At 44.6% G+C, this 72,089-nt stretch overlaps 1 protein-coding gene across 1 annotated transcript; it reads left to right on the top strand.

The window, feature by feature from the left end:
• Positions 1–38,179: 38,179 nt before the first annotated feature.
• Positions 38,180–49,230, top strand: bmp10 (bone morphogenetic protein 10). The gene is made up of 2 exons (XM_069917996.1): positions 38,180–38,563; positions 41,630–49,230. Exons 1-2 carry the CDS (start codon positions 38,230–38,232, stop codon positions 42,583–42,585), a joined length of 1,290 nt encoding a protein of 429 aa, XP_069774097.1. The 5' UTR covers positions 38,180–38,229; the 3' UTR covers positions 42,586–49,230.
• The last annotated feature ends 22,859 nt before the right edge of the window (positions 49,231–72,089 follow it).

The raw sequence follows: 72,089 nt of genomic DNA, 5'->3' as shown, positions 1-72,089 counted from the left end.
ATAAAAGACTCAATAGAGATGCCAGAGGCTCATGCACAGAAGGCGAGAATTTAATGAGCATTTCTTTCAGAGAGTATTAAACATTGCTGAAAAAGAAAGATGTAGGCAATGGGGGTGGGGGGGGGGGGTGATTAGAAGAAATGCATAAGAATTATTAAGACAAGTTTGATCTGGGCCTTTTCACACTCCAATCAGTTTTCAAAACCCTACTCTCCAGCCAATGCTCATCAGTTTCATCAAAAACCCCGCTCTTCTGCAAGTTTGAAAGTTATTGTTGGAAATGGTGGCATCATTGTGTTTTAATTCCATCTGGTTTCCGTGGGCATATCTTGTCACCTAGTGGCTGCATAAAGTACAACATCTTTCTTTTTTCTTTTCTTCTTTGCCTTGGCTTCGCAGATGGAGATTTATGGAGGGGTAAATGTCCACGTCAGCTGCAGGCTCGATTGTGGCTGACAAGTCCGATGCGGGACAGGCAGACACGGTTGCAGGGGAAAATTGGTTGGTTGGGGTTGGGTGTTGGGTTTTTCCTCCTTTGTCTTTTGCCAGTGAGGTGGGCTCTGCGGTCTTCTTCAAAGGAGGTTGCTGCCCGCCGAACTGTGAGGTGCCAAGATGCACGGTTTGAGACGATATCAGACCACTGGCGGTGGTCAATGTGGCAGGCGCCAAGAGATTTCTTTAGGCAGTCCTTGAACCTCTTCTTTGGTGCACCTCAGTCACGATGGCCAGTGGACTATATAACACGATCTTGGGAAGGCGATGGTCTTCCATTCTGGAGACGTGACCTACCCAGCGCAGTTGGATCTTCAGCAGCGTGGATTCGATGATGTCGGCCTCTGCCATCTCGAGTACTTCGATGTTAGGGATGAAGTCGCTCCAATGAATGTTGAGGATGGAGCGGAGACAACGCTGGTGGAAGCGTTCTAGGAGCTAGGTGATACCGGTAGAGGACCCATGATTCGGAGCCGAACAGGAGTGTGGTTATGACAGTGGCTCTGTATACGCTAATCTTTGTGAGGTTTTTCAGTTGGTTGTTTTTCCAGACTCTTTGGTGTAGTCTTCCAAAGGTGCTATTTGCCTTGGCGAGTCTGTTGTCTATCTCATTGTCGATCCTTGCATCCGATGAAATGGTGCAGCTGAGATAGGTAAACTGGTTGACCATTTTGAGTTTTGTGTGCCCGATGGAGATGTGGGGGGGCTGGTAGTCATGGTGGGGAACTGGCTGATGGAGGACCTCAGTTTTCTTCAGGCTGACTTCCAGGCCAAACATTTTGGCAGTTTCCGCAAAACAGGACGTCAAGCGCTGAAGAGCTGGCTCTGAATGGGCAACTAAAGCGGCATCGTCTGCAAAGAGTAGTTCACGGACAAGTTGCTCTTGTGTCTTGGTGTGAGCTTGCAGGCGCCTCAGATTGAAGAGACTGCCATCTGTGCGGTACCAGATGTAAACAGCGTCTTCATTGTTGAGGTCTTTCATGGCTTGGTTCAGCATCATGCTGAAGAAGATTGAAAAGAGGGTTGGTGCGAGAACACAGCCTTGCTTCATGCCATTGTTAATGGAGAAGGGTTCAGAGAGCTCATTGCTGTACCTGACCCGACCTTGTTCGTTTTCGTGCAGTTGGATAACCATGTTGAGGAACTTTGGGGGGGCATCCGAGGCGCTCTAGTATTTGCCAAAGCCCTTTCCTGCTCATGGTGTCGAAGGCTTTGGTGAGGTCAACAAAGTACAACATAAGCCTATCATAATAGATGAACTCTGTTGAGAGTTAACTGCTTGCGAAATGATCTCGTGAATATTTTTTATATGTACGTGCTTTGCCACCATGTTTTGCATTAATCCTGTGAATGTATCAGGCGGACATCAGTGGGTCTAGTCCTTCAGGAATATCAAGTCAAGTTTATCATCATCTTATTGCACAAAGCCCAACCCGATGAAACAGTGTTCTCTGGTCCTCAGTGCAAGATGCACAACCAGACATAACATCCGTAATACATATTCAGGACAAGTATTCATATATACAAATAAATAAACAATGTTTTGTGAATATGAGAGTCTCGGATGGTTAGTGTGAGCAGTTCCTTTGATCATTCAGCATTCTCACTGCCCGCAGGAAGTAACTGATGGTACTGGCTCGAATTCTCCTGTATCTCTTTCCTGACTAGAGCAATTGAAAGAATCTGTGCAAGGGTCCTCACTATCATATATGGATGGAATTTTACAGTTTGCTTCATAACCACAGGACATCAAATCTACAGCCAAGAAAGTATCTATGAAATTTTGTCACCTTGGCAATGTAGGTGCAGGAGAGACTCCCATAAGCAGTCATGTTCAAATGATCAGATTATTAGCGAGCGAGGGTTAAATGCTTGGAGAGAATTTCCCTGCTCGTATTCAAAACCTTTATTGCTCACCTGAACAGGAAGACATGGTTTAACATTTGAGAAAAAGCAAGCGCTCCCTCCACTGGAGACGAAGCCTGGATTTTTGACCCCCATGCTTCTAGCTTGGGGCGAAACCTGCAATCTTGCTCAGGTGAGAAGACCATTCACTGAGCCAGATCTGGAAAACCAGTTAAAGTTCAGATTTATTGTCAGAGTACATGACATCACATACAACCCTGAGATTCCTTTTCCTGTGGGCAAGGCAGAATTACCACATACACCAAACAAAGGTTTTGCTTCCTGAGTACTTTTGGATGTATTTTATGGATTTTGGGCTGTTGAACATGAAAATCACCTTAACATTTTCTTATCATGTACATTTTACTTTAAAGATATAACATATTTTTGAGATTTCCTCTCATATTTTAAGTTTACTTCAAGCATTCAAAACCATGAAGGGCAACATGTCATTGGAAATTCATTTTCTGCACTTGGACTCCTTCCCTGCTGATCTTGGTGCAGTCAGTGATGAACATGGTAAAAGGTTTCACCAGGACATTGTGATATCAGGGCAAATGGAATCCATCAATGCCTGCCGACTATTGTTGGACATTGACACGAGAGGCATCAGATGCTGAGTACAAATGAAAATCTGTGGCAAGACATTTAGGTCAGTTGAACTAATACAATGTGTCAGCATCATTATGCGATTAAACATGCTGAATTCAATCAAAGTTAATTTAATGTTTCTCCAACTCCCTTACATGAGACAGCAAATCTGAAATCATCTTTGTGTTCAGTTTGGTTGTCCATCATAATCCCAAGTTTTCCCCCAGGAAGCCAATCTTTTGAAAAAAAATGTTCAGTTTTATTGGTAGTGCAAAATAAATTGTACTCAAGAGGATCCGTATACTTGTAAACAAGTTGACTGTGCAATAGAGAGATTGCAAAAATATCAATAAAGTACAAAATATGAGGCTTGAATGTCAACGGTTCCAAGCGAGGTACATGAAGCAAAAAACAATTAGTTGAAGAGTCTCAGCAGGTTTCTCAGTGGGAGAAAAAGATGGTCAACTTATCAGGCCAACACTCTTTCCCAAGACCTATCATCATTCTTGACGAAGGCTGACAGCCTGAAACATTGACCATTCTCTTTCTCCCACTGATGCTGCTCGGCCTGTTGAGATCTTCAGTGGTTTACAGTATCTGCAGTCTCCTATATGCTCCCACAAGTACATGAATTACTGTTGTCACAGTGAGATACCCCTGATGGGGGAACATCTAGTAAACTGCAGCTTTCTCATGATGTTTAAATATTATTCATTCAAGGTTTTTGGTGATGGAAGATCTAAATAAACCATAGATGGAACTGTCTAAATACTGGGACATACTACATGCAGTTCTGGTCTTCTTACTTGAGGAAGGATGTACTGGCGATGGAAGCGGTATGGAGGAGGTTCACCAGGTGGATTCCAGAAATGACACGGTTAACCTATGAGGAGAGATGAAGTCTGGGACTGTACTCACTTTAATTTAGAAGAATGGAGAGGGAATCGTAGAGAAACAAAATTATAAAAGGCATTGAAAGATAGAGGTAGATAAGTTGATTCCATTGGTGGGGGAGACTAGAATTAGGGGACCTAGTCTCAAGACTAGACTTAGGACTTAGGTAGACTTAGGATGGATGAAGAGGAAGTGCTTTTCCCAGAGGGTGGTGAATATGTGGAATTCGCTGCTCAGTAAAGAAGTGGAGAAGATCTCAGTAAATATATTTAGGACAAGTTTGGATGGATTTTTACATAGTGGGAGGATTAAGGGATTTGGGGAAAAGGCAGGGAGGTGGAGATGAGCCAATCATCAGATCAGCCATGACCTCATCGAATGGTGGAGCAGGGTTGATGGGCTCCTGCGTTCTTATATTCTTGTATATCAAGCTTCCTGGGAGCACCAATGGGCATTTCCCATCTTTGGATCCAACCAGGGTTGGCGCCAAGGGGGGCATCCATGGGCATTGACCTCCCCCCCAAAATAAAGTGGCCTCGGTCGAGTGAGGCAGGCGGAGGCCCCGGTCCGGGCAGAGATTTGGAGGCGGCGGCCCCAGTCCAGGCACAGGGAGAGCTGCGGCGGCCTCGGCTCCGGTCCGGGCAGTATGGACCGACCTAAGAGGGGAGGCAGACCCCTCCAGCCCGGGTAAGAAACCTGCATAGGAGAAGGCCACTCCGATATAAAACCTACGACCAAAGGACCTCGCTGCCACGTCCCAGCTTGCTTGGCCACGGCACACGAACCATGGGTGTAAAGGGTGGGGCCAGTACTGCGCGCACTGCACTCCACCTAAAAGCTCCTTTGCGCAGGCCCGAGGACAGGTCCACATCCTCCCCCTCCATGTCCTCCCCCTCCACATCCTCCCCCTCCACGTCCTCCCCCTCCACGTCCTCCCCCTCCACGTCCTCCCCCTCAAAAGATGCTCACAAACTCAAGCTAGCATGCTGGAACATCAGAACCATGCTAGACAAGGCTGACAGCCACCGACCTGAACTTCGGTCTGCCCTCATTGCACATGAACTCCTCAGACTTGACATCGACATAGCCGCTCTCAGTGAAGTCCGCCTGGCAGATGTAGGCAGCCTCCAAGAACGCGGCGCGGGCTACACACTCTACTGGTCTGGCAAGCCTTCGGATGAACGACGCCTATCTGGTGTAGGCTTCATGGTCAAGAACTTCATTGCCTCCAAACTCGAAAACCTTCCGACAGGCCACTCGGACCGAATCATGTCCATGCGACTCCCCCTTCAAAACAAGCGTTGCATCACCCTCATCAGTGTCTATGCTCCAACCCTCCAGGCGGAACCAGCAGAAAAGGACAAGTTCTACACTGACCTGCGCAACCTCATCCAACGCACCCCTACAGCCGACAAGGTTGTCATCCTTGGCGACTTCAACGCTCGCATCGGTAAAGACTCAGAAACCTGGCCAGGAATCCTGGGCAAGCATGGCGTCGGCAAGTGCAACGACAATGGGCGCCTCCTGTTGGAGCTCTGCGCAGAACAGCGGCTTGTCATTACAAACACCCTTTTTCAGCAGAGGGACAGGCTTAAGACTACCTGGATGCATCCCCGATCCAAACACTGGCACCTCATGGACTACATCCTGGTGCGAGAAAGTGACAAACGAGATGTGCTCCACACCAGGGTCATGCCCAGCGCGGAATGCCACACAGACCACCGGCTGGTTCGCTGCAAGCTCAACCTTCACTTCAAGCCAAAGCCCAGGAACAGTAAAGCCCCCAGAAAGAGGTTCAATGTTGGAAACCTGCAGTCAGATGAAGCGAGAGGAAACTTCCAGGCAAACCTCAAAGCAAAGCTCGACGATGCAATCCGCCTCACGGACCCGTCCCCTGAAACCCTCTGGGATCAGTTGAAGACTACCATACTGCAATCCACTGAAGAGGTACTGGGCTTCTCCTCCAGGAAAAACAAGGACTGGTTCGACGAAAACAGCCAGGAATTCCAGGAGCTGCTGGCAAAGAAGCGAGCTGCCCATCAGGCTCACCTTACAAAGCCGTCCTGTCCAGAGAAGAAACAAGCCTTCCGTCGCGCATGCAGCCATCTTCAGCGCAAACTCCGGGAGATCCAAAATGAGTGGTGGACTAGCCTCGCCAAACGAACCCAGCTCAGCGCGGACATTGGCGACTTCAGGGGTTTCTACGAGGCTCTAAAGGCTGTGTACGGCCCCTCACCCCAAGTCCAAAGCCCGCTGTGCAGCTCAGACGGCAAAGTCCTCCTCAGCGACAAGATCTCCATCCTCAACCGATAGTCAGAACACTTCCAATCTCTTTTCAGTGCCAACCACTCAGTCCAAGATTCCGCCCTGCTCCAGCTCCCTCAACAGCCCCTAAGGCTAGAGCTGGATGAGGTCCTCACCTAGGATGAGACATATAAGGCAATCGAACAACTGAAAAGTGGCAAAGCAGCAGGTATGGATGGAATCCCCCCAGAGGTCTGGAAGGCTGGCGGCAAAACTCTGCATGCCAAACTGCATGAGTTTTTCAAGCTTTGTTGGGACCAAGGAAAACTGCCTCAGGACCTTCGTGACGCCAACATCATCACCCTGTACAAAAACAAAGGCGAGAAATCAGACTGCTCAAACTACAGGGGAATCACGCTGCTCTCCATTGCAGGCAAAATCTTCGCTAGGATTCTCCTAAATAGAATAATACCTAGTGTCGCCGAGAATATTCTCCCAGAATCACAGTGCGGCTTTCGCGCAAACAGAGGAACTACTGACATGGTCTTTGCCCTCAGACAGCTCCAAGAAAAGTGCAGAGAACAAAACAAAGGACTCTACATCACCTTTGTTGACCTCACCAAAGCCTTCGACACCGTGAGCAGGAAAGGGCTTTGACAAATACTAGAGCGCATCGGATGTCCCCCAAAGTTCCTCAACATGATTATCCAACTGCACGAAAACGAACAAGGTCGGGTCAGATACAGCAATGAGCTCTCTGAATCCTTCTCCATTAACAATGGCGTGAAGCAAGGCTATGTTCTTGCACCAACCCTCTTTTCAATCTTCTTCAGCATGATGCTGAACCAAGCCATGAAAGACCTCAACAATGAAGACGCTGTTTACATCTGGTACCGCACAGATGGCAGTCTCTTCAATCTGAGGCGCCTGCAAGCTCACACCAAGACACAAGAGCAACTTGTCCGTGAACTACTCTTTGCAGACGATGCCGCTTTAGTTGCCCATTCAGAGCCAGCTCTTCAGCGCTTGACGTCCTGTTTTGCGGAAACTGCCAAAATGTTTGGCCTGGAAGTCAGCCTGAAGAAAACTGAGGTCCTCCATCAGCCAGTTCCCCACCATGACTACCAGCCCCCCCACATCTCCATCGGGCACACAAAACTCAAAATGGTCAACCAGTTTACCTATCTCAGCTGCACCATTTCATCGGATGCAAGGATCGACAATGAGATAGACAACAGACTCGCCAAGGCAAATAGCACCTTTGGAAGACTACACAAAAGAGTCTGGAAAAACAACCAACTGAAAAACCTCACAAAGATTAGCGTATACAGAGCCACTGTCATACCCACTACCCACACTCCTGTTCGGCTCCGAATCATGGGTCCTCTACCGGTATCACCTACAGCTCCTAGAACGCTTCCACCAGCGTTGTCTCCGCTCCATCCTCAACATTCATTGGAGCGACTTCATCCCTAACGTCGAAGTACTCGAGATGGCAGAGGTCGACAGCATCGAGTCCACGCTGCTGAAGATCCAGCTGAGCTGGGTGGGTCACGTCTCCAGAATGGAAGACCATCGTCTTCCCAAGATCGTGTTATATGGCGAGCTCTCCACTGGCCACCGTGACAGAGGTGCAGCAAAGAAAAGGTACAAGGACTGCCTAAAGAAATCTCTTGGTGCCTGCCACATTGACCACCACCAGTGGGCTGATATCGCCTCAAACCATGCATCTTGGCGCCTCACAGTTTGGCGGGCAGCAACCTCCTTTGAAGAAGACCGCAGAGCCCACCTCACTGACAAAAGGCAAAGGAGGAAAAACCCAACCCCAACCAACCAATTTTCCCCTGCAACCGCTGCAACCGTGTCTGCCTGTCCCGCATCGGACTTGTCAGCCACAAATGAGCCTGCAGCTGACGTGGACATTTACCCCCTACATAAATCTTCGTCCGCGAAGCCAAGCCAAAGAATCTTCCTCATTGTCCACAACACCACCAATTTTTGTATCATCTGCAAACTTGCTTATCCAATTCTCCACCCCTACTTCCAGATCGTTAATATATATAACAAACAATAGTGGACCGAGGACCGATCCCTGAGGAACTCCACTAGTCACCGGCCTCCAATTGGACAAACAATTTTCTACAACTACTCTCTGACACCTCCCATCCAACCATTGCTGAATCCATTTCCTCCTTATTTATACATAATGCCTCCACCTTTTTTCCTAACCTCCTGTGGGGAACTTTGTCAAAAGCTTTACTAACGTCTAAATAGACAACATCCACAGCTTTCCCTTCATCAACCTTTTTTGTAACCCCCTCGAAAAACTCAATCAGGTTTGTCAAGCATGATCTACCCCTGACAAAACCATGCTGATTACTACCTATCAATCCTTGTACCTCCAAATATTTGTAAATACCATCCCTCAGAACAATTTCCATCAACTTGCCCACCACAGACGTCAGACTCACGGGCCGATAATTCCCAGGTTTACATTTGGACCCTTTCTTAAACAGCGGAACCACATGTGCCACCCTCCAATCCTTTGGCACTACCCCCATGGCCAGTGACATCCTAAATATCTCTGTTAATGGCCCCACTATCTGTCCACAAGCCTCCCTGTGTGTCCTTGGGAATATTTTATCCGGTTCCGGAGATTTATCCACCTTTATCTTTTTCAACACAGCCATCACTACCTCTTCGGTTATCCTTATATGCTTCATGACATCCCCACTATTTTTCTTTACTTCAACTAGTTCAGTATTTTTTTCCCTAGTGAATACTGAGGCAAAGAAATCATTCAAAATTTCCCCCATTTCCTCTGACTTCTCACTCAGCCTACCCTCCCTATCTACAAGGGGTCCAATTCTATCCCTCACTAATCTTTTACTTTTAATGTACCTAGAGAAACCCTTTGGATTTATTTTTACTCTGTCTGCCAAAGCCTCTTCGTGCCTTTTTTTGGCCTTTCTAATTTCTTTCTTAAGATTCCTTCTACACTCCTTGTAGTCCTCCTTCAAATTCTCAGTGTAGAGCTTGTCGAAAGAACCAAAGACTTGTTGATCCAAACCAAGGCTTTTATTAGCAAAAGACCGGAGCTCTTCACAGGTGGCCGACCAGTCCGGAATGATGCGACCTGGCTAGGGACACAACCCTTTAAGGCCCAGACAATAGGTGTGGCTTAGCCCTCAGCCAATCGCTGTAAGCACAGTCTAGATACAGTAACTATATAAACTATGTACATTGGTGATAGATCTGTACTATCACATTCACCCCTTCTTGGAGAACTGACCCTGGGAAAAAAAAACAAAAACGAGGGAGAGAATGAAAGGAAGGGGTAGGTCAAGGACTGTAGTGGTCAGGGGGTCTGACCATCTGGCGTGACCGCCGTGGTGCCGGGATTGGGGTCGCTGGAGTAGTGTCGCCAGCGGGCTCGTCGGGTGCGACTGCTCCGTCGCTCAATTCCCCAGTCAGGTTGTCAGCAGGGTGGCCCGGGTCATTGGGGTGCTGTTGGTCCTTCTGTTGCGGCACGGGGCCTGGAGAATAAAGAGTTGGGGAAGGTTGGGTTGGGGGGTTTTCTGGGTCTACCGCGTCCTGAGCTAGGTCCCGCACCGAAACAGTGTCCTCCCGCCTGTCTGGGAACTCAACGTAGGCGTAATGTGGGTTCGCGTGGAGTAGAGTCACTCGGTCGACCAAGGGGTCGTTCTTTGAGTGCCAGACGTGGCGTCGCAAAAGGACGGGGCCAGGGACGGTGAGCCATGCCGGTACAGTGGTTCCTGATTTGGATTTCCTCGGGAAAAGGAACATCCTTTCATGGGGGGTGGCATTTGTTGCAATACATAGGAGGGAGCGGATGGAATGTAAGGCACTAGTGAGAACCTCCTGCCAGTGAGAGGTGGGGAGACCTTTAGACCGGAGAGCCAGTGTAACCGCTCTCCATATGGTGGCATTCTCCCTCTCAACCTGGCCGTTACCACGTGGGTTATAGCTCGTGGTCCTGCTTGAAGCAATACCACACTCCAGAAGGTACTGCCGCAGCTCTGCGCTCATGAATGAGGACCCCCTATCACTGTGGATGGAATTGGGGTACCCGAAGATGGTGAAAATACTGTGAAGGGCCTGTATCACTGAGGTGGCAGTGGTGTCTGGGCAGGCCACAACGAATGGGAAGTGGGAGTACTCGTCGATGGCTGTAAGGATGTAGGTATTACGGTTGGTCGATGGTAGGGGCCCCTTAAAGTCTACGCTAAGACGCTCGAATGTGCGGGTGGCTTTGATAACGTGGGAGTTATCCGGACGGAAGAAGTGGGGCTTGCATTCAGCGCACACTGAACAGGCTCGGGTCATGGAGTGGATCTCCTCGACTGTGTAGGGTAGGTTGCGCGCCTTGACAAAGTGAGCAAACCTAGTGACCCCTGGATGACAGAGCACCTCATGGAGTTTCCGTAGTCTGTCCATCTGTATGCTGGCGCACGTCCCCCTGGAGAGCGCGTCAGGCGGGTCGTTGAGCTTACCAGGCCGGTACAGGATGTCATAGTTAAAGGTGGAGAGTTCGATTCTCCATCTCAATGAGTCTCAGGAAGTTTTCAAAGTTCAGCAGCCAGAAGTTAAAGGCTTTGAAGGCTGTAGCTGACTGTGGGTCGATATCAAGTTTTTCTGGCCGAGTTAAACGCTCCATCCCTTTCAAAAAAAAAAATCTTTTTTTTTGCTAATAAAATTGTAGAGCTCGTCGAAAGAACCAAAGACTTGTTGATCCAAACCAAGGCTTTTATTAGCAAAAGACCAGAGCTCTTCACAGGTGGCCGACCAGTCCGGAATGATCCGACCTGGCTAGGGACACAACCCTTTAAGGCCCAGACAATAGGTGTGGCTTAGCTCTCAGCCAATCGCTGTAAGCACAGTCTAGATACAGTAACTATATACACTATGTACATTGGTGATAGATCTGTACTATCACACTCAGCTCCCTGCTCTTTATACCTCTTGTACAGCTCCCTTTTTCTCCTAACCAAATTTCCAATATTCCTCGAAAACCAAGCCTCCCTATGACTTCCAGCCTTTCCTTTGATCCTCACTGGGACATATCTACTCTGTACCCTCAAAACTTCTTTTTTGAATATCCTCCATTTTTCATTTACATCCTTACCTCAAAATATCCTGTCCCACTCAATACTCGCCAAATCCCTTCTTATTCCTTCGAAATTTGCTCTTCTCCAATCCAGAACCTGAACTTTAGGCCCCTCCTTGCTCTTCCCTAAAACTACCCTAAAACTAACAGAGTTATGATCACTAGACCCAATTTGTTCTCCAACATTAATGTCTGATACCTGACCTAGCTCGTTCCCTAACAGGAGATCCAGTATTACACCATCCCGAGTCGGTTCTTCTACTAATTGATTTAGAAAACAATCATCTGTCATTATGGACATGACAGATGCCACCGCATAGGTGTCAGATACTGGGTGGCGGTGGGGGGGTGCAGGGAGGTATTACTGCACGTACATAACATCACATATAACCCTTTGACTCATCCCGCTTCCCTCTAAGTCAAAGGGGTAGCCTTTTTGTTGGCAATGCACCAAGCCTACACAGGCAAGGTTCCTCAACTCTTCCTCCACTACATTGGCGTAGTGACTACATTGGTGGTGCCTCATGACACCCATGAGGAGTTTGTCAACTTTATCCACTGCTGTTAACTTTCACCCTGACCTCGTATTCACTTGGTCCATCTCTGGCAATATTCTTCCCTTTCTCGATCACTCTGTCTCCATCTCGGGAGACAAACTTACTACAGCCATTTTCTACAAACTTACCAACTCCCACAATTACCTCGACTACACCCCTTCACACCCATGCAAAGATTCTATTTTTCTCTCAATTCCAGAATGAGGTCTTCCATTCCAGATCATCAAAGAAGTCTTCCTTCTTCCGAATTGTGGCCACGATCTCCATCAACTCAGGCCTTACCCATATTGCTTTCATTTCCTTCATATATGCCCTGGCCCCCACTGCCCCTTTATACAAGAAACAGAATTCCACTTGTCCTCACCTACCACCCCACCAGCCCCTGTATCCAACACATTATCCTCCACAATTTCCACCACCGACAACTTGATCCCATCACCAGATACATCTTCCCCTTTCATCGGGACCTCTCCCTCCATGTCTCCCCCATTCACTCATCCCTTTTCACTTATCACCCCTTGGCAACGCTTCACTTGTAAATCTGCGGGGTCATCTACTGCACCCAGTGCTCCTGTTGTGGCCTTCCCTGCATCAAGGAGACTGAACAGGGGGGAGTCACGTGATGGAGTAGTGGCCGGACGGTGAACTCCAGCCCTCTCCAGAAAAGTCAAAAAAAAAACAAAGGAAAACACAAAGGCACAGAAATAAAAGTTAAAGAAAAGTGAGTATAAAGGTGGAAAGAAGATGGCGACAAAAAAGAAAAATCGAAATCAACGGTAAGAAGAGAGGAAGAGAAGACAACGGAGGAAGAAGGAGAAGGCCTTACCTGTTCGAAGAGGCCCGCGGTGGAGAGAGAAACCCACTCCCTCAGGTAGGTAGAAAGTGGACTACAAAAATGGCTCGTTGAGCCAAGTAAAAGTGCGCAACCGCGCATGCGCGAGGAGTCGCAAAAGCGCGGTGCGCATGAAAAAAAACACACCGACGGGAAGGGTGACCAGCTGGGGAGTCGATCTCCACAGCCGGCAACGACAGCTGCAGAACACCTGCAGCAAGAAGAGAACACAGAAGACAATGAAAACAAGAAAGAAGAGAAGAAAAGGGCAACAAAGAAACAACAGATGGCCAACTGAGAGGAAGAAGAAGAGGAAGAGGAAGAGTACAATGAAATAGAAGAAGAAGGGAAAGGCAAGATAAAGGATATACTTTCTCTTATTAAAGGATACATGGAGTCATTTAAAGAATGGCAAACACAGGAATTTAATGATTTAAGAAGAAGAATAAACAACACAGAAGAGAAAATGAATAAAATAGATATGACCTTAACAGAAATGGGAAAGAAAATGGACAAGATGGAAGAGCGGGAAACAGCAGTAGAAATGGAGGTAGAGGACTTAAAAAAGAAATTAGAGGAATCTAATAAAAAAGTTATAGAGACACAAGAACTGTTAGCTCAGAAAATAGATATAATGGAAAATTATAACAGAAGAAATAACATAAAGATAGTGGGCCTTAAGGAAGATGAAGAAGGCAAGAATATGAGGGAGTTTATAAAAGATTGGATCCCTAAGATCCTAGGATGTCCAGAACTACAGCAAGAAATGGAAATAGAAAGGGCACATGGAGCATTGGCCTTTAAACCACAACCACAACAAAAACCAAGATCTATTTTAGTAAAATTCCTAAGATATACTACAAGAGAAAAGGTACTGGAGAAGACAATGGAAAAAGTAAGAGAGGGCAACAAGCCACTGGAGTACAAAGGGCAAAAAATCTTCATTTATCCAGATATAAGTTTTGAACTCCTAAAGAAGAGAAAGGAGTTCAATACAGTAAAGGCGATTTTATGGAAGAAAGGGTATAAATTTATACTAAAGCATCCAGCGGTATTGAAAATATTTATTCCAGGACAACAAAACAGACTATTCTCGGATCCAGAAGAAGCACGAAAATTTGCAGAACAATTACAAAATAGACTGAGGGATGAAGACGTGTAATGAGAGTAAAAATGACCACGATTTAGATGTATGTGGGTAAAGAGGTATAAGTGTGTATATGTATAAGGTGCATACGTGAATGTATCCGTATTTAGAGGAAAATATAGATAGTATAGACAAGAATTAATAAGGGAAGGAAATGGAATAGAGGGAATAAGGAGGGAATTAAAAGAGTGACCTTTGTTACATATGAAAAGTGAAATCTTTTCTGGGGGGGGCTGGGTGGGGAGGAGTTGCGGTCACTGCAAAATCAGCTGACGCTTGCGAGTGAATTCGCAAACCCAAATGGAGAGGGGAGATGTGGTTGTCCGACAAGGGATAAAGGACAACTCAGGAGGGGAAGGGGAGATTGGGGCTAAAGAAGTTTTAAATAGGAGAATAAGGAAAATGTTTGATGTTTTAGGAATGTTGTCTTATAAAGGGTTTAAAATAAGAAAACAGAAATGGAAAAGGAGGAAAGGTATTGATGGAAAAACGGAAAGGGAAGATAAACAAAGTATAAAATGGCTACGTTGAACTATATGACTTTAAATATTAATGGAATACATAACCAAATTAAAAGGAAGAAACTGCTAAATTTACTGAAAAAAAAATTGATATAGCATTTGTGCAAGAAACACACTTAACTGAATTGGAGCACAAGAAATTAAAGAGTGATTGGGTAGGACATGTAACAGCAGCATCGTATAATTCAAAAGCAAGAGGAGTGGCTATATTAATTAGTAAAAATGTGCCATTTAAAATAGAAGAGGAAATAATAGATCCAGCAGGGAGTCAGTTTACCGGAGAAGTATATTAATTGGATTAAAGCATTATATAAGGGACCGTTAGCGAAAGTGACAGTAAATGGACATGTATCAAAGCAATTTAACTTAAGCAGGTCAACGCGGCAGGGATGCCCACTATCACCTTTATTGTTTGCGTTAGCTATAGACCCACTAGCAGAATTGATAAGAATAGATAATAATATAAAACGAATAAAAATAAAAGACAAGGAATATAAAATCAGTCTATTTGCGGATGATGTTATAGTGTACTTAACAGAACCAGAACTATCAATAAAAGAATTATATAAGAAATTGAAGGAATATGGAGAAGTGTCGGGTTACAAGATAAACGTAAATAAAAGTGAAGCAATGCCTATGAATAATGCGGATTTCTCAAAATTTAAGAAGGAATCTCCATTTAGATGGCAAATGCAGGCAATAAGATACCTAGGTGTACAAATAAACAAAAATCTCGGCCAATTATATAAACTCAATTATTATCCACTAATGAAAAAATTACAGGATGATTTAGAGCATTGGAAAGATTTGCCACTAACACTAATAGGAAGGATAAACTGTATTAAAATGAACATTTTTCCAAGGATATTATACTTATTTCAGGCATTGCCAATACAACTGACAGAAAAATTCTTCAAGGAGTTGAAGAAAATAATAAGGAAATTTTTATGGAGAGGGGGGAAACCGAGGATAGCACTAGATAAATTAACAGAATGGTATAAACAAGGAGGCTTACAACTGCCAAACTTTAAAAATTATTATAGAGCCGCACAATTAAGATACCTATCAGATTTTTATCAAACAAGGGAAAAACCAGACTGGACGAGATTAGAATTAGATAAAATAGGGGAAAAGATACCTGAACACATATTATATAAATGGGATGAAAAATTGGTACAACATAGAAGTTCTCCAGTATTACATCATCTCCTCAATATTTGGAAGAAGATTCATGTAGAAAGAAATAAAACAAATTATCAATTACCAAAACTAATATTGATGCAAAACAAGTTACTCCCTTTTACAATAGATAACCTTTCCTTTAGAGAATGGGAAAAAAAAGGGATTAAAAGAATAGAAAATTGTTTTTCAGGAAATAGATTCTTATCCTTTGAACAAATGAAAGATAAGTATAATATAACTCAAGATACAGCGCTGGCATATTACCAATTGAGATCCTACTTGAAGGATAAATTAGGAAGCAGTTTGAGTTTGCCAGAGGCAAGTAACCTTGAATATGTGATTACAGATACAATGATAATCAAAAGATTTATAACAAATATGTATATTAAACTGCAAGAAAAGGAGAATGAGAAAACAAATGGTAAAACTAAACAAAAATGGGAACAAGATTTAAATATAAAGATAAAAAAGGAAACATGGGAGAAATTATGTTCTGGAACGATGCGAAATACAATAAATACGAGGCTACGTATGATACAATATAACTGGATACACAGACTATACATTACACCTCAAAAGTTAAATAAATGGGACCCAATAGTATCTGATAGATGTTTTCGATGTAAAAAAGAAATGGGAACAATTCATGCAATCTGGACATGTGAGAAAGTAGAAAAATTTTGGGAAGATCTCAATCAGATATTAAATAAAATAACAGAAAACAATATACCAAAGAATCCAGAGATCTTTCTCCTAAGTAACATAAAAAACAAAGAATTTGGAATTGATTTGGAGGATGCACAAAAAAGATTTGTTAAGATAGCTCTAGCCATAGCAAAAAAATGTATTATGTCAACCTGGAAATTGGAAGATAATTTGAAAATACAACAATGGTATATAGAAATGAATAAATGTATTCCATTAGAAAAAATAACATATAGTTTAAGAAATAATATTGAAATATTCGAACAAATATGGGAGCCTTACATTAAATACAATAGCGAAAACCTACCGGGGACAATCATTACCTAAGTTGATGAGGAGAAGGAAAGAAAAGAATGGACTCAGTAGAATTTCTGGTGTATTTTTGTTGAGTGACAACATTGTCTGACTGGTTTAATGTATCCTAGATTGTATACCTTAAATGGATGGGAGGGGTGGGGGTGGGGGGGGTGGGTTGGCAGGAGGGAAGCGGGGGGGAGAAATGTCACTGTATATGTGTGAAAAGGAAAAAGTGTGTATCATGGCTAATGTGATTTATGGTGTGAAAAATAAAAAATTAAAAATAAAAAGGAGACTGAACACAGACTGGGAAATTGCTTCGCTGAACATCTTTGTTCTGTCCTCAATGACAGTGACCATCAACTTCAATTATGTGCCCCACTCTCATGCACCGCCAAATCAAGGCCACCTGTAAATTAGAGGAGGAACACCCATTATTCTGTCTGGGCACCCTCCAACCATATGGCATTCATATCAACCTCTCCAGTTTCTGCTGGACCACTCCCTGTTCTCCCTCTCTTCCCCATCCCTCCGTCTGCTTTCCTCCAGCTAAATCATCCCCTTCCCTGTCTATTCATCGAGCCATTCTCCCCCCTCCCCACTGTTTTCCCTCCCACCCATATCTACCTTTTGACATTTTGCCCATGGGCCTCTGCTCCTCCCCCTACCCCATCCCCACCATTTTTATTCACATGCCAAACTTCTTTTTGCTCATACCTTGACGGAGTCAGCATCAGAACAAGGTCTAATCAGGGTGCAGGGGGGAATTAGAGGAACCGCAGGGTGAGGGGGGGGCCATAAATTGCTGTTTGAAAACTCACTCAGCCAGAGGTGGGGGGAAGTGGGTACCATACCTGCCATCGTGCACCACCATCACGCTTCCCCCTCCCTCCAACGTAACAGTCAAGCGCACGTGCTTATAGCGCATGGAGACAAAACCACACGACTCTAGACACACTAGTGGAGCAAGTGGGGGAAAAATAACTCATTTTGGGGAGCAAATGCCCCTGCCTCATGCCAGCTTTGTACCTTGCTGAAGGGCTCAGGCCTGAAACAGTGGATATCTATCTTTGCTACATAAAGAACGCTACTTGACCTGCTGAGTTCCTCCAACAGTTTTATGTAAACTAAAATCATGACGTCTGCAGATTTTCTCCTGCATAATTACAACTCGGAGATTCTTTTCCTTGCAGGACAGGCAAAATTTCTACTTATCAGTAGGGTGAACTGTATTGAATAAATGGTACATGTACAAAAGAGAAAAATGTAAGCCTCGAAAGAAATGTAAACAAACTGACTGTGCAAAATCAGTAATAAATCATGTGCCAAGTAAGAGTCCTTAAATGAGTCCCTGATTGAGTTTGTTGTTGAGTCTGAAGGGGTAGCAGCTGTTCTTGAACCTGGTGGTGCAAGTCTAGTGGCACCTAGACCTCTTTCCTAATGGCAGCAGTGAGAACAGAGAGTGTCCAGGGTGGTGGATCCTTGATGATTGCTGCTGCTCTCCGATGGCAACGTTCCCCGTAGATGACAATGGGGAGGAGATTTGGTCTGTGATGGACTGGGCTGTGTCCACTACCCTTTGCAGGGCCCTCCTCTCAGGGGTACTGGTGGCCCCATACCACGACATGATGCAGCCAATGTGGAGAGTGGGAAAGCATTGGGAGAGAATGGAAGAGCTCAAACCATCTGGAAAATGAGTAACGAAGGGTGAAGCAGGCATTTGATCCAATGAAAAACGTTTGATAAAAGTATGTTACATTCCAAGAGATGCGAGAAGCAAGAGTGCAGACAAGCTGACCACTGCATCAGACACTTGGTGGATTATTCAAACAGAGTTAGTAACTTGGCAAATATTAATCATTTAAAGCAACGTGCACAATCCTGCCTTCTGAGCTGGCTGGACGATGAGGTTAACCCAACAGAGAGAGTGGGATCCTCTCGGTGTCATTAAAACCTCAGGAGTGCGGACACATTCAGCGGGCAAGGCAGTTACAAGGTGCTGACTCTTACCTGCCGTGTTACCTTATTCACTCTCTAAATATAGAGAGCATTTATCCCTAATTTGTCCTGTTGGAAGATGGTGAGCTGCTTTCATGAATCACGGCAGTCAGTTCAGTGATGGACATCCACTGGCAGGAGGGCGAGGATGTATTCATAGGATTGGCAATGTATTTCCATGCCAGTTTGTGGCATGACTTGGAAAGAAGCCTGTAGCTAATGGCACTCCAATGTTTTCCCCCATTCCCACACTGCTCGCTTGGGGGCTGCTGTTGAAGAAAATGCCGCCACTCACTCGAGGGCAGTGGCAGGATGGGGGAGGGCAAGGCAAGCAAGCAGAGTCATGTTTGTTCTCATTGGAAGAGAGCCACTCCTTCCGTGTTTTTTGACCATTTTTGCATTCTGTGTCAATGATCTGAGACTCAGAAGCCTTTGGGTACGCTTAGGTTCAGCCTGGTGATCGTCAGTCTACACATTTGAGCCCCTGCCCATTTTCTATGTTTGCGTGAGAAAAATGAACAATTTGCTCAACTTTTCTTTCAACATTTAAACTTAGACATTCAGCACGGTAACCAGTCCTTCTGGCCCACAAGCCCGTGCCGCTCAATTGAACCCTGGCATGTTTTGAACTGGGGCATCCAGGCGGACACGGGGAGAACACCTTACAGGCAGCGGTGGATTCGAACCCCAGTCACTGGCATGGTAGCAGCGTTGTGCTGACCACTACGCCAACCACGCTGCCCCCCCTACTGTTCTAAGGCAGTCTCACGTCCAAGGACAGACCAGGCTTAAGCCTGCTTCGCTTTCAAGATCAGATGCCACTGAGCATTTTTTTCAGGCAAGTATGGCTGCAGGCATACTGGAGTTGAAATCATCGCAGCTCCACTGTCCCATGCATTGAACATTTCATACAGTTCCTTTTGTATGAGAGTCCATTCGTCCCATTGAGTCCATGCTGAGCAATTTGTCCGTAGATATTTCTCTGCAACTGATGCGCACGCCTAGTCATTTCACCCCTCTCCCCAACCTCCCACCCTCTAGCCACCCTAATTGGAGATAATTTACAGAAGTGAAACACAAAGGTGTGCAGATGTTGTGATTGCAGTCAAAACACAGAAATGCTGGAGGAACTCAACCAGTCTCATAGCGACCGTAGGGGGTAAAGGTCATATTACTGCCATTTCGGACCTGAGTCCTTCAAGGTAATTCACAGTAGCCAACTGATTGAACCATCCAAAGCACCCTCGGGATGCAAGAGAAAGCCGCAGCACATGGAGAAATCCCACCCATTGGCAACCCTGTGCACCAGCAGTCGGAATTAAGCGTGAGTGGTTGAGCTAAGATTTTGCATGTTATCCATAGAGCCGCCATGCCACATGGAATGTGAAAACTGCTATGGGGCCCTATGACCAGCCTGCCTCATTGGTGGGATAGACCTTTGCCTGCCTTGGGCATGGAACCATACGTCATGCCCTGGATATTCCTCAATGCTGCCTGAAGCCAGTGAGAGGGGTGAAGACTGTCCAATAGTGACACCTAGTGCTCAATAGATGTGAATGCAACATCGCTGGACCATGGGGAACATATGTACCAACATAGCTGTACCATGGGGAAAAAATACACAAAGATGCTGGAGAAACTCAACAGTGTCCAAATGAGGCAACTATAAACACACATGCGCACGCACACATGCGCCCACGAAACCAATATTTTGGGCCTGAGCCCTTCGTTAAGGTTTAAGCAAAATGCATGCAGGTGCCTGAATTAAAAGGCTCGGGGAAGAAGGGAAGATCGAGCAGGGGGAAGGAGGGAAGGACAGGCCAACAGGCACAAGGATAAGGTAGGCAGAAGAGGAAAGGTGAGAATTGATCGGGAGGCTCTGTGAATGGAGAGCTGGAGGAGGGATAGGGAAAGAGCGCGAGAGAGAGATGTACCATATCAGGCCCACATTAACTGAAGGAGGCCTCTGCGAAAAAAGAATTCCAGACTGACTCTTGTATTTAAAAAGCTGTAGAATTAATTGTTTCAACATCGAGCCATAGGTTAGAGCAGCAAAGTGAGAAGGAGAGAATACACGTGTGAAAGTATGTGTAGCATAGAAGAACAGGAGAGATATATAAAATCATTAACCCTACAAAGGAACAAAGATAAGGTCACAGGGTCTAAATCTCAACCAGGCTCATGGGCCAGAAGGCCTGATACCATGCTGTATTTCTAAATTTAAAAAAATATACAATTACTTTCAAAAGGCAAAAGATGCCTGTAAGCTCTCCCCATGTTTGCATGGGTTTCCTCCCTCTCCCTCCAAAACGTATGGCATGGGCCAGAATCATCTTCTACAGTGCTGTAAATAAAATGTAAAATTTAAAAGGGACATAAGAAGCAACTCCCCCCCACCCCTCCCCCCACTGCAGAGTGTGGTGGATGTGTGGAATGAGCTGCCAGACGTGGGACAATTGCAAAATTTGACAGACACCTGGGCAGGTAACGGATGGGCAACTAGGGTTGGTGTCACCCAGTGAGGTAACTCATGATGTCACCCCACCCCGCCCCCCCTCCATGGACCTCCTCCTGTACCAGACCAGACAGAATGCTTAGTAATGTTTTTTGTGTGAATGTTACTGGTAAATCGTAATTCCCGTACATTATTGAATATAACGGCAATCTTTGGCTTGGCTTTGCGGACGAAGATTTATGGAGGGGGTAAAAGTCCACATCAGCTGCAGGCTCGTTTGTGGCTGACAAGTCCGATGCGGGACAGGCAGACACGGTTGCAGCGGTTGCAGGGGAAAATTGGTTGGTTGGGGTTGGGTTTTTCCTCCTTTGCCTTTTGTCAGTGAGGTGGGCTCTGCGGTCTTCTTCAAAGGAGGTTGCTGCCCGCCAAACTGTGAGGCGCCAAGATGCACGGTTTGAGGCGTTAGCAGCCCACTGGCGGTGGTCAATGAGGCAGGCACCAAGAGATTTCTTTAGGCAGTCCTTGTACCTTTTCTTTGGTGCACCTCTGTCTCGGTGGCCAGTGGAGAGCTCGCCATATAACACGATCTTGGGAAGGTGATGGTCCTCCATTCTGGAGACGTGACCCATCCAGCACAGCTGGATCTTCAGCAGCGTGGACTCGATGCTGTCGACCTCTGCCATCTCGAGTACTTCGACGTTAGGGATGAAAGCGCTCCAATGGATGTTGAGGATGGAGCGGAGACAACGCTGGTGGAAGCATTCTAGGAGCCGTAGGTGATGCCGGTAGAGGACCCATGATTTGGAGCCGAACAGGAGTGTGGGTATGACAACGGCTCTGTATACGCTTATCTTTGTGAGGTTTTTCAGTTGGTTGTTTTTCCAGACTCTTTTGTGTAGTCTTCCAAAGGCGCTATTTGCCTTGGCGAGTCTGTTGTCTATCTCATTGTCGATACTTGCATCTGATGAAATGGTGCAGCCGAGATAGTAGTGAGATAAACAACTAGCAACATTAAAATTACACCTTTAAATTACAATATCATACACACAGCCTAAATGTATTTACATTTACATAGTTTCATGTAGCTAAAGTGAAAATTTGGTAAGAAATCAATCGAATTTGAAACTTCAAATTTGTGTTGATTTTAACATTAAACTTTGTTGTAATAGGAGATACATTAATGGATTAGGTTTTCATGATCAATAATGGCCAAAATAATGTAGACAAATGCATGTGGAAATACACTCATAAATGAAATAATCCTATAAAAATAAACAGGAACAAATACACAGGCATTTCAGCTCTTCGAGAACATTTCGACTGATTCAGAACTTTCCTTCCCTCAAAGCTGAAAATTTGTGAATCACTTCATCAGAATCAGTGCCTTTTGCCGACTCACTTTCAATTGATAATATTGCAAGATCGGAAAGCCTTGGCTATCCCATGAAACCACACGATTCGAAACATTGTCATTGGGTAATAAATGACAGCTCTGACCGAAGCACATTAGGAGGTTCAAAAAAAGTAAATCAGCATTGAGCTTTAGCCTTGTAGGTCTACTGATGCACGCAAGCTAGGCTTATGAAGAACATTTTTGTTGTTGTAACAAGCTACAGGGATATTTTTATAAAAAATAATAAATTTCTGCTGAAACACTGCACAAAATTTTTTATAGGCAGTCATTTTGGTGTCTCTCGGTGCGGTCCACCACCCCGCACATCCCCAGTGACAGGATTCGAACGCAGATCCCTGGAACAGCATTGCGTTAACAGTGCTCCCTAAAATCTTTCAAGCTTCTGACACAAATCCTAGTGCCAAGCCCATCCTTCCCTCTGATCGGATCTCCCCCTCCATTTCTCATGGGACTGGCTCAGGTAGGCAACAACGGGAGAGACAAAGAGGCCTGTTTCTATTGCTAAATAGCTATCCTACAACTTCATGACAAGAGAGTGAATTCATGAGAAGTGGAGAAGGAATGCGAGGATGAAAGCAGTGGTTTGGATGTACAAAAGGCAATGGATCAATGGGTTCACAGTCAGTATTTGACACAGTTTGCTTCAACAGTATCTATATTTACCGAGTTTAGGTTTCTGGGAGTTTGTGGTGTGATACAGGGTGAGGTTTACTGTTTACTTCAAGTCTATGCACCTGCCTCAGTTGAATGTCTTGACCAGTTTGGTCAACTGTTTACAGGTGGAGCAAATATTTTACAGCCGTTGGGATCAGCCATGTCTGGTGAATAAAGAGACCCTGGCAAATTGAGGGGGTGTTGCCACAATTCTGTGGGCAGCGATTGGTTGACAAGCACAAATTCTAAACCTTAACTGGTCACAGCCGAGCCGCGGCTCTAAATCAAATGTTGTTGTGTGTGTCTGCTGGTTCCCCCCTTGCCCTGCCTTCTGTCTTTCTCAACCCAAAGTCCGCCCCTTTGCGTCTGATACCATGAGTGGGTTAGGTGGATGCTGGTAGGGAGTGATTCAGAGAGCATTGGGCAGTCAAATGGAGGTAAAGGCAAAGGGTGAGGATCAATGGCTGGGTTTCAGTACAGTAAAACCCCTGGTGTCCGGCAACTGTAGGGATTGATAGATGCCGGATATGCAAATTTTCCAGTTGCCTGAGACTCATTCTTACAATGCCTAACTAATACATCTGCTTTGATTAAACAGTTTAAAAGACAAAAGACAGTGCAAAATTTAAGTAATTTGAAAAAAAATATCAGTATTGTAGTTCTTAATTAGGTATAGTTCACCCAACCCCAACCAACCAATTTTCCCTTGCAACCATGTCTGCCTGTCCCGTATCGGACTTGTCAGCCACAAAAGAGCCTGCAGCTGACGTGGACATTACCCCTCCATAAATCTTCGTCTGCGAAGCCAAGCCAAAGAAGAAAGAAAGAATAGTTCACTTTAATCAGGTAATTCCCGTAACATACAAAATTTAAATGCGAACTCCAGTCGCTGGTGCCGTAACAGCGTTATCCCAACTGCTACGCTAACCAAGCCGCCATCATAATTAATCCTTCCCCCCCCCCCCCACCATTGTTTACAGATAAAGCCTTACTGGTATACCCAATGCTAATAATGATAAAGACTCTTAGTAGACAGGAATAGGGAAACTCTTTGGGAGAGTTGTCTCAGAGGCGAGCAACACCGGCCCCTCTTCATCCTGGGCACCGCCATTTTATTTGAAGACAACTTTATTGAAACTTTATTCAAACAGCGGCTATGGGTGGGACACAACGGGGGTGCTCTGCTGGCTGAATGTTTTCCTATCACGTACCTTTTTTTGGATATAACCCATTTTTTTGTAACTTCCTGTTACATCTTAAGTCGATTCAAGCAGACAAAGCAACAAGTCATTGAAAATTCATTTCCTGCGTTCGCACTTGGACTTCTTTCCTGCTGACTGACCAGTGACGAACACAGTCCCCATCTTCACCAAGGGTTTGTGTGTTGCTTCAGGAACATTTCTACAGTTTTTAAACTTGTATTTATTATAATTTTTATAATTTAAAACATTTATTTATTTCCTCAGGTTTTTTTTTTTGCCGGTTGTTTGGGGTTGGCAGATGCTTGCGTTCCAGATGACAGGGATTTTACTATATTTGTTTTGGTGCTTGGCAAATCACCCATTTTATGAAGTAGTTACAAACAGAAATGGGACGTTCAAATCTCACGCCACCGTTTATACTCCGGTCTCTTCTCAGCCCCCTGCATCTTAGCCGACGTTCCCTCGAATTTTTTTAGTAGCCAGCATGCACAAAAATCTTATGTTGAGCAAATTTTTTTCCTGTGACAAATGTACATGCGAACCGAATGCTTGTGAATGTTCAATAAGTATTAATTACATTATTTTAGGTCACTGACCTTTTGTGCGCACATTCATTTCCTTTGTGCACTGGGGGCAAAACGTGCACACGCACCCGCGCAGCTTAGCAGGAACAGTGATCTCAGCCAATTGCACAGCTTTGTAATCAGTACTTGATTGTGTTTCCTCCTTAACTGCTCATCCACCTCAGCAACTTCAACATTTACACCTTTCCAGGTAAAGCAAATGTATAAGCAACTACTCTTGACATGAGGGCAGCCAATCAAGAGCCATAGAATCACAGAGTCCTGCAGCATGGAAGAGACCCTTCAGCTTGTGTCCACGCTGACCAAGATGGCATTCTGGGCTGGTCCCATTTGCCTGCATTTAAACCAAATCCTTCACAACCCTTCCTATCCGTATCAAGTTTATTAACATCTGATTGTACAAGTTCACTGTTCTCCAGACCTCGATGCAAAACACACAGACACACAACCAGACAGGTCATACACATACAAACAGACAATACAAATGCAGGGGGGGGGGGGGGGGGGGGGTCATTTTCATCTTGCTAATTACCCAGAAAAGTAGGTACCTGTGGTATCAGAGCTGAGGTGTTTCACATCGGCTCCTGACCCGGCTTTTCTTTGTTCAGTGTGAACGACCTGGCTCTAAACACAGGTCGTTCACACATCAATTAAGTGGTATCTTTGTGTAGTAGGGGTATAATAGTTTCATAAAAGACTTTATTGTCCCTGCCTTCCATTCCATGCACCCATTACTCCCCTGTGTGATGTAATTACCTCTTACATTCACCCTGAACTCACTCCCAAGCACCTTACAACTATTCCCCCTGGAGTTCGCCACATCAGCCTCTGACCATCCATATGATCAATGCTTCTCATCCTCTGGGACACCTCTATCAGGTCACCCCTCATCCTCCATCGCTCGAAGGAGAAAAGATAGAGATCACTTAACCTAAGCTCAGAAAGGATGATGCCCAATCCAGGCAACAACCTTGCAAATCTCCTCTGTGCCCTCTCTGTAATGAGGTGACGAGAAGTGAACACAATATTCCAAGTGGGGTCTAACCAAGGTCATACAGCTGTGACATTACTTCCCCGCTCTTGAACCTGATCCCATGGTTCACGAAGGCCTGCACTCCAAGTGTCTTTTTAACAACACTATCAACCTGTGATTGTAACCCTCCCCCCCCCTTTTAATGTGGAGATGAAATACCCTTTTGAGAAAAGCCTCTGTTTCGTCCATGAGCGGGTCCTGATCTTTCAGGTTATTCATCACATTAACTCTCCATTCGTCTCTCCACCCTTCATCTTCTAGCTCCTATCCATATTCCAATAAAACAAATATAAATTTGAGAAACAGTAAACCATTTCTGAATTAGCACACGCCAGCCCATTTCTGACATAATTAGTGTAGGTGTCCAACAATCTCTTCACCTTACTCTCGATATTATAGTTCATTATTATGCACGTCCACCAACATACCAATCCTTGCTCTCAACCATCATCTCCTTTTGCCTTGCACCATCACCCTTCTACTGGGTAATCTCTCTCCCGTCTTTCATTTGATCATGAATATCTTCTTCCCTCCCTACTTTCTCATAATGTCATAGCAGTTAGCACAATGCTATTACAGTGCCGACAACCGGACTTAAATCCGGTGTTGCCTATAAGGAGTTTGTATGTTCTGCTCCAAGACCTGCATGGGTTTTCTGCAAGCGCTTCCAGTTCCCTCCAACCTCCCCCCCTTCAAATCACAAAAGATTGTCCGTTATTTGCGCAGCTTGGATTTCATGGGCTGGGAGGACCTCCTTACTTGCTGAATCGTTAAAATTAAATTTTAAAAGCCTGTGTTGCCCATCAAACAATAATTTGCGCTGATCCTACACTAGTTTTACGTTAGTCCCCCACAGTGCAGGGCAGACGGTCAGCGTCGTGGTTAGGGCGACACTATTACAGCGCCAAGCGACCCGCCGCTCTCTGCAAGGAGTTTTTACATTCTCCTTGTGTTGCACGTGGGTTTCCTGTGGATGCTTCAGTTTCCTCCATGGGCCAAACACATACAGGGTTAAAATGTTAATTGGTTACATTGGTGTAGGCTGGAAGGGCTAGTAACCGTGCTGTGTCTCTAAATTTTCAAAAATTTAATTAAATACTCTTTCACATTCTTCCGCCCACTGACACTCCAAGGGCAATGCACAGTTGCTAATTAACCCACCTACCCACACCTCCCGGAACTGTCGAAGGAAAACAGAGCTCCCATAGGCAACAAAAAAAACCCACAAAGCCAGCAAAAAAACTCAGCAAACTGGTTCCAATAGCAAAGATACATATTGTTCAGGCTTAAGGTATGAGCAAAATGTAGACAGCCACCCAAATAAAATGGTGGGGGGAGGGGCAGGAAGGAGCACAGGCCCACAGACAGGAGGGAATAGGCAGATGAGCGAGGGAGGGAGGGCACAGCAGCAAACAGGGGGAGGGGGACGACTGTAAATGGAGAGGGAAGGGGTGGAGAGCTGGAGGAGAGGAGTCAGAGGGATAGAGAAGAGAGGGAGTACGGGGAGTGAGCTAGCAGAAACCGGAGAGGTCGATGTTAATGCCATCTACCCAAAAGTAACGTGGATACAGTGTGAAATTATCCTGTTCAACAGAATGTAAAAGAGAAATCCTTTTTTTAAAATCTGATAGGCTCAGCAAGACATGGAGGTTGTACACAAACCACAAGGTTAATAGAGAGGTACAGGTTTCAATTAGCTTTGCAAATTATATGTTATTGCTTATTGAGTTGCTTTATGATGTAGAAAAATGTTGTTAAAGAAAGAATTCTGCAGATGCTGTTGTTGAGTGCAATGCACAAATGACAAAGGGCCCACGCCCGAAACGTTGGTTACCCTCTACTTCCTATGGTTGGTGCATGACCTGCTGAATTTCTCCAGCACTTTAAGGAAAATGTTGCAAATTACAGTAAAACCCCTGGTTTCTGGCACCTATGGGGGTTTGGTAGATGCTGGATAAGTGTATTTTCTGGTTGTTTGAGACTTACTAACTAATACACCTGCGTTAATAAACAGTTTAAAAGACTAAAATACTACACTGTACTTATACCGAACAAACTTCATTTGCATGAATATATAAACCTTAAAGCATTTTACTTTATTATCAGTCATATTATTTGAAAACATTTAACCGTCGCTGCATCTACAGGTTCCTCCCCCTCCAAGGAACCACCCAAACAACCAACAATAACATCATAGATAATTAACCCCCCCCTCCCCTCCAAGTTTACAGATAAAGCCTGTATCTGAGGCGACTTACTCAGCAGGGAGAAGGAGACACTTTAAGAGAGTCACCCCAATGGTGAGTGGCATCAACCAGCTCTTCATCCTGGGCGACGCCATTGCTGTTTCACACAACTTTATTCAAACAGCTGCTACAAGCAAAGCTCGACCAAGGCCCTTCGCTGGCTAAATATTTACTCCCATCTACACCAAAGGTTTATGTGTTACTTCTGAAAACATTTACTTTTACAGGACCTCACAAGCTTCTCCATCACAAGATGACAATCCTCGGAGAAGATATCATATGTATATCAAGGGTAAACCAAGGAAAGAGATATACAGTTAAATGACAAGGCCTTGAGGAGTGCAGAGGAGCAGAGAGATCTGGGAATACAAATACATTATTCTCTGAAGGTGATGTCACAAGTGGACAGGGTTGTAAAGAAAGCTTTTGGTATCTTAGCCTTTAGAAATCAAAGTATTGAGTATAAGAGTTTGGATGTTATGTTGAAGTTGTTTAAGACATTGGTGAGGCCAAATTTGGAATATTGTGAGTAATTCTGGGTGCCTAACTACAGGAAGGATATCAATAGATTGAAAGAGTGCAGAGAAGATTTACTAGGTCTTCAGGAGTTGAGTTACAGGGAAAGTTTAAACAGGATAGGACTTTATTCCTTGGAATGAAGAAAAATGAGGAATGAAGAAAGATTTGATAGAGGTTTACAAGATTTTGAGAGGTATAGACAGAGTTGATGCAAATAGGCTTTCTTTCCACATATTGGGGGAGATAAATACGAGAGGTCATAGTTTTAAACTGGAAGGGGAAAGGTTGAGGTCAAACATTAGGGGGGGGGGGAGTTCTTCACTCAGAGTGGTAGGAGTGTGGAATGAGCTGCCATCGGATGTGGTGAATACGGGCGTGTGTTTTAAGAATAAATTGGGTAGGTACATGGATGGGAGAGGCCTGGAGAGTTATGGAATGGGAGCAGGTCAGTGGGACTAGGGAGATGATGGTTGGCACCGACCAGAGGGGCCAAATGGCCTGTTTTCTGTGCTTCGGTTCTATGTATCTGATATTTTTTTCAAAAATCAATAAAAAGATGGAAAAAGAAAGGAATGAGATGACAAAAGATTTCTTCATCCAGAGTATTTTGAGATTTTAGCTGTTATCAGGTAGTTATCTCTTGGACATACAGCACGGAAACAGGCCCTTTTGGCCTATAAGCCCAATTACATCCAATTGACCCATAACCCCTGGTGGGATAGTGAGAGGAAACCACAGACCCCGGAGGGAAACCCAAGTAGGCATGGGGAGAACATACAAATTCCTTACAGACAGCGCGGGATTCGAACCCTGCACTGTAACAGCGTCATTTCTCAGTAAATTGTTCCAGTATGCCTTGGCCAGTGAGCCTCACCAAAAAAAGGGCAGCATAGGTTTGGAAAACCATGTCCATCATCTAGATCTGACATAATATTCCAAAATTAGCCCAGTTCCCAGAGAACGGTACGAATCTTCAACCTTTCCATCTCAAGGCAGTCAACCACAAAATGAAGCACTCATTGTTCTATTTCTTTCTTTCAATATCTTACTCGCTGATTGCTGTGACTATATTTTGCCTTTGATAACCAACATTGCAGGGTGTGGAGTTCACAAAGGAACACTGAGTCCTTGCTGACATTATTTGACTTTCATATTTGAAGTGGAATTTAAAAAGAGAGTAAAAGAAAATAAAAGAGGGTGAATCACAGACTGCTCCAACCAGAGGAATAAGAATCTACCACAGCAACAGATTTGTCAAGCAGGGGAGGGCGAAGAGAGGATTTGCCAGGACTTGGGAGGGTGGGATGGGGGTGGGGGCGGCTGAGCTGTCGGGGAAGTGGAGCAGGCTGGGGCTTTATTCCTTGAAGCGCAGGCGGATGAGGGGTGATCTCCTCGAGGTGTACAAAATCACGAGAGGAAGCGATCGGGTGAACCATCTTTTGCTCAGTGTGAGGAAAGAGATGACGAATGAGGGCGTTTTGGAATCTTGGAGACAGGCCACAAGATGGCAGTGTTGCTGGAGCTGCAGTAACGGCAGCGAGGACCCGCGGGGAGCAGAGACACAGGACTCCCCCCCACAGGGTCCATCCGCCCAGCCCGACTGCCTTCTGCTCCATACAGGCTTTAATTGGCCTGTTAAAGTAGCTGACAAGTTGTTTATTTTAAAATCTTGTGGGCCCAAAAATGGTTGCGTCTGTGTTCAGGAGCAGACATGAGGGATTGGGTTGGTGAGGCAGAGGACTGGTACAGGGCACCAGAAAATGAAGAGACAACGCTCTCCCCCCCCCCCCCCAAAAATGTTTGAGAAAGAGCAGAGAAGACAATCCACAGGACGCTGACCTCGGCAGCAGACCAGTGAGGGGCTCTGAGGCTGAAGGACACACAGGCGGTGGGCAGTTGGTGACTGAGGTCAAAGGACTCACACCGGGCTGTAGATTGCCTGAGACCAAGAGAAGGGGCACCAGGTAACGGAACCGAGATGCGAGAGGGTGCTGAGGGCACTGGAGGCTTCCTGATCATGTCAGAGGTGTGCATCTGGAGCTCGAGCTCCTGATAACTGGGACTGAAGGTTGTGTGGCTGGAGAGGCTGCGGACTGGAGGTAAATCCATGGACACCCAAGGACTCGGGTGGGGCAGGGGGGAACTCTGCTTCTCTTTCTCCAGCTGTAAGGGGCGCTGGGCAATTGCTGTTGATGGCAAACCTTTGTCTGAATTACTATAGACTATAGCAAATTTGGTTTAATATTACATGACAATAAAATAGTCTTGAATCAATTGATTGAGAAGTGTTTTTAATGCTACTACAATAGCCTTGGTGAAATCAATCCAAGTTGGGATCTTCTGATATTTATGATGGAGTGTCCATTTGTCATTGCTAACATGGAGAATGTCAGGGTCCAAACTGGCTCCCTTTATCAGAGGGTTCTTTTGGCCTTCAGTGCCTATGTTCTATCATTGAAAATGACCACTTGCCTGATTGATTCAGGAGGATAAATGGCTCACAGTTGTAGGAAAACCAATAAAACAGTAACAAAAACCATCTTCTAACCTTACAGAGCTAACCGCTGTCAAATATCATCACGTCATGTTGCCATGGACTACCATGTTCCTCAACACTTGGGGAGGGGAAAGACCAGCCAGAATTTTGGGTCATTTGAAGAGATGGAAATTTCTATTTTCCCAGTGGTCAGGTTTGGTGGGGCAGGAAACAAGATAACTCATCGGGCTTTGAGTCACCTCAGTACATTTACTCTTCAGCCTCGGATCAATCATTGTGTTTATTCTTCAATCACAAACCCAATAACGTTTGTCCCTTTGCTTCCAGCGACTCTGAATTTTGGTTACACCCATTTTTTCCCCCCAAAAAGTGTGTGGTTATCCTTCCATCTCTGTACCACCACCTTTCCTTTAACAGTGGAAGACCAATTTCTCATCAGTTTCCTAACATCATGACCAGTCCCTGTGCCCAAATCTTTCCTATTTTCCCAACCTTCAATTACTATTTACTGCCATTGCTGGCCTCATGATTCAGTCCTTATCTGTACTAAAAAGGACATTACGTTCAACTTTCAAGGTTTTGAGTTCAAGTCAGGAGAACACAATCAACAAGAGCTCAGCAGTGAAGAGCACAAGAACTTCAAATTCCTGGGTTCTCCGAGGATCTATCCTGAAGCCCCCATGTTGGTGCAATCATGAAGAAGGCTCGTCAATGGCTATACTTTGTGAGGAGATCTGGTAGGTCACCGAAAACTTATGCAGATGTACTGTGGCAAGCATTCTGACTGGCACCTCCATCTAAGACAGTGATGCAATCAATGCTCAGGTCAAGAAAAATACTCCAGAGTTAACTCAGCCTGTAATATCCCAGGCATCATTCCACTGAGAACATCTATATGAGGCAGTGTCTTAACAAGGCAGCCTCTATCCTCAAGAACCCCCACCACCCAGCCCATGCCCTCTTCACTCTGATCTTTCTTTGGCTTGGCTTCGCAGACAAATATTTATGGAGGGGGTAAATGTCCACGTCAGCTGCAGGCTCGTTTGTGGCTGACAAGTCCGATGCGGGACAGGCAGACACGGTTGCAGTAGTTGCAGGGGAAAATTGGTTGGTTGGGGTTGGGTGTTGGGTTTTTCCTCCTTTGCCTTTTGTCAGTGAGGTGGGCTCTGCGGTCTTCTTCAAAGGAGGTTGCTGCCCGCCAAACTGTGAGGCGCCAAGATGCACGGTTTGAGGCGTTATCAGCCCACTGGCGGTGGTCAATGTGGCAGGCACCAAGAGATACTCTGATACCATCAGGAAAAAGGTACAGGAGCCGGAAGACAAGCACTCAATAGCACAAGGACAGCTTCTTCCCCCGCTGCCTTCAGATTCCACCATTACTACCTTACATTTGACTTTTTCATGCACTTTTTCGATTTTTATTTATTTTTATAAGGCAGTTTATCTTAATCTGCACTGTGTTACTGCCGCAAAACAACGAATTTTATGACAGGCTCATGACAATAAATTCTAATTTTGATCTTGCGTATAAATTCAAACACAAGTCTTTGGTGAGGAGGGTTATTTTTATTTATTTCGGGGATATGTTGAAACTAACAATGCCGCAATAACAGTGCGAGTAGCCCAGGTTCGAATCCAGCACTGCCTGCAAGGAGTTTGTACATTCTCCCCATGTCTGTGTGGGTTTTCCCTGGGGTCTGTGGTTTCCTCCCACCCTCCACAACATACAAGGGTTGTAGGTGTAATTGGGCCAGAATCAGCTTCTACCATGTTGTAATTTTAAAAAAATATTATCCTTTCCCAATTGCCCATGAATTGATCAGCAGCTATGGCTCTGGAATCTCAAATAGGCTACGTAATTTAAAGATGGCAAATTTCCTTCCCCAAAAGATGTCCATGTACCATGGTCAGTCGTTTGACAGTTAATAGCCCCTTTTCCACTGGCACCCTGGAATTAACTGGGACAAGGTCCAGTAGTAAAGGAACCCTGTCCAAAGGCCGGCATCAAATGATGTCATTTCACACTAGGGAATTAACTGCCTCTACCCCACTCACATCCCCATCATTTGCTGACGCCGGCGGGCGTGCTGATAAAACCAGTGGAAAAGGGACAGCAGAAAGTCACCTGTTTCCAGTTGAAGGTCGAACATTCCGATCCCTGGGGATGAGTGTGTTCAGAGGAAAAGCAATTAGTGTCCCAGTTAAGGGTGGCCCAGTGGAAACGGCACAAAGGGCTTCCTATCCTGGGACACAGCACGGACAATTAACTGGGATGCCAGTGGAAAAGGCGTTACCATTGCTTGGGCAATCTTTCAATTTTAAGATCCAGATTTATTTAATGATTTGAATTTAAATTCTACAGTTGCCATGATGGGATTTAAACTTATTCTGAATCCATGATCCAGAACTCTGCTGTTAGTCCAGCAATTTAAAGCTATACAACTATTTTTGGAAACAGATCTGGCCACAACGTTACAAAAAAACCTATCACAACAATTTCAGCTGCTTATCGTTTTCAAGACAGAGGACTTCGGAACCCAATCTAGAAAGTTTCGTTCACTCTATAATTTGGTGAATGGATCATGATTCATGAAACAAGGGAATTAAACTATTTATTCTACAAACCAAGAATTTCTCATTGAATTCTTTACAGAGATCTTGGCTTCAATCTTTGATAGAGTGGATTCGAATTTGGAACTAAATGATGCCAATGTGAAATGGATCAATGAAACATTATCAAGATATATATTACACAGAACGTTACATCACAGTACAGCCCTTTCGGCCTTGGATGTTGTGCCGACCTATATATTCCTCTACCCCCCCAAAAATACTAAACCCTTCCTACCTCGTAACCCTCCATTTTTCATTCATCCACGTGCCTGTCTAAGAGTATTTTTAATGCCTCTAATGTTTCAACCTCTACCACCAACCCCTGACAAGGCATTCCAGTCACCTACAACTCTGTGTGAAAATCTTACCCCTGATGTCCCCCCTTCACTCTGTATGGACGTCCCCTAGTGTTTGTTATTCCTGCCCTGGGAAAAAGGTGCTGGCTGCACACCTTACCTATACCTCTCATAATGTGGTAGACCTCTATCAAGTCTCCTCTCATCCTTCTTCACTCCAAAGAAAAAGTCCCAGTTCTCCCAACCTTCCCTCATAAGACTTATTGCTTACTGATGTATTTGCTTCTCAAGTGATGAGTAAACTTTGCTCAATTCGACACCTAATTGGACTCCCAATGCTTTACTGAGTCAGTCTACCTCCTCTTCTCAGTCATCACTCACACTATGCGATTCTTTCTGGAACATTCACCGCTGCTTGCAATCTCCATTCAGGACCATTCCTTTTTGCTTTTATTGGCTGAAATACCTCATCCATGTGTTGCAACTATCCCGAGTGAAATACTTAACTCTCCTGCATGCAAGAATCAGTGCATCACAGGTACATATGCCCATCTGGTCCATCATATCCATGCCTGTTCAAGGAACTATTCAGATTGATCTTTCTTTCGACCCCTCAGACCCAAACCTTGCAGGTTACTGTGTATATATTGGTCATACAATTTTAAAAAAAATGCTTCTCCACATTTAAAAAATCTGCCTCCGCCATCCTTTCCGATAGTGCCCCCACACTCTTTGGGTGAAAAAATAATAAAGTTTTCTCAACTGCTTTCCATGTTCCTTTTGCTTCAGTTCTGCTCACACATCAGCAATTCAATGTTGCCCCAAACCTTAACTCATTCTTCAGAATTATAACAGAATTAAACAAATTAATGAAATATCTAATGAAGTAGAACACAAAAGTCTGCAGACACCATGATTTCCGTCTGGGCCCTCTCCAACCGGACGGCATTAACATAGATTCTCAGGTTTCTGCTAGCCCACTCCCTTGTTCTCCCTCTCTTCCCCGTTCCTCTGTCTTCTTCCTGCAGCTCTCCACCCCCTTCCTTCTCCATTCACAGAGTCATCCCCCCCCATTTGCTGGTGTGCCCTCCCTCCTTCATCCACCTATTACCTCCTGCTGTGGGACTGTGCTCCTCCTCCCTCCCTCCCCTCCTCTCCCACCATTTTGTTTGTGTGCTTGTCTATATTTTGCTCATACCTTGATGAAGGTCTCAGGCCCAAACTGCTGGTCATCTGCCTTTATCTTTTCAATTTAATTTTTTAAAAATTTCAACGTACAGCACAGTAATAGGCCATTTCGGCCCACATGTCTGTGCTGCCCAATTTACACCCCATTAACCTACACTCCCCAGTACATGGTGGGATGAAACTGGAGCCCATGGAAAATCCCACGCAGGTGTGGGAAGAACATACAAACTCTTTACAGACAGTGCGGGAATCGAAACCTGGACCCAATCACTGGTGCTTTAAAGGCATTGCACTAACTACTATGCCAATCGTACCTCCCATCTGTGCTATATAAAGTGCACTATTTGACCAGCATTGTATTTTTAATGAAGTATACATGCTAGAATATACTAAATCTGTATAAATTATCACAGAAGAAAATTCATTCAAAAACCCTTGTGAATTTGTAAAATTAATGAAAGATAAATATCTTTTTGTTCAATTGTGGCATCAATCAACAAAGTAAAGCTTTTTGAGTGTAACAAAACAATACATTTCCACCCTGCATCTTGTTCTTACCCATCCATTGAATTACATTGTTTCATTGCCGTAGATACAGTCAAAAGTTTTGTTTTGTGTGTTATCCAGGCAAATCAACTCATATAGTAAGTACTGCATATATTCGAGTAATAGATGAGTTTTTTGGACCAAATTTGCAGGTCAAATTTGGGGGGGGGGGGGGGGGCAGCCATGTTAAATAACAGCATCATTTAAGGGATAGGGAGCTCTGATGGCCAGGAACGAGTGGTAAGTCTGCGTTTGGGGTGTCGGTGGCTTGGATTGGGGAGGGGGTGAGAATGGGTGCAGTCAGGGCCAAAATAGGGGGTAGATTTTTACACGAGTCATAAGGAAAAGTTGCACTTTTTGGGAGGCCAAAAAAACAGGGGGTCAACTATTACACGTGCTCAACAATGATACAAGTAGATGTAGTAATAAACAAATAAAACAACTGTTTAGGGAATAGCCGTGAGCCCCTTTTCCACTGGCATCCCAGTTAATTGGCTGTGCCGTGGCCTGGAATAGGAAGCCATTTGTGTCATTTCCATGGGGCCACCTTTAACTGCGACACTAATTGCTTTTCCACTGAACACACTCATCCCCGGGGATCAGAGTGTTCTACCTTCAATGGAAATGGGTGACTTTCTGCAGTCCCTTTCCCACTGGTTTTATCAACATCCGGTAAATGCCGGGATAGGGGTGGTTAATCCCCAAAGTGAAATGATGCCAGTGTTCAGATAGGTTCCTTTTCCATTGGACCCTGTCCCAGTCAATTCCTGGGACAGGGTGCCAGTGGAAAAGGGGTTATAGTAGAGTGTACAGTGAAAGGCACAGTTGAAAAGAGTGGAACAGCATCAACGTTTGCCAGTAAGGTGTCCATTTAAGAGTCTGATAACAGCAGGATTTTATGAAATATCTGCGCCCGTCAATAAATTTTAATCATGGTCTTACCCCCAAAATTTCACTGTAGTCTGTAACTTATTCCTGGATTTAATCTATTTATTCTATAAAAGATCTGGGCCCATCAGTCTGAATAATTTCTGGATATCAAGTAATAGTTATGTCAATTCTCAAAATATTTTAGCTTTCAAATTGCACTCCGGTGCACCGTCGTCCATCTCTAAACTATCCAAACTCCACAAGAGAGCAGCTCACAGATTCCAGTATTTCATTTTAAACTTTCAATGCTTTGTGCAAATTTTAGTAAGTTCTCTGCCTCACATCTACATTTTCAAACATCTCAGTGTGATGGTTCCTTGTCTGAATAAATATTTGCTTTAAGAATCATCATAAGCCATTTAATGTTGGGCCAGGCCCAATTTCTCTGCATGAAGGGCTTATTCTGATGTCTCCAGTGATTTAATGGTTAAAGATTAATAAAAGTGTAAATGCCAATCAGAATTAGCTTCCTCAACTAAACCCCACAAAATATAACATTTTTATTCTGTGCCTTAACAAAAGTTGCTTTGGTATACATTATTTTTAGTGGAGCGTTTAATTAACAGTTGAATTTGGTTTTAATACGCACTTTTTAAGATAGAAATCTATTTGCTAGTTAGGTTTTTAGCTTCTACTGTTAAGGCAAATGCTGCCCTAATTCTTAAAGTCCAAGTGTTTATGGTGATATCGGAGAGTTGTCTTGTGAATGGAGTTGAGCGTTTCCTTTAACCTCGTCGCTAATTGATTGTTTCCTGAAGATTCGTTCCTCAGTGACACCTCGTCAGTACCCCACGACAGACCTGAACAATTAATATTCAGGGAACACAGGAAATGCTCACTTGGAAGCAAGCTTCCAAGGGGCAAGCTCCAGTGAGCTTCATGATTAAAATTTATTGACGGGCTCAGATATTTCATAAAATCAGAGACTTAAATGGACACCTTACTGGCAAACGTTGATGCTGTTCCACTCTTTTCAACTGTGCCAATTAGAATTTTGAAAGGGCCTTAAGTGAACAAATTGGAATAATTGGGTCATTCGGTTTTTTTTTAAGAAAAAAATACTGAAGCAGAATTAAACGAATAGTTGCCACCAGGTCAAGAGTTTTCAGAAGTTAACAATTGGGCTGAAAATTAAGATACTCTCTTTTACTTAATTGTTAGGCTTTATAAACCAAGAGGGCAGTGCCTCCACAAAGCATGAAAATCATCTTCTCCTTCAGCCAGGATCCAAATGAGAGAATGTTTACAGAATGCTCATTAAGGAAAAGGATTGCAAGATAAGAAATTCTGGTTGCAGAGCATAATACCAGATAGATAAGGGGGAAATGCCATGTGAGATCGCATTGGCCAATTGCTGGGAGCGGGCTTCCTTGGACAGTGAGAGACCACAGACCAGAGGGAAAGGTTTTCCAAAAAATTGTCAGCATTGCATTTGAATGACACCAGCCTGGTCCTCTGCAGAGGATAAAACGGCCACGCAAGAGCAGCTGTCAAACACAGTCCAGATTGTTTAGGGTCAGGATCAGAAGAGAAAAAAAACCCCCACCCCAGCAATAATAATGTACTCCCTGTCCCTGCAGGTTTTCGCCTGCCTGTGCGTCCTGCCACCTCGGGCAAGCCCCAGTCCCATCGACAACCGTGCAGACGCGACCCCGGACGAGAGCAGGTACGTGCTGGACGACGGCTTCCAAGAGGAGGACTCGGTCGACTTCAACACCTTGCTGGCCAACATGAAAGGGGAGTTCCTGAAGAGCCTGAACCTGTCGGGGAGCCCACAGCTCGGCGCGGCGAAGGTGGACCCACCCGAGTACATGGTCGAGCTCTACAACAGGTTCGCCAATGACAGGACCTCCATGCCTTCGTCCAACATAGTGAGAAGCTTCAAGAACGAAGGTAGGCAGCGCGGACTGGGGCATTGCAGTACGATGCACTCCACCGCCCCGAGGTCTGGGTCCGGTCCCCCCCGAGGTCTGGGTCCGGTCCCCCCCGAGGTCTGGGTCCGGTCCCCCCCGAGGTCTGGGTCCGGTCCCCCCCGAGGTCTGGGTCCGGTCCCCCCCGAGGTCTGGGTCCGGTCCCCCCCGAGGTCTGGGTCCGGTCCCCCCCGAGGTCTGGGTCCGGTCCCCCCCGAGGTCTGGGTCCGGTCCCCCCCCCCAATAGGATCTGTCCCGACCCGGTCAATTACTTGCAAGCCCAGTTATCAACGAAATCACGGTGGGTGGCTGGGGGGGTCCTGAAATTTGCACCCGCTGCAAACTCCCAGCTCGTCCAATAGCTCATATAAAGTTGCTCCTTGCACTTCTAGACGAAACCTCGCCTGGTGACTGCGCAGTTTCCAGTTCTCTCCCCACCTACCTGTTGGTTCTGATTTTTAATTCTGCCTGTAAAGCAAAAGAAAAAGAAAAATCACTGCCTGCAAACGGTCCCCAAACCGATGAAATGCCTTCCAAGTAGGGTAGTGAAGCACCAAAGTCTGCAGACACCGTGATTTTTTTTTTGGTAGAAAACACTGGAGAAACTTCGCAGGTCAAACGTACCTTGGATGAAGGACTCAATGTATCTTCGCTACTTAAAGGACCCTGTTTGACCTGCTCAGTTTCTCCAGCATCGTATTTCTTTCCCCCCCCCCCCCAAAAAAAAAGCAGGGAATTATCTCCTGACATTATCAGCCCATATTATTAGGAAAGAAACTATTAGGAAAGAAATTGGCCTCTCCCGACCAGTTGCCTTTTATTGTCAGGAATTAAACTGTCCCTCTCTCATCAACTATCACAAACTGCAAACAAAAGTTGTTTGTATCAGACAGCAGCGTTTATCCACGCATCAGTTGCTAGATAAAGCACGTAGGAATTGAAAATAGCTCCATTTTTCCATTGCTCGTTCGTAAATACTGCTAGAATCGGTCTTACCTTTCAACGGGGACCTTCACTCTCATTCCAACTGCGGAAGGGGACGGAAAGATGCCACAATGCCCACCCCCCGGGGGAAAAGATGCCACAATGCCCACCCCCCCAGGGGAAAAGATGCCACAATGCTCACCCCCTGGGGGAAAAGATGCCACAATGCCCACCCCCTGGGGAAAAGATGCCACAATGCCCACCCCCCCGGGGGAAAAGATACCACAATGCCCACCCCCCGAGGGAAAAGATGCCACAATGCCCAACCTCCCCAGGGAAAAAGATGCAACAATGCCCACCCCCCCAAGGGAAAAGATGCCACAATGCCCACCCCTGCCCGCTGCAGTTTTCTGGATTGGAGTTTTATCACGCAGCGGCAGCATCTTGGGGACAAGGTCGTTCCTTCCTTGGGGCGGACGAGCACAGACGTGATCTCAGCTTCACCCTCCATCTCGCCAGCATCCTGACGCGTAACTCCTGGCCGGGGCTGAGCAATGATGGCTTGCCGACTCAATGATGGCCTTGTGGGGGGAATACTCTGTGAGTCAGAAGAGGGGGGGGCAATGAAACAAGAGAAAATGGGAAGGGGTTGGAGGCAAACGCACCGCCCGGATGATGTGTGGAGCAGGTGTGCTGAATAATTGCAGCAGGGAAGCTGTCCCCTCCCATCTGGGTGGAGCACCCTTCACAAACAAATTCTACATCCCACTATTGCCATCGGTGCTCTGTGATTAGCAAGGGATTGCTTCAGGTGGGACTCGTCCCTCATTGACTCGTTATGTGCAGGTTTCATCACTCCAAAAGAAAATGGGCCAATGACAATTTTTCTCCAGCAAAACAATTAGGTCGAGGGCAATGATTCTTAACCTTCCTTTCCCACCTTACTCAGCCCACAGCAACAGATGGTGGGCATAGGGGTTACTTAAAGTGGTGTGTGAGTGGAAAGAAAAAGGGTTGAGAACCACTGTATGTTCAGGTTTGTAGCCAACAGCAGGTTTGGTCAGAGGATAGGATGCAAACCCACAAAAATAATCCACAGAGGCTTTCCAATTTACTCATAAAATTCCGTAATTCCTTAATTGGCATAAAGCCCATCCTCCTTCCCCACTTTCATTAAGGCCTCAAACCCGAAACGTCAGTTATGTATCTTTATCTTTGCGATACAAAGTACACTGTTGGACCTGCTGAGTTTCTCCAGAAATGACTTGTTTTTTTTACTCCTTCCACCACCCACTCCCCAATCATCCTTTGCAAAGTTAATGGTTCAATAACAACTTTCTGTTCACATCTCTCCTTTCATGAAGTGAAATTACTACCGTCTCCACTAATGTCTCCAAAAACGAGTCCATTACAATCTGAAATTTATTGTAAAGATTTGTAATTTTTTTTCTCAAAAGATCATACCATGCATATAACCACCTCACAAAAAGATTCTTGATTTAAAGACAAATGATTTGTCATTGAATTTTGGTGGCTAAGAAATCATATTTCCCCCCCCCTCCCCCTCCAGAGTTGACAATTCCTTTATTAAATTAATCTAGACATGTTTGTCTTAAGCCTTAAGGTTCCACCTGGAAATTGAATCTCATACAAGCCTGGTTTCTGTTAAATACCCCCCCTCCCCCCTCCTCCATCTTCTTCCCCTTGTCGCCTTCCCTCCCCCACCCCCAGCCCTCTCTCTTGCTCTCACTGTCTTCTTTCACAGAGCCAAAATCAATTCTCTCCTGTCCTCTTATCATATCCACTAGCACAGTTGATCTGTATTCTCCGAATCTCCCCCCCACCCCCCCCCCCAGTCTTTAATTCAGATGCCTGCCTGCTTTTTGCACACACCTTGATGAAGGGCTCTGGCCCGAGACATCGGTGATATATCTTTGACGGTGCGAGACTGGCTGAGTTTCTCCAGAAATTACTGGGTGTTTTTACTACAATCGCAGCATCTGCAAACTTTCATACAGGCCTCTCCAACCACTTGATCACTGGAGATGATTTTCTCGGCCACAAAGTTTGTTTTACAGTTCTGAGGTAGTTCTAATCTCAAATTTTGCAACTTAATATTTTCCAGATACCTCGGTCTCCAACCAGACAGATGGTGTGAGGATCCACTCCCTCATTTTCAACGTGTCTGTGCCTCGTCATGAAGAAATCACCATGGCTGAACTTCGACTGTACACGTTGGTGGATCGAGACCGAGAGATGTATGAAGGAGTGGACAGGAAAGTCACTATCTATGAAGTAAGTGAAGAAGAGGAGGTTGACCGAGATAACAATGAAGAATACTCCGGGCAGGGGAAATTAAAATTAGCCAAAAGACAAATTTATGGTCGAGATAGTGGATGGGAGACCTTTGATGTGACGGAAGCGATCTTGAGATGGTCAAAGTCTGAGTGGACCAGCCACAGACTTGAAGTCCACATTGAAAATATGGATGAAAAAAAGAATGAAGACGGAGATCTTGATATTGACATGAAACCAGAGACGAAACATGTGCCATTGCTAATCGTGTTCTCTGATGACAGAAACAGCATCAAGAAGGAGGCCATCGAAGAACTGGAGCAGATGATTGACCATGAGCAAGATGTGGTGTTTCAGAATTTGGAGGCAGGAAACTTTGGCGCCAACCTGAATGAGGAGGCCTTGCTGCAAAGACGGTCAAACATGCTCTATGACACCTCCTCAAGGATCAGAAGGAACGCCAAGGGGAATTACTGCAAAAGGAGCCCCCTCTACGTGGAGTTTAAGGACATCGGATGGGATTCCTGGATCATAGCCCCGACAGGATACGAAGCTTACGAGTGCAAAGGCTCTTGCTACTACCCACTGACTGAGCACGTCACACCAACTAAGCATGCCATTGTTCAAACTCTGGTGAATCTCCGCAACCCCAAAATGGCAGCTAAAGCCTCTTGTGTTCCCACAAAATTGGACCCCATCTCTATCCTCTATCGAGATGATGCAGGAGTGGTCACGTATAAGTTTAAGTACGAAGGTATGGTCGTGGCAGAATGTGGATGCAGATAGTACAAAAGAGTCATCAGAAAATAACTCTAATATATATCAAAGTATTTAATGAATATGATTGTAAATGTGTACATCTTGAGCTGCCTATTTAAGAAATTTATTTAAGGGTGTACAGCTGAGTTCTCAATTTATAAAGGGTGTTGTTGCTGGAAAAAAGAGAGTTTATAAGGTCACAGAAGCTAGCTCCACTGAGAACATGCTCCAAGAAAGTTACAGATAATGTGTCAAAGAAGCAGGAAACATTAGTTAGTAAAACAGAAATTGAAGCATTGAACAAGGCAACTTAACCCATTGCCCATGCTCCACATTGGAGTTTTCCATCAGTTCAAGTATCAAGAATTTTTTTTCCTAACTTCCCCCTCCTCCCAATCTTGTACATTTTTTTTTACCTTGCAAATGTTTAATGAATTCTGAAATGTCCAGGTTCTCATAACAATGTTTTTGTAGTAAATAAATAATTTAATTCTTCTGTAAAAACATAGTGCTGGAGAAACTCAGCAGGTCAAACCATGTCCTTTATATAGCAAAGATAAAGATACAGGTCAAACCGTGTCCTTTATATAGCAAAGATAAAAGGGCACGGTTTGACCTGCTGATTTCCTCCAACACTCTGTTTTTACTTCAACTACGGTGTCTACAGACTTTCGTGTTCCACTCTTCTGTTCCTGCACATCCTGCTGTTTTGATCTTGTTTCGGTTTCCAAGCTGAATGAAGGATAATGCAAATGATCTTGCAGCTTTTTAGGGTGGCATGGTTGGCGTAGCAGTTAGCGCGCTGCCTTTGCAGTACCAGGGGTTGGGATCGAACCAAGGTTCAAATCCCACACTGTCTGTAAGGAGCTTGTACGTGCTCCCCCCACCCCCCCCCCCCCCCCCGCCTGTGTGGATTTTCCCTGGGGCGTCCAGTTTCCTTCCACCATTCAAAAATGTAGGACAATGGGGTGTAAATTGGGGGCCCCAGACTTGTGGGCTGAAATGGCTTGTTATTGTGCTGTATATCTAAATTTAAAATTTAAATTTTTGTTAATGGCTATAGAAATGGGAGGAACATGAAACTGCAAGAATCACTCTCAAGAAGCATTGCAGCTGAATTGCTTTAATCTTTCAGATACAGGCTCAAAATTTTAGGACTCTCTGCTGATTTTTTTTAAGCAAAATGTATTCCATAGTATTATTTTCACTAACATGTAAAGAAGTATCAAAGTATAATTTGGATTCACTGCTGTACCTGAAAATGCTGGAGCAGTAAGACATGGAGTGTGAAAAGAGATATATATTTTTTTTAATTGCGCATGCCGGAAATCTGAAATAGAAACAGAAGATTCTGGAAACACTCGGCAGGTCAACCAGCCTCTGTGGAAGGAGAACTGAGTTAACGTTTCAGATCAGAGACCCTTCATCATAACTCGAGAGAGAGAAGCAAGATGGCGGGTTTAAGTGGCAGAAAGTGGGTGGGGTGAGTAAAATGAAGAGAATATCTAAGCATGCATGTAGAGGACAAATGTTTCAGGTTGACCAGCCAGTGCTGGTGAACAGAAACATTGAACCCGATCTCTCACCACCTGCTGAGTAGCTCCAGTAATTCTTTTTCACTTCTGCCGCAAGTGTTCAACATTGTAAAACTTCCCATGACATTGAGCAATAAGATCGACCAAGCTTTTAAAAAAAAAAATTGCATTCTTGTAAGAGACCAAGAGCTTGGTCCAGAAGGTTTTAAGGAAAGTCTCAGAGGAGGAAAGAGGAAGAGAGAGAGGGGGAGATGATTTGTTATGGGAGATAAATTCCAGAACTTTGGCCCCTGTGGCTGAGAGTCTGGTTGCCGGGGGTGAAATGAAGTCAGAACTCTTGGGCAGTTACGTGACCAGCGAGGTTTTAAAGAAGTGGAACATTGTGGACGTGGCAGAAGAGAATTTTAAACTGAAGAAGTCATTGGACCTGAACGAGCTCATGGGTGGTGATTGAGTGGCATTTATTATGAGGTATGGGGAGATATGCTTTGAATGAATGTGGGAGAATAGGAGAGGATTGGGATTATAAAGTCCAAAAGTAATGAACGTCCAGTGAAGAATTTCATCAGCGGGTCATTTGAGGCAGAAGGGTTCTAAGGATCTATGAGAGTTCTGGAGGGTTGTGAACTGGGTGCAGGTCAATGGGACTAGCGGAATAATATTCAGCACAGGGTAGAAGTTTTCTGTGTTGTAGTGTTCTATGGAGCGAAGGGGAAGAAAGTGATCTGGTCTGAGATGGGTGATGATCATGGTGGGGCAGAGCTAAAGCTGATAGGGGGGTAATCTGTGATGCTGTAATAAAATTCACATCCAACCCTTATATATATACTTGCGCTCTAACTGCTGTATGCACAGGACCACTGGCAGTCCCTGATAGACCCCAGCATCACCCATACTCCTTAATATGACACCACCAGCATTTATTCTGTGAGGGAGGGGGAGGGGGGTAAGCCTGTTTTACCAAGTGTGAGTAAATGGCAATGTGATTCCAAAAGGTTGAGCACCATTGATCTTAGCGATTAGGGGGATGTTGGATGAGCAATGTGTCAAAGAGCTCACCAAGGTCAAAAGCAGTCTGATTGAGGCTGGAATAGTAACTCAGGATTAGTGAGTTTAAAACAGACATGAAGCACATAGCCCAGTCTTCTCCACATTCAAATGGTGCATTTTAGACAGGAACTGGATGTCAAAAATGTTAGCTGTTCAAAGTGAGGGGAGGAAAGTTTAGGGGAGACCAGATTTTTACACAGAATCTAGTGGGTGTCACGAATTCCTTGCCAGGGATTGGTGGTGGAGGCCGGAACATTAGAGGCAGTTAAGAGACTTTTAGACAGGCGCATGAATGAAAGAAAAATAGGGAGTTACGAGGTAGGAAGGGCTTCATTTTTTTTGGTACAGCATCGAGGGCCGAAGGGCCTGCACTGAGCTGTAATGTTCTATGTGCTAGCATGGAAACAAACACCATGCAGCCGCTGAGCAGAAGGTAGGCAAGAAGGAGATAGGAACTGAGGGTTAATCCTTTCAATGACTCCAAAAGCAATGTTCTGACAACGATGCCTTTTTCATGGAATATTTTACAATGTAACAGCAATTATTTCCTGTGTCCAAAATCCTTGAGATTGCTTTCAAAACCAATCGAATATCCTCTTCTGCCGAAGCCCCTCTTAGGGGGACGCTAAAGTTTCTTTGCTTTGAGTTGAAATGAAGATAACTCAGAAAGTGTTTCTGTGACTTTAATTTGCTTTGATTTTGTATATATTTGTAAAGATAACATTTCTTTTAATGTAAATCCATGCATACATTGCTCTGCATTAAACAAGAAGCTGATTTTTAAAGGGTAACATCACCATATTGGATTAGTCCCAGAAGATTGAAACCTGGCCTGGAATATTCCTTCTAAAGGAAAGGACCTCAATCAGCACCATGCCCTTTAAAGGTACCATCTCTTGCTGCCAGTATTCCTTCCAAAGTGAGAAGCTTCTTGCCTGCTGCATCCTTTCAAAGAAGCAGGATAATTGAAGATTTTTAAATCTTTTTTTAAATTGAATGTATTTCTGCTATTTGAAGAAAAAGTAGGTTTATATAGGCTGGCACAACATTGTGGGCTGAATGGCCTGTACTGTGCTGTGATGTTCTATGTTCTATTTTCTTGTGAACTTTTAATGCTTCTGGATATAATCCTGGAGGAATTGCATACAGACACTACATGGATTCGCCAAAGTTGTTGAAAATGAGTGATTTGTCCAAAAACGAACTCAATGAATCCATCATGTTACCAGTCCAAAGTTTGTTTTGTTAAAATGTTGATCATGATCCTTCTTAAACACAACAGAATCTATAAACACAAGCAGGCTATGACTTAGCTGAGACCACAAGGTGACGCGTGAACCCATGCGGTTGGTTGCACCTTTGATCATCAGTTGGATGCCTGCTACAATGGTGGAAGAGGGTTGGTTTTTCCTCACCCCTTAATTGGGCACTGCAATCACTTATCTCCACCAGCAGACCTTCCATTTCACAATTAAGATCCTAAGATATAGAGCAGAATTGGGCCATTTGGTCCATCGAGCCTGCGCTGTCATTCCATCACGAGCTGATCCATTCTCCCACTCAGCCCCACTTCCCATAACCTTTGATGCCCTGACTACTCAGAGACCTATCAAACTCTGCCTTAAATGCACCCAATGACATGGTCTGCACAGCTGCCCGTGGCCACACATTCCAGAGGTCTACCACTCTCTGGCTAAAGAAATTCCTCCACATCTCTGTTTTAAATGGCTGCCCTTCAATCCTGAAGTTGAGCCCTCTTGTCTTTGACAAGAGGGAGAATGAATTTCAAGCCAAAATAAATGCAAATTCCCAGTTTGTATGGAAGATTTTTTTATTGAGTTGCCTTTAAGGATTAAATATAACTTTAAAATAAGCCACCATTTGATTCCATTCAAAATGCAACCCAATAATTCTGATCAGTGTCAACTCTCAGTTTCAGTGAGTCACTTTTTATTCTTATAAAACATAAAGGTAAGAAGCCTCTTATCCTGTAATCAATTGAATTCATCACCAGACAGACAGAATTATAGAACCATGGAGCATTACAGCACAGAAAGAAGGCCATTTAGCCCTTCTAGACTGTGCCAAATTATTATTTTGCCTTGTTCCGCTGACCTGCACTCATTCCATATCCCTTCATACATGTCCAAATTCTTCTTAAATGTTAATGTTGAGTCCCTGTTCACCACTTCAGCTTGTAGCACACTCCTACTGCTCTCTATGTGAAGAAATTCCCTCTAATGTTCTCCCCTTTCACCCTTAACCCATGTCCTTTGGTGGGGAGGGCAGAAGTGGAGAAAAAAAATCAGAGGTTGAGGAAATTAAAGATCACGGTGGGATTCAAATGTCCAGGCTTGCACTTCCAACTGCCCACCCGAATTAATGATCTCAGCAACTCTCTGCTCCCACTCTGACTGAAATAGTTAGCTCCCCTTTATATCACCAGGATCCCACTATTCCTGCCCCATCCCTACCTTTCAAATAACAACCTTAAAATTCCTTTACTGCAACAATGATCACACTTCCAAGTATTTTATTTGCCCTAAAGTGCTGCCGAAGTAGAGGGTTTCTAGGGTCACGGAATAATGCCTTCATTTCCATGGACCCCATTGATGATTATTTTGGTGATTGGAACATTTTTCTTTCAGTTTGATTACCTCTTTTAGCTCCTTGTCAAGTTGTTTGTGCACAGTCCTTCCCATCAGTTTTAAATCAATGCTGTGCTGTCACATGCTCTTTCCAAACCCTGCCAATTTCGAAACTGAAGCACAAGATAAGCAGGCGTGAGAGCTGAGAAACATTGGACCCTGTCACTTTATTTTTACTGAGCTGCAAAGTTGTCAAATTCCTGGAGAAGAACAACTGACGTTAACTCTCCTCTTCCCCACTATAATGAGTCGCAACACGTTTACACATGTGGTCCAAAGCTATTTGCCCAGGGTGATAAGGGAAGGGCTTCGAGAGGATTCTGCTCAACTTGCGTGAGATGGCCAGAACCTCTTGATTGTGTATCAGCCCATTGTAATCTTGACTATGTCCATGTCAAATTTTGACATCCCACAACCTCTATTGATTAAGATGATATAGGCATGTGTTATTCCGATCAGAAATGTATTAAAGTTGTTCATTTTAAAGCAAAATCTTTTGACCTATTAAGTTTGCAAGATGAATCTGAATGGCTTCAGAAATAGCCTTCAAGATGAAAGGGTTTCACAATTCTACCTACTTTAGGGGAAATTATTTTTCCTGTGTGAGTTCATTCAACAATTGCACTAAATTTTGAATTTTGATTAAACACATTATTTATATTATCTCAATCAATCGTACCATCTAATATTTTGTTGTGAAGATTAAGTACAACATGCAATGTATCCTCAGAGAGATGATCCCTTATTCACAGGGGTGAAACAGATTTGGATTACACACAATATTTCAGTAATTGATGGTGTTACCAGCTGACAAAATTACCCCTATCTTAGTCAACAGACAAACTCCATTTGAGAATGTGTTTGCATGTTAATGCTGCCAATAGTAGGTTAGAGAGTTGTTTGAACCACATGTGGATCGCCTGTCAACATACTCCAAGCAACGAGGGCGATGGCAGTGCAAAATCTGTTTCTGTCCTTCCCCATCCTCCCATTCTCGGGCGGAGGTGCGCAAAAGCGGAATTGTGGATGAGTCTTTTTGGAATGTGGAAATAAAAATGAACAAAGGGAAAAGATGAGAACACTGACCTCTGCCGATCAAGGAGAAAGGGCGCACAGTATGGATTCACAGGCTTTGTCCTATTTATTTCAAACAGATTAATGGCTGGTTAGAACAGAGTGCAAGGGGCGATCATATCGATGCATTTTGCTCTGTGTTCATTTCAAGTCTATTGTCTTGTAGTCAGCCTGCAGCAGTTTGTTACTTAGTAGACTCTGATCAGAAATGCCTGTTTATAAAGCAAATATTTATTGAGCGTTTATTTTTAAGACCTGTTAAATATGAAGTGATCTATAAGTTATTAAATGTAAATTGTTTTCCATAAGATTAATGAAAAATGTAACATGAGAAATCTTTATTCTGTTTATAAAAAGCAGTATTACCTGTGTATGTGCACTGTTTTGATATAAAATCTGTTTTGAAAAGTAATAAAGAAGCTTTCTTCTCTTTTTTTAAATATATATTTTAAAAAAAGACAATTAGTCAAGTCAAGTTTATTGTCATATGATTGCACAAGAACAACCCGACGAAACAGTGATCTCCGGTCCTCGGTACAAAACGTGCAGACACACAACCCGACATAACACACATACAGACAAACAATACAGACACAGGACACGATTTCATCCATACAAACAAAAAAAGATATTGTTTCATGAACATGAGAGTATCAGATGGTTAGTGTGAGCAGTTCCTTTCGTCATTCAGCATTCTCACTGCACGTGGGAAGAAGCTGTTCCTCAGCCTGGTGGTGCTGGCTCTGATACTCCTGTACCTCTTTCCCTGACAGGAGCAGCTGAAAGATGCTGCGTGCAGGGTGGAAGGGGTCCTCAATGATTATGCGTGCTCTCTCCTGACATCAATCCTGGTAAACCATGTCAATGAGGGGTGGAGGGAGACTCCTGTGATCCTCTCTGCCACTCTTATGGTCCTGTGCGTTGACCTCCAATTATTTTCTCTGCTGCAACCTTACCATACGGTGATATAGCCAGCCAGGATTGTCTTGATCGAGCTCTTTTTAAAGGTTAACATAGTGGTGGCCAGTAGCCTTGCCCATTTCTGTTTTGTCAGGAAGGACAGTTGCTGTTGCCCCTCCCTGACCAGTGAGGCGATGTTGAGTATCCACTAGTTAAGTGAACTCCAAGGAACTTGGTGCTCTCCACTCTCTCTACTACAGAGTTATTGATATATAGTGGAGGGTGGTCACTCCTGGTCCTCCTGAAGTACACAATCATCTCCTTCATCTTGTCCACATTGAGACTCAGGTTGTTACTTTCGCACCATATCACACGATTTCCCCCCTCCTCTCTGTAGTGCGACTCATCGTTGTTGCTGATGAGGCCAATGACTGTCGTGTCATCTGCAAACTTGATGACCCTGTTGGAGCTGGATCTGGCCATGCAGTCGTGGGTCAGCAGTGTGAACAGGAGCGGGGCTGAGCACACAGCCCTGAGCTGAAATGATTCAGGTTTGCTACCCCTGACAGGTTGCCTCTGTGTTTGTGGATTCCTCACTTTAGAAACTCTATTTCCAACTAGTCCAAGGAAGTTTGATGCCTCTCTGAGCACTGGCCTCCCTGCCACCACCATCCCCCTTTCCCAAGGACTGCTATCTGCAAATCCCCTCTAATTTGCTATCTGCAAATCCCAAGGACTGGATCCTTCTGGGGTGGAATGACAGGAATGTTGCCCCTCCTTATGCCCCGAGGTGATTTTTTCCCCCTGCCGCTGTTGTCTGACCAGAAGTGCAGTGTTGTTATTCCCCGTGCCTTGCCTCAGTTGAAGTGTTAACGCACTTGAGTTTGCCTGGAAACTGTCCCAAGTGTCTGGGCAGCGCTGTAGCAATGTTGACATTGGCCGATAACTTTTGCTTGCTCACTTGTGTTGACAAGAGTGTGGGGGTGGGGTGAGAAAGTCACTAATTATTTGTACATTGACCTGGGAAATGCAATTACACATCCATAAGATTTATTTTTAACTCAAACTTTAATAGCCCTTCTGAATTCACCCAGAAACCAGGGTTTGGAAATACTGAATAAATGGATATTCACTGGTGTTTCTGTAATTAGAAGTCTTGTGGAATTATAGGTCTTAGATGAAGCACACAAATTAGTGTAATTGGTGCGAGAATCTCTCGGAATAGAAGGAAAATGAGATTCAGGTATCATTTGCACCGCACAGGAAGTGTGCAGGGTCCAACATTGTGCATTTGAGTAAAACGTCGCTTACTCCTTAATGTCACCTGATCTCTTGTCAACTTGCGGCATTTACTCTCTTAGGGTGGATTCAATAGTTCCAGGCTCAACCGTTCCATCGCTTTCCAAAAAAATATAGTGGGAGCAGAGAATTCTAAGCCGATTTACATTGTAAAGGAAACCATAAGAACATAAGAAATAGGAGCAGGAGTCGGTCGCCCGGCCTGTTGAGCCTGCTACACCATTCAATGCGATCAGATGATCGGCTCCTTGCCATCTCCCTGCCTTTTCCCCATATCCCTTAATTCCCCTACTATGAAAAAATCCATCCAACCTTGTCTTAAATATATTTACTGAGCGACTCCACTGCTTCAATGGGCAGCAAATTCCACAGATTCACCACCCACTGGGAAAAGCAGTTCCTCCTCCTCTCCATCCTAAATCGACTACCCTGAATCTGGAGATTATATCCCCTTGTTCTAGCCTTCCCCACCAATAGGAACAACCTACCCTCCTCAGTCTTATCTCTGCCTTTCATACTTGTATACGTTTCTATTAAGATCCCCTCTCATTCTTCTAAATTCAAGCGAGGACAAATCCAGACGACTCAATCTCTCCTCATAGACCAACCACCCTCATCTCTGGATAAGAACATAAGATTTAAAAGCATCAATAAGATCATGGCTGATCTGGTTGTGGACTCAGCTCCAGCTACCTGCCTTTTCACCATATTACTTAATTCTCCATTAAACATCTAACTGTGTCTTAAATATATTTAATGAGGGAAATCTCTACTGCTTCCTTGGTTGGAGAATTCAACAGATTCTCTGGGAAAGGAAGTTCCTCATCATCTTCATCTTAAATACACTCCCCCAAATCATGAGTCGACGTCCCTTCATTCTGGTCTGACCTCCCAGTAGAAACAACTTTCCTGCCTCTTATCAGTCTTATCAGTTATTTTCATAATTTGTACATTTTATAAGATGGCCTTCCACCCCGCACACAGCATCTTTCATCTCCCGTCGGGGAAGAGATACGGGATTATCAGAGCCACCAGGCTGAGGAACGGCTTCTTCCCGCGGGCAGTGAGAACACTGAACAACCAAACGGACTGTTCACACTAACCATCCGAGACTCTCATATTTATGAAACAGTATTTATTTGTACATATGAATACTTGTTGAACATATGTATTGTTTGTCTGTATGTGTGTTATGTCTGGTTGTGTGTCTGCGTGTTTTGCACCGAGGACCGGAGAACATGGTTTTGTCAGGTTGAACTTGTGCAATCAGATGGCAATAAACTTGACTTGAAGTCCCTTCTCAAATGATATATTAATATTTTAATTTTTATTTAGACATACAGCAGAGAAACAGGCCCCCTTTTGGATCACAAGCTCATTGCTGCCCAATTACACCCAATTGTCCTACTACCACCAGTATGTTTCGAATGGTGGGAGGAAACCGGAGCCCTTGGGGACAACCCACGCAGACATAGGGAGAAGTAAAAGAAAGCCCCATATGTGGATTCCACCATCTCCTTATTCCACATCGGCGTGGTGGTTAGCGCAATGGTGGTACAGTGCCAGCGATCGGGGCCGGAGTTTGATTCCCGCGCTGTCTGTAAGGAGTTTGTATGTTCTCCCTGTGTCTGCGTGATTTTACCCTGGTGGCTCTGGTTTCATCCCATCATTCAAAAGAGTACTGGGAGCAATTGGGCGGCACGGGCCCATGAGCCGAAATGGCCCGTTAATGCGCTGTATGGCTAAATTAACAAAGAAACAAGATGGCTGGAGGGAGTCAGGCATCATCTGTGGGTGGAAATAGTCAATGTTTTGGGACAGGGCCCTTCATCAAGACTAGTGGGACGGGAAGATTTCAGGTCTATAATGGAGGGGAATTAAAAGACTCTTTGGTTCGATGCATATGATGAAACTGTTATGTTAGGGCATGACTAAGAGAGCAAACCAGACAGAGTAAGTAATAACCCATCAGGTTTAAGATTCAGTGGTAAAGCATTTTGTTTGATCATTGCCAATACACATGTTGTCATATTGCCTGACAGATGAGGATGGTGTTTGGAACATTGGCCTTCATCAGTCGGAGTATCGAGCATGGAGGTTAGGAGGCCACATGGCAGTTGCATAAGATGTCGGTGATGCCCCATTTGGAGCATTGTGTTCAGTTTGAGCCCCCTTGCTCTCGAAAAGATGTAGTTGAGCTGGAGAAGGTGCAGGGATTTACGAGGTTGTTGGCCAGGACTCCGGGCTCTGCGCTGCAGAGAGAGGTTGGGCAGGCTAAGGCTTGATCCCTTTGTGTGCAGGGGAATGAGAGGGTGATCTCATAGAGGTGTACAAAATCATGAAAGGTATAGATCGGGTGAACACAGAGGGTGCATGGAATGGGCTGCCGTTGGAGGTCGTTGAGGCAGGTACTAAATTGGACAGCGCAGTTGGCGAAACGCTATTACAGCGCCAGTGATCGGGACGGGGATTCGAATCCCGCACTGTCTGTAAGGAGTTTGTACGTTCTCCCCAGGTCTGTGTGATTTTACCTTGGGGGGTGTAATGCACGTCGAATGAACCAAAGACGTTGATCCAAACCAAGCCTTTTATTAACTAAAAGACTGGAGCATATCACAGATAGGTTGACCAGTCCAGAATGACCTGGTCTGGCTAGGAGCAATGCTTTAAGACCTACCAGTAGGTGTGGCTACACTCTCAGCCAATCACAGTCATCCTAAACTACCATCTGTACATATGTACATATACACATTGGTGATAGAATCTGTAATATCACAGTGGTGGTGGGGGGGGGGTGGTTTGGTTTCATCCCATCATTCAAAAAGTACTGAGTCCAATTGGGTGGCATGGCCCCGAGGCCTGAAAGGACCCCTTACTGAACAGTATGCCTAATTTTTTTTTAAAAATTGCATTTAACTGTAAATGAAATTGATTGATACATTGATAGCGTGGGTTTAGAGGGATAGGGTAAATGTAAAAACACCATGCTGGAGAAACGTAGCAGGTCAAACAGGTTGGCGGGAGCCGAACGGCTGGGTGACTCTGTGACTCTAAAAGAATAAATATGTTAATTGGGTGGAAACCAAATTTGGCTGTTGTTTCCCCTGCCTCCAGATCCAGCTATAATTTAAGGTTTGTTCAAGGTCAGGGTTTGTTTTCCTGTGAAGTTGACCATTTCTCTTGACACTGTGCATGCTCTGCAGTTATCTCTTTGTTTATGGGTGTTCCCACTATTCAACTGCGCACTGGATAGAAAATTTCCTCCTTGCATGTTGTAAACTTTTCCTCAATATCCTTGTGAGATGAAGCATTACCATTATGTGGCCTCAATCTTCTCTGCATTTGTAATACACCCATGCTCTTTGATGCAAAATGTGAGGATTTAATGCACAGAGCTGAGAATCCAAATATGATCAAGATTTGATTGGAATTTAAATAAAAAAAACAATCGGGCAGTGAAAATAGTGACAATTTCAGATCAAAGAACCTGCAGATGCAGAAACTTTTACACCTGAGTTCTGGTATCTGGAGTTTTTTTTTCATTTTTAATTTAATGGACCACAACACATTGGGATCATAGACACTCGTCACACTGGACAACAATTTTTTTTTACAGAAGGTTTGCTTCCTGAAAAAGAATTGGGGATTATGATAGACTGAACACAAAGATCATTTCAGATTTGCAGTGTGTCATGTGGGAAGTTGGAGAAACATTAAATGAGCTTTTATTGAATTTAGCATGACGTTTTGCCGCTGATTTTCATTTGTACTCAGCATCTGATGCCTCTCATGTCAGTGTGCAACAGTAGTCGGTCAGCGTTGATGGATTCCAATTGCCCTGATCCCGCTTTTCCACGGTCGCAATGCCCCGGTGAAACCTTTCACCATGTTCATCACTGACTGCGCCAAGATCAGCAGGGAAGGAGTCCAAGTGCGGATGCAGAAAATGAATTTTCAACGACATGTTGCCCTTCATGTTTGAAGCATGTTGTCAATCAGCTGGATGTAGTTTGGTTCTCTGTAGATGCCAAGAAATTTCTCAACATCTTTAAATGCTTTCCATGTTACTTTCTCTGACCTCACTAGCAGATATGTGAGCCTGCACCTGAGTACATGGCCAGGCATGGTTGGATTGACCAAAGCTTGCTTTGTGGGCAATATACTAGTAGACATAAAACATGACAGGAAATGCCAACAAAAAGGTAGGAAAATTGAAGGGTGATTCCTATAATAAGCAGTTCAAAATCTATAAAATATACCAAAAGTGTTCTAGAAGCAAGATCTTTGTTGTCCAATGTTATCAAAGCCCTTGCAAAGAAAACAGGCTAATTATCCACCACCCTTCATCCCTCTCGGTCTACCTGTCACTTTCTGAGCTCCTTTTTATTTAACCCTCCACATGTGAAGTGTTCAATTTAGTGACTGGGCCAATCCCAGGAAAGACAGGTTCACGTTCTCTAACTGGCCGCATGAACTCATCCTCTGATTGACCCACACAATTTATACCCATTGCACTCTTGGCCTCACCTTATTGTGGATCTACACCTCCCCTGACTTTTACTGCAACTTTAAAAACAAAATTATTTTCCCTTTCCCTTTTCAGATGAAGAGATTTCAACCTGAAATGTTTATTTTTCTACATATTTATAAATTTAGAGTTTAGGACATTTTCAGGAAGCCTTTCTTTTCACAAATGTTGGGGGGTGGGGGAGTGGATTTTTATCCTTGATCAGTAGTAATTTTTGAACCCTACTTCAAAAATCTAGTTCCACTGTGATTAATGGGGTTATTTGCACATTTAGTGAGTATAACCAAGGATTGGGAATATCTAACTCTAGTGGATTTTTGGAAAATGCTGGAACTAATTTTGACAGATTATTAATGTGGCCTTATATAGAGGACGTGGAAGCAAGGAACGTAAAAAAATGATGATACTGAATTAATTATTGCCTCATTTAACTCATAATTTTCAACCACAATAAACAAGGACCAATTTCTTTGGCTTGGCTTCGCGGACGAAGATTTATGGAGGGGGTAAAAAGTCCACGTCAGCTGCAGGCTCGTTTGTGGCTGACAAGTCCGATGCGGGACAGGCAGACACGATTGCAGCGGTTGCAAGGGAAAATTGGTTGGTTGGGGTTGGGTGTTGGGTTTTTCCTCCTTTGCCTTTTGTCAGTGAGGTGGGCTCTGCGGTCTTCTTCAAAGGAGGTTGCTGCCCGCCAAACTGTGAGGCGCCAAGATGCACGGTTTGAGGCGTTATCAGCCCACTGGTGGTGGTCAATGTGGCAGGCACCAAGAGATTTCTTTAGGCAGTCCTTGTACCTTTTCTTTGGTGCACCTCTGTCACGGTGGCCAGTGGAGAGCTCGCCATATAACACGATCTTGGGAAGGCGATGGTCCTCCATTCTGGAGACGTGACCCACCCAGCGCAGCTGGATCTTCAGCAGCGTGGACTCGATGCTGTCGACCTCTGCCATCTCGAGTACTTCGACGTTAGGGATGAAAGCGCTCCAATGGATGTTGAGGATGGAGCGGAGACAACGCTGGTGGAAGCGTTCTAGGAGCCGTAGGTGGTGCCGGTAGAGGACCCATGATTCGGAGCCGAACAGGAGTGTGGGTATGACAACGGCTCTGTATACACTTATCTTTGTGAGGTTTTTCAGTTGGTTGTTTTTCCAGACTCTTTTGTGTAGTCTTCCAAAGGCGCTATTTGCCTTGGCGAGTCTGTTGTCTATCTCATTGTCGATCCTTGCATCTGATGAAATGGTGCAGCCGAGATAGGTAAACTGGTTGACCGTTTTGAGTTTTGTGTGCCCGATGGAGATGTGGGGGGGCTGGTAGTCATGGTGGGGAGCTGGCTGATGGAGGACCTCAGTTTTCTTCAGGCTGACTTCCAGGCCAAACATTTTGGCAGTTTCCGCAAAGCAGGACGTCAAGCGCTGAAGAGCTGGCTCTGAATGGGCAACTAAAGCGGCATCATCTGCAAAGAGTAGTTCACGGACAAGTTTCTCTTGTGTCTTGGTGTGAGCTTGCAGGCGCCTCAGATTGAAGAGACTGCCATCCGTGCGGTACCGGATGTAAACAGCGTCTTCATTGTTGGGGTCTTTCATGGCTTGGTTCAGCATCATGCTGAAGAAGATTGAAAAGAGGGTTGGTGCGAGAACACAGCCTTGCTTCACGCCATTGTTAATGGAGAAGGGTTCAGAGAGCTCATTGCTGTATCTGACCCGACCTTGTTGGTTTTCGTGCAGTTGGATAATCATGTTGAGGAACTTTGGGGGACATCCGATGCGCTCTAGTATTTGCCAAAGCCCTTTCCTGCTCACGGTGTCGAAGGCTTTGGTGAGGTCAAAAAAGGTGATGTAGAGTCCTTTGTTTTGTTCTCTGCACTTTTCTTGGAGCTGTCTGAGGGCAAAGACCATGTCAGTGGTTCCTCTGTTTGCGCGAAAGCCGCACTGTGATTCTGGGAGAATATTCTTGGCGACACTAGGTATTATTAATAACCAATACAAACTAGAGAAACAGCAAGGGCGACACTTTTGGCATTGCGTTTAGCGCAACGCTATTACAGAGCCAGCGACCCACGAGTTTATATATTCCACCCATGTCCACGTGGGTTTCTTCTGGTTGCACTGATTTCCTCCCACATTCCAAAGGTGTACAGGATTAATAGCTTAATTGGTCACAGGGGTATAATTGAGTGGTACAGGCCCATGGGCAGGAAGGATCTGTATATCTAAATTAAATTAACATCTCATATTCCACCTTGGTTGAATGCAGCCCAGTAGTATAAACACTGAATTTTTCAAGTAATCCTTAAATCCTTTTCTCCCCTCAGATCTGCCCATTTTTTCCCTTTCCTATATCCATGTCCAACCTCCCTTTTCCCTTCCTCCTCCTGGTTTCTTCCACTGACCACCCAGCAGACACCCTCCTCTATCTGTCCTTCATCTCTCTTCTAATGGTTCCAGCACTTGTTCGCTTTTGCGTCCCTGCTTGTATCACCTTCCCCCCCCCCCCCACCCAACCACTGTCTCCGTCTTTCACCCTGACCTTCTACCACCTAGCTCCATCCAGTTCAGTGGTCCTCAACATTTTCTTCCCACTCACATTCTTTGGCTTGGCTTCGCGGACGAAGATTTATGGAGGGGGTAAAAGTCCACGTCAGCTGCAGGCTCGTTTGTGGCTGACAACTTTAAGTAATCCCTACACCATCGGGACACCACAATTATTAAGGGATTGTTTAAGGTGGGATGTGGGCGAAAATAAAAAGTTTGAAAACTACTGTTATAATCGTCCCTAAATGACTCATTTTCATAACTCCAAAGGAAATGGGCCATTGACAATTTTTCTCAAGCAAAATATTTGAGTAACAATTGAGTCTAGAGCAGTGTTTCTCAACCTTCCCTTCCCATTAACATCTCACCTTAAGCAATTCCTTACTAACCACAGAGCAGTGATAGCATTGGGATGACTTAAAGTGGAATGTGAGTGGAAAGAAAAAGGTTGAGAACCACTGATCTAGTTCCAACCTCATCCGCCCACATTTCACGAGCAGGATTCCCCCTTCTCCACCTCCATCTTGTCCAAAGTGTTCTCATCTCTCCCTACATTGTATAATGTCTATGACAATAAACTCATTATCACTAAATATATGATCTCTTTTTAATTTAATTTAATTTAATTTGGATTATCATGTGCTGTGTAGGTCACTTGACGATACAAAATATATCAATATTGAAAGAGTGCAGAGAAGATTCACTTGGATATTTCCGGGACTTGAGGAACTGAGTTACAGGGAAAGGTTAAACAGTTTAGGATTTTATTCCCTGGAGCAGAGAAGAATGAGGGGAGTTTTGATCGAGGGGAAAGAGTAAATGTAGGTAGGCTTTTTCCACTGAAGGTAGGTGTGGTACAAAACCAGAGAACGTGGGTTAAGGGTGAAGGGGGAGAAGTTTAGGAGGAACATTAGGAGGAACTTCTTCACATAGAGAGAGTTAGGGGTGTGAAAGGAGCTGCCAGCTGAAGTGGTGAATGCACGCTCAATTTTAACATGTAAGAAAACTTTGGACAGGTACATGGATGGGAAGGATATGGAATAGGCGCAGGACAGTGGGACTAGGCAGAATAATACTCTAGCACAGACTAGAAGGGCTGAAGGGCCTGTTTTCTGCACTTCAATGTTCAATGGCTTGATTATATTATAGTAATTTCTAACAAAATGCCTGTTTGGCTGCAGCAAGTAGGAATTTTCTTGCATAATTTTTGGTAATCAGCTCATTATCATTTAGTATATCCTTAAAACTTACTGCACCTTTGGTCTGGCATGCTACATGTTCTGTGGCCTTGATATGTGGTACCCTGAAAGGAGTTCCATCATGGAATGCATCGATGGATTTGTTTCTGCATCTGAGATTGACCAGCTGGCAAGACCATTTTCAACTTTTATTTGTTGTAGGTAAGCTTCCAAAATTTAAGGTAATTGCAATGAAAGTTATCATGTTATTCAAGATTCAAGATTATTTTATTGTTTATGCAATAAGACAGAAAAATGTGATGTGACACGGAATCTCTTTTAGTCTGCCGTAAGGCAGAAATCGCTAGCGCCCCTTACAGCCAGAGAAAGAGAAGCAAAAGAGAGTCCCCCCCCCCAAGAGTCACCGAGTGTCCGTGGTTTCGCCCCGCAGCGCTCCCGCAGCCTCTGCAGCCTCACAGCCTTCAGTCCAAACCATCAGCAACCAGATGCAAACCTCTGACATGATCAGGAAGCCTCCAACGCCCTCTCGTGTCCCGGTTCTATTACTTAGTACCCCTTCAGCCAGTCTCCAGCAGCTCGCAGCCTGCGCGAGTTCCTTGCCTCAATTAAATCAGCATCAAAGGAATTTGAAGGTGATAATGCACTTGTACATTTATTCTTCTGTTTTCACCTGGCCTTAGTTTTTGCTAACTCTTCACAATGACCTCAAACCTGTTGAATTCAAAAGCATATACTGTATATCACCATGGGAGAGTTATTGTCTGTAAGTGGGTGGAGTTACTTGCAATCAAGCCTATCGTAGCATCTTCTAATCTCACGCTGAGCCCAATCTTGGCATGGTTCTTAATGTACTGTTTACAAGCACAGATAAAAGAAAAGGGGAAATTATACAGGAGTAAGGATTTCCTTGAAGTCATTCAAACTTCCTTTCGTTATCGTCCACGTCACCGCTTGCCTTTTACGTGAGAATGTCAGTGTAGGCATTTTAACTTAATAATTTCCAAGTCGAATAGATTTCAGGGCTTTTAAGAGTCAGGTAAGCAAGTTTCTGGACTTGGAAATTACACTGGACAACAAAGATCTTGCTTCCTGAACGCTTTTGGGTGCATTTTGTGGATTTTGGGCTGATCACGAAAACCACCTTAAAATGTATGGTACTTTTTTTTGAGATATAACCTATTTTGTGATTTTCTATCATATTTTAAGTTTACAAGTATATTGCCCACAAAGCGAGCTGTTTTGGTCAGTCTGGGCATGCACTCAGTGCAGGTGCTATGTAAATGTTGTCTTTGGCCTGGGCAGGCTTAGTCAGGATAGATGCAGACAGGTTATAGAAACAGCTCACAAGCCCAGGTGCTGTGCATTACATTGATTATTGACTGTATGCATGTTGATGCACATGCTTCAAGCATACAACACCATGAAGTGTAATATGTCATCTTCTGCATCCGCACTTGGACGTCTTCCCCGTTGATCTGGGTGCAGTCAGTGACCAACACGGTGAAAGGTTTCACCGGAACATTGCAACCATGGAAAAGTGGGATCAGGGCAACTGGAATCCATCAATGCTGGCCGACTACTGTTGCACACTGACATGAGAAGCATCATTGACTGAGTACAAACGAAAATTAGCGGCAAAAAATTTTTAGGTCAGTTGAACTAACGTCATGCATTAACTAAAAGTTAATCTAATGTTTCTCCAGCTTCCGACGTGTTACAGCAAATCTGAAAATATCTTTGTGTTCAGCTTGAAGATGTCGATCATAATTCCCAATTTTTTTCAAGAAGCAAACGTTTGGAAAAATTTGTTATCCTGCATTATTGGATTTATCTACGATGAGCAACGTTCCTGAATCTGTTTCAAGGTGAACCTGGAGGGTTCCAATGTGAAATTCTGATGATTCAAAATCTGGGGCATCAAACTGGCCTGGAACTCGGAGGGCTTAAGCTGTCACAGTCAAGTCTGAGGTTTTAAATCCTCACGATACATAACACACAGGACTGAATTTTGAGCCCTCCGCTGATATCAGTGCTCAAAGGGTTAATGTTTCACTGAAGTATTAGGTCTGAGATTGGGATGTGGAATGAGAGAATGCACAGTACTTGTTTGTCCAAGCAACAGCAATCACTCTGCCGATAAAATTCTGTCTACCTCTTAAAAGGAGGTGTCAACAAAATCCTGTGTTCTCCCCCTATTAAAAAGAGGAGATCGTTCTCTCTGCATCTGAAGAGGAGTATGTCTGTTTGCTTATCAGTATGCAAATTTAGTGTACAATCTCGACAATACCTCGGCTATGGAGGGAGAATAGCATCACTTGTGTGAAGCTGAAATTTCACTGCAAGACAAACTCCCCTTCATCATCCAGCAGGATATCTGGTTGATATCGATCATCTTCATATCTATTTAAATTGAAATTTAAATGTACAGCAGTGTAACAGGCCTTTCCGGCCCACGATTCAATGCCTCCCCCCCACCCCCAAATACACCAATTGACCTATAATCCTCTACTACCCCATACGCTTTTTGGAGGGTGGGAGGAAACCGGAGCACCCGGAGGAAACCCACACAGACATGGGGAGAACGTACACGCTCCTTCCAGGCAGTGCGGGATTCGAACTCAGGTCGGTGGCGCTGTAACTGCATTGCGCTGTGTCGCCCTATTTTGAGATAACATCTCGTTTTCCACGTCCCCAGAAGTGGAAATTCTCAGCTTTTCCCTTAATTTAAAGTAGATCAACGTGGAGAAAAAAAAGGACTATATATATATATTCTCTTTTCTTTAGGGCATAACCTTGGAACCATTTTAAAATTGTTTTGGTTTTTTTCCTTATCTGTGTGAAGCAAGTGTTGAATCCTTTGCATGTTCCCTGGCCAATCCTGCATTATCAACACCGAAGAGTGAGTTCACATCATCCCATAACCTTGATGGCACCAGTGTCATGAAAGCCTTGCGAGTCCTTCTGCCACGGAGATACTGCATTACTGCTGATGTCTCCGGGATGAGCCGGAGGTGTTATCTGCTGTTTCATATTTGACATTGTGTTACTGATAGGTGGAATGTGGGATGGCCACTCTCCTCTTCCCTTTGGAACACTGAGCTGTGATGACTCAGGAATGGAATTCCACACATTGGGTACGTCAGTAGCTTTTTCCAGACGACAGCGAAGGTTTTGCCCACTGCTAGGGAGGGGAAGCAGAATGTCTCCTAATAAGAGAAAAGGAGTGTGGCCTCTACTGTGGCCTTTCACTGACAATCAAGGCATCCTCAGCACAGACCAACATGCCCCAATGACCATGCAATCATTGGATGACAGAGGAAGGATTCAAACCAGAGTGCCACATCGCTCAGAGACACAGGCAGGGAGATGGATGTAACTCTCCAAATTCATTACTGCATATGCCTGTCTTGAAAGCCTCCCTGGATCTCATTCCCTTAAATAAGAAGGTTTTCTTCCAGGCACAATTCCTGCAGAAACTGGCTGCATAGTTTTATTTCTGGGAAACAGGGGGAGGGTCTCATTTTTTATATCTAAAATTTGGATATAAAACAAATGATTTAATTTTTTTTAGAAGGAAAGCCCTGTAACAGGCCCTTCCAGCCCACGAGTCCGTGCTGCCCAAATACAGGACCAATTAACCTCCACCCCCCCCCTCCCATATGTTTCGAAGGGTGGGAGCATCCAAAAGAAACCAACGCAGACTCGGGGGAGAACGTACAAACTCCTTACAGACAGCGCCAGATTCGAACCCAGGTTGCTGGAGCTGTAGTGATGTTGCACTAACAGCTACACTAACCGTGCCGTACTAACTGGTACTCTACCTCAGCAGGCACAAAGTAAAGACTGTGCGAGCGAAGTTCTAAGACAGGGGTAGCCAACCTTTTCATTTTTAATTTAGACATACAGCACGGTAACAGGCCATTTCAGCCCACGAGTCCATGCTGGGGTGTAGGTTCATTGGGCGGCACGGACTCGTGGGCCGAAATGGCCTGTTACCGTGCCTATATTAAAAATCAGAAGGTTGGCCACCCCTGTTCTAAGCTAACTCTCCAGTGCACTCATGGCAGTGCTGCATTGTCAAAGATGCCTTCTTTTGGTTCAGATGTGAAATCTAAATCTTGCTTGCTCTTCCAGATTGTAGTAAAGGATGTTATGGAAATATTTCAAAGAGTGGGTGATGGGACTGGCTGTTTCTCCCAATTGTCACAGTCAATATTTATCCCTCAGTCAACATCAGTAAATCAAATGTGGCCTTCTCCACATCAGAGAGACTGGACGCAGACTGGGAGATTGCTTCGCTGAGCACCTTCGCTGTGTCCGCATCAGGGGTCTGGGACCGTCATTTCAATTCCGTGCCCCACTCCTGCACTGACTTGTCTGTTCATGGCCTGATGTGCTGTCAAACAAAGGCCACCCGTAAACTGGAGGAGCAACACCTAATATTTTGTCTAGGTGCCGTGTGGCATTAGCATAGCCTTCTCCGGTTTCTGCTAGCCCACTTGCTGTTCTCCCTCTCCTCACCATCCCTCCGTCAACTTTCCGCTAGCTCTCCACCCCCTTCCCTCTCCATTCACAGAGCCACCCCCCTGCCCCCTGTTTGCAGATGTGCCTTTCCTCCTTTATCCACCTATTGTCTCCTGTCTGTGGAGCTGTGCTCACCCCTCCCCCTGTTGTTCATGCACCTGCCTACAGCTTTTCATCCTTTGATGAAGGGTTCAAGCCTGAAAGGTTGGTTATGTAACTTTATATCTGTTAAATAAAGGGGAATGTTTGATCTGCTGAGTTTCTCCAGCATCATATTTTACTTCAATGTGTAGCACTTTCTCCTGTTTTACTCATTATTTTAATCAAATATTCTTTGTTGCTTGATTGGTTATTGTGTTTTCCACATTGCAGAAATGAAGGCATTTCATGGATGTATCATTACTATGTAGAGACCTACTGAGCCATAAAGTGTACAATACGGATGCAATCTACCTCTTTTATTCCAAGGCAGATGTAACCCAAATTACATTTGGCAAAAATAGGGAGTAAAGCGTATTCTCATGCAACCAAACCAGATGAATGGTTAATATAGAAAATGTCCTGAAAATTTATTTTGAAATGGTTGTGGATTCCTCAGTATTCAAGTGGAAAAGTGTGTTGAAAAATTGAATTGAATTGTTTATTTGACACATAAATTGTTTATTTAACACAGTAGGAAGCTTTGTTTACCGTAACCGTAATTCAGTGTGTGAAATTGCTCATTTTGGCTTCAATTCTCTGGAATATTTTAAGATCCTGTTGCCCACTTGAATGTCCTTGAAAAGTTTCTTAATTTTTCTTTGGCTCTTGTCCCAACTCAGCTTCCATTTCAATTATTCTGTGCTTTCAGAGCAAATATACACCCCTGTTCCAGTTAGTTCCAGGCAAGTATACAACCCTGTTACAATCAGTACACAGCCCAATTACAGATAGTCCCAGGCAAGTACACAGCTCTATTACAGATTGTTCAGGACAAATACACGCCCCTATTACAGATAGTCCCAGGCAAGTACACAACCCTGTACAATCAATACTCAGCTCTATTACAGATAGTCCCAGGCGAGTACACAGCCCTATTACAATCAGTACACAGCCCTATTACAGATTGTTCAGGACAAATACACAACCCGATTACAGATAGTTCTGGGCAAATTCATAGCCCAGAATTACAATTAATTCAGGTCAAGAAGATTTCAGATTTATTGTTTGAGTGCATAGACATCACCCTGATTTTCTGTGGGCGAGGAAGAATTACCACTTATTGGCAGTGCAAAAAAAAACTTTACTGATTGTACACATGCAAACAAATAAAGAAATGAAAACAAACTGACTGCGTAATGCAGAGAGAACAAAAAGAAAATCAATAAAGTGCACAATTAAGAGTCCTTAAACAAGTCCCTGATTGAGTTTGTTGTTGAGGAGCCTGAAAGTGGAGGGGGAGCAGCTGTTCCTGAACCTGGTGGTGGGAGTCTTGTGGCTCCAATACCTCTTTCCTGATGGCAGCAGCGAGAACAGAGCGTGCGCTGGGTGGTGTGGATCCCTGATGATTGCTGCTGCCCTCATAATTCACTATCCTGAGAAATTTTGCAAATCTGAGAATTGTGCCCTCCACACCTCAGTGCAAGTTATTCATGTGGCCCGTGCTCTGACCCCTGGTAAACTCCTTTGGACACTCTCTCCAACAACCTTTACCTAACAAGAGATACAAAGGCTGCAGATGCCGCATGCCATTAGATGTGTTGTTCCCCATGTTTACATTTGGCCTCACCCTGACAATAATTCAGGAGGAGGAGGACAGAGATATCTGAGGACGAATGATTATGGCTGCCTACCGGAAGCTCAGTTTGCAATTGCTCCATTTCCTGTCGCTAAATTATTTCTCTATCGAGCAGGTACTTTATATGCTGGGAAATTTTTGAAGTCATTCCTGGTGAAATGCAAACACAAGTCTGCCTTTATAGGGTGAGATTAAGAATGCTTGAGTTGATGCTTGTGTGGAGCATGAATGCTGGCGTAACTAGCTGGGCCACTCATCAATTCCAGTGCCTTGGACAGCGCAAATACTATACAAAATATGTATAGTGTTTGTTACCATCAAACCATCACAGTACTTTCAAAGGGCAGCATTGCCCATCTGATCTTGCATAGATATAAGCACCTCACTGAAAGTAACATCGACAGCCCGTCTGTTGTAGTTGGTCAGGACGTGGCCACTCAGTCCAACAGTTGAAAGGCTATTAACTCAGGATATCACTAACCAGGCTCTTTTTAAAAAATTTAGACATTTTGGCCCACAAATCTGTGCCGCCCAATTTACACCCTATTAACCTACCCACACCGGTACGTTTTGAACGATGGGGGAAATCAGAGTCCCCTGGGGAAAACCCATGCAGACACGGGGAGAATGTGCAAACTTCTTACGGACAGCATGGGATTCGAGCCCCAGTCCAGTCCCAATTGCTGGCACTGTAAAAGGCATTGCGGTATCGGCCACGCCAACCATGCCATAGAGTGAAGCACAACAATCTGCAGATGCTGCGATTGCAGTCAAAGCACAGGGATGCTGGAGGAACTCAGCCAGTCTCAGATCATCCATCGAAGGTAAAGATATATTGACATCGTTTCAGGCCTGAGGCCTTCCTCAAGGTGAGAGCAAAAAAAGCAGGCAAGGGGCCTATATAGAAAAGCATGAAAAAAGGGAAGTATGGGAGAGGAGGAGTACTGACCCGAAATGTCGGTAATATATCTTTACCTCCTATGTACACTTGCGAGACCAGCTGAGTTCCTCCAGCGTCCCTGTGATTCTCATGTGATATAGCTTATGAGCAATCTCTGGGTCCCTTGCATTCAACTGAGTACGTTTAGAAAAACTGGAATTCTCCAGCTCAGTGCTATCTCAGGGCTAAAGAATGTTGCTGTCAGCTCGTGTCTTGAACGATGTTCTCCTGTGTGGCGGTACACCACCAACCTACTGCAGGGGGCAACCTCTGTACCTGCAGGAGAGTAAGGGGACAGGACCAAATCTCGCCGGCTGCCAATCAGTCGACCTGAATGGATCAAGCCCCACCCGGTCAGGTGTCAATCACCCTCCGGGATATAAGCCTGTGCCAGCCTCCCAAGGCCTCACACTGAGTTGCTGCAGCCACAGCCAGCCTGGCCCTGTGCAGGTTTTTGTGGATTAAAGCCTGTTGTTCAGTCTTTACCTCGTGTGTGTCTGATTCTGTCTAACAGCGCACCACATCCTGTTAATTGGAAACTGACTTTTGACAGTGTTTTCAGCACTTATCAGGAGTGGGCACTTGAAGTAACAGAATCAAAAGATGCTATGTTATATTTGCAACAAGATAAGCAGTTTGGATTTTCAAAAGATGAAACTGATGATCTCTGCATCTTAAAAGCCTTTGTATGGCATTAATGCACATTATAAATGTAAATTTTAAATGTAGGCACAGTAACAGGCCCTTCCGTCCCACAATGTGTGCCACCCAAATACCCTGATTAACGTATAATCCCGGACTGCTTTAGAAGGGTGGGAGAAAACGGGAGCTCCCAGAGAAAACCCATACAGATACGGGGAAGAATATACTAACTCCTTACGGATAGCGCCAGATTCAAACCCTGGGTCACTGCAGCTGTAATATTGTTGAGCTACACTAAAAGCCACGATTGAAATTTACAAAAAAAAACCAATTGGCAATAAATTAAGGATAAGATTTGATCTGGAGTTTCCAAGTCCAAGCACAAATGTGGGGACTTCATTTTAAAATCCTGTATCAAATAAATGATTTAATTTTCTCCTTATTTCTCCAGGTTCTGCCTCAATTAAGTCGCAAAAGTACTGATTCTGGACTGTGCTGTTTTCAATTTGATGTTTTGCAAAGTGAAGGAGCCCAAACTATTTCCACTTTTATCTGCTAGTCTGCATGCAGAGAGAAATTCAAAGCCAAATGATAAATTTCTCTGTTAAATCTGGCCTTGTATTTTTAGCATTATTCTGCCCCAAAAAAGTACACACATTCAACAAGTAAAGTATATTTTTAGCAACGAGGTCTTGTTTAAGAAAGTGCGGTGGTCTGGATTTGGAACGGATTAGTTAGACGTGCTGGGAAACACTTGTCATCTTGAGAAAAATTGCGCTCTGCAGCGAGATCTTCATTTTACTGCATTTTATTTGCATTTTTTAAATTGAGGGCGGCCACTATGGTACCAGGTGTTTAGCCCGTGGGACGCTTCGCACAGATCGCTGGGCAGGATTATCCATTTGACGAGGCATTTGGGCTCTTTTATGCCATGCAAGAGAGGAGAAACTTGATTTAGACACTCATCAGAATGGAAAGTTGGAAAACATCCTGTTAGAGGTCACCTAGATCCATTCATGGTGCCTGATAAATGACATCAGGCAAGATAAGGTTGTTTAAATCTGGAAGTCTGCAAAATAGTCTTCAAAAGCCAGACATGTTATGTAGAATGACAAATGCAGTATGTTGTTAATTGTTCCTTATTCTACATGCACACAAACGTGAGAAGCAAAAAGACAGTGGTTCTTTCAAAGAAAGTGTGACATAACAGGATTGAATTCCAGGAACCGATTCAACAGTGGGGTTTACCTGATGGTGGAGGGTGTTAAATCTATTCCTTTCCCATTGTCATTGAACATTACAGTTCATTGGAACCCTTTATCAATAATAATCCTCCCTTACCTCTCTGCCCTACACTTCCACACTTGCTTCAGACCTATCTGTGGCTTCTGCCCTCCAATCCTGGATCTAAGGGGTGTGGTGGCTTTTTATTCAGTTGCCAAGACACAACACTGGCCTTCGCACCTTGAGGAGCAACAATCCCTGTCCACCTCTGTGGAATAGCTTTAACTTGGGGCAATGTTACTCTGCCAAATATTGTGTTCAGTTCTGTGATGCGCTGCTGCAGCAGGAAGCAGACAAAAATCTCGAGAAAGACTGTACAACAGGCTTTATTCCATTAAAAGTCTCTGCTACAGTGGTAGCTGTACTGGTGGCTCCCCAGTGACTGGCTCGGGAGGGACCGCCGCCTCAGGATTATAACCTGGGCGGTTGATTGAAAGCCGGCCGGGTGGAGTTTGGTCTATTCAGGTCGGCTGACTGACAGCTGGCCAGGTGTGATCTGTCCTCCGGTGATCTTCCTGCAAGTACAGAGATTGCCCCCTGCAGTAGGCCAGTGGTGTATTGCCACAGGTTCTGGTCGCATTTACTGGAAGGATGTGGAAGCTATAGAGAGGGTGCAGAGGAGATTCACCAGGATGTTGCCTGGATTGGGGAACAAGTCTTATGATGCGAGGTTAGCAGAACAAGGGAGTGAAGAAGGTTGAAAGGTGACTTAATAGAGTTTATCATATAGGGTGAAGAGCCAACACCTTTTTCATGCAAATACCAGAGGACATCCGTTGAAGGTGAGGGGAAGAATGTTTAGCGGGGATGTGAGGGGTAAGATTTTTACACAGAGAGTTGTGGGTGCCTGGAATGTGTTGTCAGGGATGGTGGTGGAGGCTGGAACAATAGGGGCATTTAAAAGACTCTTTGATAAGCACTTGGATAAAATTAGAGGATTATGATGTAGGGAGGGTTTAGTTTTTTGAGTCGGCTTACATGGTAGGTCAGCACAACCTCTTGGGGTGGAGGGCCTGCACTGTGCTGGATTGTTCTATGTTTTAATGGGGATATTTATATTGAAGCTACAGTAAAAGAGTTTCCGCAAAGCAGGACATCAAGCGCTGAAGAGCTGGCTCTGAATGGGCAACTAAAGCGGCATCATCTGCAAAGAGTAGTTCACGGACAAGTTTCTCTTGTGTCTTGGTGTGAGCTTGCAGGCGCCTCAGATTGAAGAGACTGCCATCCGTGCGGTACCGGATGTAAACAGCGTCTTCATTGTTGGGGTCTTTCATGGCTTGGTTCAGCATCATGCTGAAGAAGATTGAAAAGAGGGTTGGTGCGAGAACACAGCCTTGCTTCACGCCATTGTTAATGGAGAAGGGTTCAGAGAGCTCATTGCTGTATCTGACCCGACCTTGTTGGTTTTCGTGCAGTTGGATAATCATGTTGAGGAACTTTGGGGGACATCCGATGCGCTCTAGTATTTGCCAAATGTTTGGCCTGGAAGTCAGCCTGAAGAAAACTGAGGTCCTCCATCAGCCAGCTCCCCACCATGACTACCAGCCCCCCCACATCTCCATCGGGCACACAAAACTCAAAACGGTCAACCAGTTTACCTATCTCGGCTGCACCATTTCATCAGATGCAAGGATCGACAATGAGATAGACAACAGACTCGCCAAGGCAAATAGCGCCTTTGGAAGACTACACAAAAGAGTCTGGAAAAACAACCAACTGAAAAACCTCACAAAGATAAGCGTATACAGAGCCGTTGTCATACCCACACTCCTGTTCGGCTCCGAATCATGGGTCCTCTACCGGCACCACCTACGGCTCCTAGAACGCTTCCACCAGCGTTGTCTCCGCTCCATCCTCAACATCCATTGGAGCGCTCACACCCCTAACGTCGAGGTACTCGAGATGGCAGAGGTCGACAGCATCGAGTCCACGCTGCTGAAGATCCAGCTGCGCTGGATGGGTCACGTCTCCAGAATGGAGGACCATCGCCTTCCCAAGATCGTATTATATGGCGAGCTCTCCACTGGCCACCGTGACAGAGGTGCACCAAAGAAAAGGTACAAGGACTGCCTAAAGAAATCTCTTGGTGCCTGCCACATTGACCACCGCCAGTGGGCTGATAACGCCTCAAACCGTGCATCTTGGCGCCTCACAGTTTGGCGGGCAGCAGCCTCCTTTGAAGAAGACCGCAGAGCCCACCTCACTGACAAAAGGCAAAGGAGGAAAAACCCAACACCCAACCCCAACCAACCAATTTTCCCTTGCAACCGCTGCAATCGTGTCTGCCTGTCCCGCATCGGACTGGTCAGCCACAAACGAGCCTGCAGCTGACGTGGACTTTTTACCCCCTCCATAAATCTTCGTCCGCGAAGCCAAGCCAAAGAAAAAAAGACAGTGTGCTGCTTTCACAACACATGCACACACGCACGCACGCACGCACCCACGCACACACACGCACACACACACACACACACACACACACACACACACACACACACACACACACACACACACACACACACACACACACACACACACACACACACACACACACACACACACACACACACGCACAAAATCCGAGAGTTGTCAAGAAGTCTGGATTCAGGTGGTCTGGATTTTAGCCAAGAGTTTTCAAGGTCTGGACTTTTGAACTTTTACTGTATCTTGTAAAATTGCAGATGGTGGCAACATTCTGGCCAATGTAAAAATTCCTGAATAGAGTTGCTTACACTTCTGATATCAAGGAATGCCCACAGACCTTCGTGTTTCACTTATTGTCACGAACATGTGTCGCAAAATTCTGACCGGACGTTAGGTCTTTTTCTGCACTTAATTGCAGTATTCTTCAGTACCTTGGATCACAAAAGAAATTTGTAGTTTCTGTTATTCAAAGTGCAAACTCTGTTCAGTGACTGAACTCAGAATGGCCCGTCCATTGGGTCATACGCTGCCATCTACTGGAAACACAGACCAAGTTCATTAACTTCCCCTCCACCACCATCAGCCTCTGTATCGTCCCTAAATCAAATGACTACTCCTCCTCCCCACTAAACATTCCACTCATTTATGTAAGAACACAAAGCTGGAGAAACTCAGCAGGTCAAACAGTGTCCTTTATATAGCAAAGGTCGACATGTCGGGCTTGAGCCCTTTATCAAAATTGATAAGAAGACAAAACGACTAGATTCAGTGTGTAACAAATAGATGACGCATTTTTCTTGTTTATTTTCCTTTGTGTGAAGATATTGTTTTATGGTTTTATTGTATTGTATATGTTGAATATTTATGGGTTTTGGAAGGGGGCTGGGAAGAGGGGAGGGAGGGAAAGGGAAAAAAAGAGAGAAAATGCCACTGTGTAAATTTAATGAGAAACGTTTGCACATATTTTGGTTGATATGGTTCACAGTGTGAAAAATAAAAAATTATTTTAAAAAAAGGTACAGAGAAATGACGGCAGGCATCTGAATTAAAGAGTGGGGGGGGGAAGATGTGGTCGTAAATGCAGGAGGTGATAGGTGGAGAAGGGAGGGAGGGGATAGCAGTGAGTAAGGGGAGGAGGGATAGCTGGGTGAATGTAGAGGGAAGGGGGGGAAGAGGA

Source organism: Narcine bancroftii, chromosome 2, assembly GCF_036971445.1.
Source record: "Narcine bancroftii isolate sNarBan1 chromosome 2, sNarBan1.hap1, whole genome shotgun sequence".
Lineage (NCBI taxonomy): Eukaryota > Metazoa > Chordata > Chondrichthyes > Torpediniformes > Narcinidae > Narcine > Narcine bancroftii.
The sequence above is the reverse complement of the archived record's forward strand: the minus strand, read 5'-3'. Positions and strand labels throughout refer to the sequence as shown.

Coding starts and splice junctions, on each gene's coding strand:
- bmp10 (XM_069917996.1), top strand. CDS start 38,230: ATGTACTCCCTGTCCCTGCAGGTTTTCGCCTGCCTGTGCGTCCTGCCA. Junction 38,564..41,629: donor GAGAAGCTTCAAGAACGAAG/GTAGGCAGCGCG, acceptor AATATTTTCCAG/ATACCTCGGTCTCCAACCAG.